At 36.1% G+C, this 71,294-nt stretch overlaps 6 protein-coding genes, 1 long non-coding RNA gene and 1 pseudogene across 8 annotated transcripts in view; 5 read left to right on the plus strand and 3 right to left on the minus strand.

The window, feature by feature from the left end:
• The first annotated feature begins 419 nt into the window (after window positions 1–419).
• LOC103964507 lies at window positions 420–2,175 on the plus strand. The gene is made up of 4 exons (XM_009377440.3): window positions 420–581; window positions 709–747; window positions 1,095–1,184; window positions 1,644–2,175. The coding sequence occupies exons 1-4, from the start codon at window positions 524–526 to the stop codon at window positions 1,964–1,966; spliced, it is 510 nt and encodes a 169-aa protein (XP_009375715.2). The 5' UTR covers window positions 420–523; the 3' UTR covers window positions 1,967–2,175.
• Window positions 2,176–9,470: 7,295 nt separating this feature from the next.
• Window positions 9,471–16,654, plus strand: LOC103964508. 2 transcript variants are annotated; one of them, XM_009377441.3, is made up of 19 exons: window positions 9,474–9,671; window positions 10,530–10,640; window positions 10,730–10,957; window positions 11,047–11,133; window positions 11,278–11,367; window positions 11,456–11,582; window positions 11,736–11,836; window positions 12,094–12,262; window positions 12,394–12,515; window positions 13,008–13,136; window positions 13,265–13,363; window positions 13,461–13,518; window positions 13,599–13,674; window positions 13,752–13,881; window positions 14,295–14,452; window positions 14,838–14,910; window positions 14,993–15,187; window positions 15,336–15,429; window positions 15,601–16,654. In XM_009377441.3, the coding sequence occupies exons 2-19, from the start codon at window positions 10,566–10,568 to the stop codon at window positions 16,479–16,481; spliced, it is 2,892 nt and encodes a 963-aa protein (XP_009375716.2). In that variant the 5' UTR covers window positions 9,474–9,671; window positions 10,530–10,565; the 3' UTR covers window positions 16,482–16,654. The 2 variants fall into 2 exon arrangements, with proteins under 2 accessions (XP_048436320.1, XP_009375716.2); XM_048580363.1 differs by lacking the exons at window positions 13,461–13,518; window positions 13,599–13,674 and having other exon boundaries at window positions 9,471–9,671; window positions 13,786–13,881.
• Window positions 16,655–18,270: 1,616 nt separating this feature from the next.
• Window positions 18,271–18,987, plus strand: LOC103964510 (calmodulin-like protein 3). The gene has a single exon (XM_009377442.3). It carries the CDS (start codon window positions 18,305–18,307, stop codon window positions 18,863–18,865), a length of 561 nt encoding a protein of 186 aa, XP_009375717.2. The 5' UTR covers window positions 18,271–18,304; the 3' UTR covers window positions 18,866–18,987.
• A 1,408-nt stretch (window positions 18,988–20,395) lies between these two features.
• On the minus strand, window positions 20,396–23,671 carry LOC103964511 (basic leucine zipper 9-like). The gene is made up of 6 exons (XM_009377443.3): window positions 23,320–23,671; window positions 22,165–22,285; window positions 21,856–22,030; window positions 21,574–21,649; window positions 21,260–21,385; window positions 20,396–20,892 (listed from the first exon to the last, which is right to left on the minus strand). The coding sequence occupies exons 1-6, from the start codon at window positions 23,476–23,478 to the stop codon at window positions 20,602–20,604; spliced, it is 948 nt and encodes a 315-aa protein (XP_009375718.2). The 5' UTR covers window positions 23,479–23,671; the 3' UTR covers window positions 20,396–20,601.
• A 5,176-nt stretch (window positions 23,672–28,847) lies between these two features.
• LOC108868473 lies at window positions 28,848–32,149 on the minus strand (annotated as a pseudogene).
• A 5,904-nt stretch (window positions 32,150–38,053) lies between these two features.
• LOC103964512 (glycosyltransferase family protein 64 C3) lies at window positions 38,054–40,326 on the minus strand. The gene is made up of 2 exons (XM_048580364.1): window positions 40,170–40,326; window positions 38,054–39,802 (listed from the first exon to the last, which is right to left on the minus strand). Exon 2 carries the CDS (start codon window positions 39,718–39,720, stop codon window positions 38,695–38,697), a length of 1,026 nt encoding a protein of 341 aa, XP_048436321.1. The 5' UTR covers window positions 39,721–39,802; window positions 40,170–40,326; the 3' UTR covers window positions 38,054–38,694.
• Window positions 40,327–47,206: 6,880 nt separating this feature from the next.
• On the plus strand, window positions 47,207–49,363 carry LOC108868474. Its single transcript, XM_018651709.2, has 4 exons — window positions 47,207–47,359; window positions 47,496–47,564; window positions 48,247–48,763; window positions 49,091–49,363. Exons 1-4 carry the CDS (start codon window positions 47,274–47,276, stop codon window positions 49,361–49,363), a joined length of 945 nt encoding a protein of 314 aa, XP_018507225.2. The 5' UTR covers window positions 47,207–47,273.
• A 20,801-nt stretch (window positions 49,364–70,164) lies between these two features.
• The window catches only part of LOC125475605, a 3,009-nt gene continuing 1,879 nt past the window's right edge, over window positions 70,165–71,294 (plus strand). Inside the window, exons 1-2 of the long non-coding RNA XR_007256928.1 lie at window positions 70,165–70,886; window positions 71,030–71,071. This is a non-coding gene — a long non-coding RNA (uncharacterized LOC125475605). The remainder of the gene's footprint in view (window positions 70,887–71,029; window positions 71,072–71,294) is intronic.

Below are 71,294 nucleotides of genomic sequence, written 5' to 3' on the forward strand. Positions count from 1 at the left end.
GAGATTGGTTAAAAATCCTATCCGAAATTAAAACTATTTTTTTTTTATTATTTTATAAAAAAATTATTTAATATTTTAAATGGACTGAGCGCCAGCGCATTTTGTAGGGGTGGAGATCGTTTGTGCCAGCGCATTTTTAGACTAGGTGTCAGCACATTTTTTTTTGGGGTGGAGATGCTTTGGCCTATTACTGTTCATTGAGTCTGTTACTGTTCAATTAAGTGGATAAATGGGCTGGGTGCTGGCGCAAAGTGGATAGGGGTGGAGTTGCTCTAATTAGACGTTCAAATTGACAAATAAGTTAAATGGATGCAATTTAAAAGTCACGTGGTATAATATGCAAAAATTGAAACTTGTGGGTCGTTTTACAAATCACCCGGAAACCTTGTGCTATAAAATGCATTCAACCCACGTAAAAAAAAATGTAAGTCAGAAATTGCCGAACCCCCAATGTTCGGTCGCGCGAGCTTCTTTCTCCCTCTCCCTCTCCCACAGCCTCCAGTTACGAAGCGGAGCGAGATCCATGGAGTGGCGTCCGTTGAAAGAGATCGATGCGAACGTCCAGATGCCGAACCTTAACGGTACGATTTGTGATTATCTAGAATTTTTCCAATTTTTATAGTTGTTAATTTACGCTCTAACACCCTAATGCCGAACCCTAACTCGATTTCTGTCGCTCTCCTGTCCATCTCCCCTGTTCTCTCTCAGAAGAAGCCATGTTCGACGAAGCAACCATGGTCGATGATGGTATGCTTTTGATTCTCTATTTGGCTAATTTTCAATTCAGTATTATAATCTTTGGTTAGATATGTTATTGTGTTATAGAAACCACGCTAACAAAGGTATGTGGTACACGACGATGTGTGTGAGAAAATCAGTTTCAGATCAAGGTTTGGTTTTGTTGGGTTTTTGCTAAAATAATTAGCTAATCTGCTTTTAAAGAGTCTCCTGTAAATGCTTCATATTTGAAAAGAGATATTTAAATTTCCGAAACCCAGTGTCGGCTGTCTCTCGCTTATAGCTATATGAATCACAATTACGCTCTGCCTCTCACCACCCCACCTCTTACATACCGCTCTCTCTCTCTATCACAGATGAAGTAATGGGCAAATCTGAAGCTACCCTCAAACCAAAACCAAGTTGGTTCGATGATGACGATGACTGCATTGGCCAGAATCGTAACGGTATGCTTTTGATTTTTGTTTTAGTACTAAATCCTCATTTTCTCCCAATTGAATATGAATATGAATGCATCTATGATAATTAGTAGTCCTTTGTTTAGTGTCTTTGTAGTGTATTCGCACTACTTTTCTAGCACTTGAGTAGTTAATGTGTAGTCTTGTTCTAGTGCATTTATAATGTATTCGCACTATTTTTGTATGCTTAATAGTTGGTTAACTGAGTAGAAGTCACTGTCCTAACGTGTTTCTAGGGGACGTACTTGTAGCAAAAGCGTTTATGAGCGTTTATGAGCCCAAGTGCTCCTTAGAATAAGGGCTTGATGTTTTACAACTCAATTTAGTTTAGACATGTATTCATGTTTTTGTAGCAAGGAAAAGTCTTACGGGCCTTGAGATGATATGTTACTAATTGTTATTGATATTCGAATTTTGTATTCTAACAACGAAACTTTAAAAAAGCAGATGAAGAGGAAGGTATACAAAAGGCAATTGGAGACCCAATGGCTCGACTCCAACTGCAAAAAAAGCGTAATTACTGTAAAGTTTGTTGTGAGGAAGTTGAGGACCACAAGAGTTACAATTGCCCGTACTTTGTCTTGGTCCCAAAGGGCGCTCGTGTTGGCGAACACTGCGATATTGTTTGCACAGAATGCGGTGAGCTTGTTTCTGAGCACCAAGGTGAGCTTAATGTGCACTATGAAGGACGTGCTATTCTGAAGTACTGTGATTGGTGTGAGGATTACTGTAGCCATGCGACAGAAGAATGCGAGTCCATGCCAAAATAGTGAATTGGTCCGGACCTTGTCTTGGTGAGTAACTAGCGGCAATGAAGATGACTGGTTCTCGTAGTAAGAGGAAGATCAAGCCCCTGTAGTTGTTGTGTTTACAGGTCTTGTAACTACATCACTTTGGGTGTAATGAATCTAATAATATGGTGTTATTTGGAGCAGATGGTTCTATATATATATAAAGAAGGGCTAACCTACCATTTTAACTTGTTTCTTTGCCCTTATCATTGCTTATGAATTTTTGTGCCAGTAAATTAAATGGTTAGTATGACATTAAGATGCTCTCAAACTCAATTACCAATTAATCTAATCATGACTCTTTAGATTTTGTGGCATTTCTTGGATTGCCATGGGTAAATCGGTTGTGTCATACAAGTTTTGCCTATTTCATTGGAGCCCCAAACTTTTCTTATGAGACAATTGAGTTGGCAACATTTTATTTTCCCCACTTTAATTTTCCTAATACCGTTAAAGATGCTTTTAAGCCATTGCAAAAGATTGGATCTCCTATACCCGACGACTAAAGCTTTGACCGTCGAAGACAGTTCGTCGGACAAAAGGCTTTGCACAAACCAAAGCGTCGACCTTTTTGCTCAACAAACGTTTGTATTATGTCGGGTAAAGGTTATTTGCCCAACGAAATACTGTTTGTCGAATGGTCATTGCTGGTAGTGCAAGAGAACATGAAGCATGTCTCTTTTCTCTCATCCACTACCCTCTTAGTCTTCCATAGGTGTCGAATGTTAGAGGGTTCCTAACTTGGAACCTTGGAGAAATCAGGGACGAAACTTGGAGCTTGGAGCTTGCAGGACAGAGCTTGGAGAAGTACCAACGAGGGTTTAAAGCATGCTACAAAGGTAAGCTTCGGAACAAAATATAGTTAGAAACTTAATTGTTTTCACTTGAGTAGTATACATTATTCAAAAGCATTTAAAATATATGAATTTCTGAATACGTTTCATAATTTCAAAATATGCCTAAAAGTCCAAATTCGAAAATTATGATCCAATCCAATTCTCAAATCACAACACACATGCCTCAACGTTCTTTTGAATCTTGAAAAAAGGAAAGTGGGAAATTTAGGTCGGAATTTGGATGTTTATATGTGTCGTAAATCGATGATAAAACCTCATGAACAAAATGAAACGAGGTGGGTTCGGCCTTGGTTGACTAAACTCCTCCCTTTGCATGCATTTATAATATTCCGAATATTAATTTAGTTTCAGTGAATGACTCCTGAATGTATCTTATGTTGTTTGTTTGGTGGTCGACGCAAACAGGTGATCAGAATATTTAGACATGGTTCCCCGAGCACGTCGCGATAGGCTTCTTATGTGAAATTGTAATGGAAAAACTCAAAGTGTTCTCGTACCTCGCTTCAAGACTGCCAAACAACCATTTGTGACCAAAATCTTTTTTTTTTTTAATCACCAATGTATCATGAAGCATGTGAACTGAAAGGATTGAATTGGAACTATTACTATGGTTTTAGAAGGGACTAGAAAACTTATCGACATGTATTCATGTTTATAACTCAATTTAGTTTATACATGTATTCATGTTTTTGTAGCAAGAAAAACTCTTAAGGGCCTTGAGATGCTATGGTACTATTGTTATTAATATTTTCTTATTTTGTAGTCTAACAATGAAACTTTAAACAAACCTATGAAAAGGGAGGTATATGAAAGGGGATTGGAGACCCAATGACTCAACTCCAACTCCAAAAAAAATAAAAAAAATAAAAAAAATTACCGTGAAGTTTTTTGTTAGGTGGTTGAGGACCACAAGAGTAACGATTGCCCGTACTTTGTTTAGGTCCCAAAGGGAACTCGTGTTGGCGAACACTGTGATATAATTTGTACATAATGTGGTGAGCTTGTTTTTTAGCACAAAGAGGAGCTTAATGTAGACTATGAAGGACGTACTATTTTGAAGTATTGTGATTGTCGTGAGTATTGCCGTAGCCATTGGATTGAGGAGTGCGAGTCCATGCCCAAAATAGAGAATTGGTCTGTACCTTGTAATGGTGAGTAACTAGTGGTAAGTTGGGATTTTGATGTACTGGATGAAGATGATTGGTTCTCGTAGTCGAAGGAAGATCGAGTCCCTGTAGTTGTTATGTTTGCAAATCTTGTAAGTGCATCACTTTAGGTGTAATGAATCTAATGATATGGTGTCATTCGTAGCAGATGGTTTTGTATATATAAAGAAGGGCTACCCTACCTTTTTAACTTGTTTCATTGCCCATTGCTTAATTATGATTTTTTGTGCTAATAAATTAAATGGTTGGTATGATGACATTAAGATGCTCTCAAACTCAATTACTAATTAATATTCTAATCATGACTCTATAGATTTTGAGGCATTTCTTGGCAATCCATGGGTAAATCGGTTGTGTCATACAAGTTTTGCCTATTTCATTGGAGCGACAAACTTCTTTTATGAGACAATTGAATGGCAATATTTTACATCAGCATTTATAGTACAATTTTCTCCACTTTAATTTTCCTAATATCGTTAAAAGATGCTCTAAGCCATTGGTAATCCATGGATAAATCGGTTGTCACATCCCGGCCCGGGGGGGACCACTTCCCGGGCCCGCTCCACCACCGTAACACGATATTGTCCGCTTTGGGCTTACCATTCCCTCACGGTTTTGTTTTTGGGAACTCACGAACAACTTCTTAATGGGTCATCCATCATGGGATTGCTCTAGCCTCCTTCTCGCTTAACTTCGGAGTTCCTACGGAACCCAAAGCCAGTGAGCTCCCAACTCCCCTGGGCGATGTGGGATGTTACAATCCACCCCCCTTAGGGGCCCGACGTCCTCGTCGGCACACCACGATCAGGGTTAGGCTCTGATACCAAATTGTCACATCCCGGCCCGGGGGGGGGGACCACTTCCCGGGCCCGCTCCACCACCGTAGCACGATATTGTCCGCTTTGGGCTTACCATTCCCTCACGGTTTTGTTTTTGGGAACTCACGAGCAACTTCCCAATGGGTCACCCATCATGGGATTGCTCTAGCCTCCTTCTCGCTTAACTTCGGAGTTCCTACGGATCCCGAAGCCAGTGAGCTCCCAAAAGGCCTCGTGCTAGGTAGGGATGGGAATATACATTTAAGGATCACTCTCCTGGGCGATGTGGGATGTTACATCAGTTGTCATATACGAGCATCTTCAATGATGTAGACAATTGAGTAGGCAAATTCATTTTGATTAGCTACATAACCATAGGCAAAAATTAGTTTCAATGGTATAGGCGATTGGGTTTGCAAATTTTGCCTACCCTCCCAAGTAGGTAATGTTGCCTACAAGACCATGAGTGGCAAATGGAGCCCCGTATCTCTTTTTATTGTACACCATTTTATGTGGAGGAAAATGACAAAATTTAAAGGTGAAAGTAGATGTTATAGACGAAAGAAAACAGGTAAAACATAATTTTGTCTGGCTAGTTTGCGTAATCTATTGGAGCTCTGTCATTGCACATTGTTAGTTGTTTTACTAATTCATGTTGAGCGGCACTACAACCCACTCAAAACTTGTCATTTGTTAACCCAAAATAAGAAAAACTCTCATTTTTAGTGACGCATGTGCACCATTTTACTTTCCCAAGAGAACAAGAGAGTACTATCATCTCTCTTTTCCCTCATCCACTACCATCTTAATCTTCCCTAGGTGTCGAAAGTTAGGTTCGTAACTTGGAACCTTGGAGAACAAATGCAAGGAAAATAATGGGTTTCGGGTCAATATGATAACTAATCGAGTCACAAAATAAGAACCTAAAAATAACGGATCCTTAACAAGTTTACACGAGAATGACATACGGATAACATGTTTCGCCACGATAAGAAAAAAGATATTTTGATGGTTTTAATTTTTTAAGCTTAAAAAAATACACTGGATATAGTGGATAAGTATATATTGTTTATTAATTATTATTGTATTGTTTTCTATATAAATTTTAAAATTTTAAGTTTTATTTATTTATTTATAGTATACTATACGCAAATAGTGAGATTAAAAAATTAGAAAGCACATTAAAAATAAAAATATCAAGTAATTTAAAAATACCAAACACATTAAAAAAATTATAGTAATTAATCTACAACTATGAAAAATGTGAAAAATATGCAAACGCTCGTAATCGTATCCTCTACATTGTCATTTGAATTTTTAAAACCACACAAACCCTCATGAATAGTATTTTTAAGGAAGCTCAAAATAAATAAAATTCATAATCATTAATGTTCAAGAAAAATGTTCAAAGATATACAAAATGAAGAGAGTTGCGTTTCAAGGGTTTTATTGTTAAAAACGTGCAAGGTTCCTCAATCTTGAAACACAACTCTCTTCATTTTGCTTATCTTTGAACATATGTATTTTGTAGTATGCCCTAATGTTTTCTCATTAGGCTCTTACTTTGGGTATGTAAACTTGTTGACCCTAAAAACCACCAAGCCTATGTGGCACGTAGGCTGAGTAACTAATAAGCTAACTAAGTCCTTCATTTATGTGCGGGGCGTGCCAACTTGACAGTCGAGCTTGACCAAGGAGTAAAATGTGTTGTTGCGTTGAGCGCGCTCCTAACTTCTTGATCCTGCAATTGCGACTGAGGAAGGAACACGTCTCGACCTTAGGGTTTTAGAGCCCGAAGACAAGGCTGCTAGTCCTGCGAAGTTCACAAATCGTCGGTGCCGGGTTCAGTCACGATGATTATATTTGTGAGAGTATAAGCACGCTGAACTGGCACTAGATTATACGGACACAAATACTCGAATGATATATATGTCTTGATGGTAAATGTGGTTCAGCCGTCGAAATGCTGAACTCTGAAACTTACTTGTAAGTATCCAATCATAAAACAACTCGACTTTCAATGTGCCGAGCTTAGTAACCTGTAACACCTCACTTCGTCGAGAAGGCTAATGAGATGACCTCTACCAACGAGGACTCGAAAATCCTTATCGATTGAGACTTGGATAGTAACTAGTCGGTCTCGAAGCAGTGCTGTTTATCCAAACTGAAGATGTCGCCAATTGCCTTCACAATGTTGTTTATCCAAACTGAAGATGTGTTGGCGGAAGAAAGGGGAGAAGGATAAAATGTCAAAGGTTGTTGAGAAGCTTTGCATAAGGCAATTTGTGTGTTGAATTGAAGCGGGCTTGACTAATGTATTCCCCCTTCATAACCGAACTAGAAATGGTTGTTGAGAAGCTGTGCATAAGACAATTTGTGTGTTGAATGGAAGCGGGCTTGACTAATGTATTCCCCCTTCATAACCGAACTAGAAATGGACTAGGATTAGAACTCCTCAACCCAATCTCATTAGGTCTCAGCCAATCCTAATCCCTATGGGACTCTGAACCAAACCCTTTAATAAACCAGGTTCATCTCCTAATTCTAAGCATTTCAGCGTTTAGGACTCCTTATTGCACCAGGATTCGACTACTTTCTCCTTTATCCAAAACAATCATCTTCATACTAGGATTCGGCCGACCTTAACCAGCCGGCCCGCAACAAGATTCTAGATGAATATTACCGAGCCGAGAATGACTCTAAGCTCGGCCCAAAATAATATTTTGGTCCAAACAAAACTTCAAAGAATTTTTTTTTTTTTTAAATTTTATGTTTTGAAGTAATATTTATGTGATAGCGTGGTATGCAGTGTTTTAAAAATTGGCCTAGGTGCTGGACGGTAGCCAACCGCCTTGCTTAACTCCTAATCGGCTACAAAATCAGAGAGCACATTCGCTGGATGGGATTAGGCGGGACTAGGTAGAGATATGCAAGTCTGGGCAGGGCTAGGCGGAGCTGGGCATAGAATAATCGGGCTTATATGAAGAAGTCGGAATCTGCAATTTTTTTTTTCACTGCAGAGTCAGCTCCGCAAAGAAGAAGACTCTGTTCCCTAACCTGACTTTGCATGATTCAATTAAGATGGTCACCTCATCTTTTTTCTATAGCTGCAACCTGCACGTTTTCTTTGAAATGGTCCCACCATTTTTCACTACTTTTGATACCCTTTTCTTTTTCCACTCTTAACCCCATTATTAATTTTTTTTTTTCCAAAAAAGTAGGCTAAAATCATTTTGACCCCGTTATTACTTTTTCCACTCTTAACCCCGTTATTACTTTTAATACCCTTTTCTTTTTCCACTCTTAAACCCGTTATTACCTTTTCTTTTTCCAAAAAAAGTAGGCTAAAATCATTCTTTAATAATTTCAGAATGAAATTTTAAGCCAAAATCATTACAGCATCTCCAATGGTTAAAAAATCTGACATTGGAAAATAATGGAATTAGTAATTTGGTTTATTTTTATGTTTGGGTATTTTGGTGTGTATTAGGGTTATTTAGTATGTTAAGAATACTTTTATCTTCTGCAATAAGTTATCACTGCATTAGTTTGGCGATAATCTTACAAGAGACGAACAAAATTGAACAATACTCTCTTCTCCCTTAAGTATTCTTAGCGGAAATTTCCTTGTAGTTCCTGCGATGGACACGCTTACTTTTCTTAAGAACGCTTTGTAATTAGTCAAATACCGTCCATCAACTTTTCTTTTCTAAAGCACATTTGTCATTGACTAAGTATAAAGGTGTGTTGTTTTTGCTCAAATTCTTGATGCCGTTCCTGTGTTTTGAAGGTTGACAAGTCTTGATCCAAGTGTTTTATCGCATCAAAATCTTGGTCTCTTTTGCTCAACACCACGTTAAACTACTATGATGTGCCACATTTGTAGGTGACATGTCTACACATTGAGCACGGATTAATACTAAACTTTAATATGTATAGGAATTATAAAAATCAAATCTAAAATTTTCAATATATAAGTGAAAATAACTACTACTAAACATTTCACTTACATTAATGCTCAATTTAATTATACATAAAAAAATATTCAAAATGATTAGAGATTTTCCAATTGCGCAGACCATGGATGATGTACTACATATCAATATACAAGTGATTGCGATACTTATGTCAAAAAATAATAATTTAAAATATTATACTAAAAATATAAAGTGTCGGAAAGCCTATAAAAAAAATTAAAAAAAAAAAGCCCGTTTTAAGAGTCTAGTCAGCATTTTCATTTTGGACCAATGGAAATTTCAACCACTATGATGTTATGAACCGGAAAATGGAAAGAATTCAACACCGAGCTATATGCCCCAGGCGCCTATAACCACATTTTTGTTATGGACCCACCACAGATAGTTCAGAGTACAAAATACAAAGGCGGTTAGCTACGCGCCACGCCTTTCAAGAATTCCACGGCCACGATTCTCCCTCCCACTCGATCCAACGGCCACCCACATTCCTTTATTTCGCGCGACTAACCGTTAATTAGAATTCGACCACACTAACCTCACCCATACACGCACTTACCTAACCAATCATCTAGCGACGCGTAATCCCTTATTTTTATTTTTCGGCGGGTTCTTTTTTCCAATTGAACGAGCTCGCGATCTACAAGTCACAGGCGGTGGGGAATTATGTTGGTCGGGTGGTTGAAGTTGGGGAAGGCCTACGCTGAAACAAAAAAGGAAAGATCGCGTCATTAAAACGACGCCGAATCTCGTCGTTTCGACGAAGTTACCTATGAGTCTCTTCGTCTACTCGGCAATTTTCATTTCCAAATTGTTCTGAGCTATTCTTCTCTCTCTGCTTTCGCTTCCGGAGCTCTGTGGGACTTCAGGTGGATTGCATTTCTCTAATTAATTTATCTAATTATTTTTGTTAATTTCGGTTTTTTCTTAAAGTTATTGATTGGAATTTGCTGATTAATTGTGGTTTAGTTTGCTGATTAAGTTTTGGATGATGAATTTTATGTCAATTTTGAGAGGATTTTAAGAATTGGGTTTTGGATTTCAGTCAGAGAAATGAATTTTCATGAGAATTTGTAGTTGATAGAAATGAAATTTCGATTTTTTGTTGAATTTACCCTTGTGAAAGAAGGTAACTTTGTATGCACATATATGAGTATGAATTACAATGGAGGAAATTGACGGTGAGTGATCGAATTTCCGAAGGGAAATGGGAGTTACGAACTGAATTAGTATAGTTGTTATGCTATTGGGGTTTATGTTCTAAGTTTGAGTTTAAGTTCATGAGCTTGAAGTCGGCACAGTGACTGTATCAGGACACTTGAAAGGTTTGGTATTTGTGAAGTTGTCTGAAGCTGCATCGATAAATTTCAAATCTTGTTGAATTAATTTATCTTATCTTGATTGCTGACATACGTGTCACTTTTGCTCCAATATTTATTTGGCATATTCTTTTAATATGAAGCTGTATACCTTTAACGTAGAAGGGCTTTAATTTCATGGTTTTATTAGCAACAAGTGTAAAACAGGAATTACAATATGAAAGATCTCGTAATGGTTTTTGTGTACAAATTTATACAATGATTGCTTGAGAGGTGCTTGGAGTTGTAGGTCACTTAGTTTCAAATTTGTGGTTTTGCATTAACTGTTCAAATTTTCCTTATTTAGTTAATATAGGGTTCTCTAATTTTGGTTTTAAATTATTTTTCCTTCTCTTCCCTCAAACAAAGATTTGTAAATTAAACTACTCGAGTCCATTTACACCGATGGGATGGGGAAACATCTGCAAAAGACGCATGAAAGTAGGCGCAGTTGCTTTTCTGATATACCTAGATTACAAGGTAAGTTTCATTCATTTCCTTTCACTTATAGGTTGCCTATTTTATATAAAATACCATTTAAACTTTTTTTATTTTTGAAATCATTGAAGGCTTTGCAGCAAAGAGAGAAATGGGCTAACAAAACTAAAACAGATGCTTTATGGGAAAATGCGCATAAGCGAAATGCTAAACGTGTTCTCAGTTTGATAGTGGAGTTGGAAGGTTTGTGGGTGAAACTTGGGCAGTATCTGTCTACACGGGCAGATGTACTTCCTGAGGCATACATACGCCTTCTCAGGCAATTGCAGGACTCTCTTCCTCCTCGTCCTTTAGAAGAGGTTATCTCTATAGGTTTTGAAAGTTATAATATCAATATACAATTATCATCCGCTGCGTCATTTTCTAACTGACAATTTCATTTACACAGGTTTGTCGAACTATACAGAAAGAGTTGGGGAAATCAATGAACGAGTTGTTCTTGGATTTTGTAAATGTTCCTTTGGCAACAGCATCAGTAAGATTTTCAGACTCTGGGGTCTTGAAAGTAGAGTGAACAAATATAACCACTTAGCTTAGATTCATTGTTAATTATACTTTGATTTTGATTTTGATTTTTAAAAAGGTCTATCTGATTGGTTTCCCATTCTAATTTATGCAGATAGCACAAGTCCACCGTGCCACCCTGCTCAACGGGCGGGAAGTAGTTGTTAAAGTTCAACATGAGGGCATCAAGACAATTATATTGGAGGTTTGTCACGCTTGGCTTTTAAGATTCAGGTTATATAAAATTAAGAAGGGGTCACTAAATTATTGTCGGACATGCTTTTGTTTTGCAGGACTTGAAGAATGCAAAGTCAATTGTTGACTGGATAGCATGGGCAGAGCCTCAGTACAATTTTAATCCTATGATAGATGAATGGTGCAAAGAATCTCCCAAAGAACTTGACTTCAATCATGAAGCTGGTACAATTAACTGTCATTCTTACTCCTGAATTTTCTCTCTTACCGCTGAGATCTTGTATCTTTTTAGTTTGGCAACCTTGACAACTATTTGTATTACAGGCTTGTTCAATTTGTCTACTTTATTGATTTTGTTTATGTACTCTGTTTCTGTAGAGAACACCAGAACAGTGGCTAAAAATCTTGGCTGCGATACCAAATGTGATGATAACACACGCGCCGATCAAGTGGATGTTTTGATTCCAGAGGTTATTCAGGTACTATCTGTTCCATTCTCCTAATATATATGATTCTGCAAGCACAGTTTCATTTAACTGAGAACAGTGTGAGCAATTGTTCATAAAAAATAAAAAAAAAATCTGAAGATGATATATGGTGGAATAGAGTAGGGAGTGCCTCCTTTATTGCTGATCTTTACTTGTGGTTGGTCTAATTCATTTCTTTCAACTATAGTTGTTGTCTTTCCTATTTCATATGTATTTGTTATTTACCATCCTGCTGCTTTTGTTTACAGTCAACAGAGAAAGTCCTCATTTCAGAGTTTATGGATGGTATTCGGATAAATGACATAGAAGCGCTGGAAGAATTTGGTGTTGACAAACAAAAGGTTGTTGAAGAAATCACACGTGCTTATGCCCATCAAATGTATGTTGATGGGTTTTTTAATGGAGATCCTCATCCTGGTATCCCTCTTCCCAACCCTTCTGTTATTCATTATTTTTTACTTAAATTTTTTATTAGAACAAGTCAGTTCACAAGTCAACAAGTTTGTGAGATATTACATGGTTTAATGATCCTGGAGTCTTTTTCGCAGGGAACTTTCTCGTGAGCAAGGAACCTCCATATCGTCCTATTTTGCTTGACTTTGGGCTTACAAAGAAATTATCAAGCTCTTTTAAAAAAGCACTAGCAAAGATGTTCTTGGCATCTACCGAGGTTTGTGCAAACTGTTATCAATTTTTCTTCTTTAAAACAAACTGTTATTTGATATCATATGGTTACTTGATGTTAAGAATTTTAGTTGAGTAGGGTCATTGATTGAAAAGATCAGAGCCCTTATGAATTCTTCTCCATGGAATGTAACAAGGACTAGTAACACAATGAAAACTTTTACTTTCTTGCCTTTCCTTTTAGATGCCGAGGATCATCTTTGTTAAACAAATAAGAGCACTATAATGAGTAATAGCAATGCTTTTTTTAAGTGATGACGGTAATACTGTTTGTAAGACTAAGTTAATTGCACTGCAAATGTAAATAGGGATCAATCTACATTCACTTAAATTACTCATTGATGAATAGTACTGTTTGTAGATTATAGCTGCTCTCTGCATATACTTTAGTTATCCATTTTCCCTACTTCTTTTTTAGGAATATTGCTAAACAGTACTTTATTATAATTAATTTTTTACTTTGCAATGCTTGTCACAGGGGGACCATGTTGCTCTATTGTCTGCCTTTGCAGAAATGGGACTTAAGTTGCGCCTAGATATTCCAGAGCAGGCAATGGAGATAACAACTGTATTCTTCCGAAGTACAACACCTGCCAAAGAGTCTAGTGTAAGTATGTAATAATGTTTGTCTTTATTCACTTTGGACTTGTTAGATTGTTTCTATTTTTCCAATGTCTATTCAGTTTGTCTTCCTACCCTGTTCAGTTTAATTAGTTAGCTTATTATTTTCCCCAGGAAACAATGAAATCTATGGTGGATCAAAGAGCAAAAAACATGAAGGTTATACAGGACAAGATGCAACTTAACCAGAAGGAGGCAAAACGCTTTAATCCTGTAAGTTCATGCATAATGTCTTCCTACCGTCGTGCTTCTCTGCTATGTTTATTGATTATTTCATCTGTGCTAAATTTAGTAAGAATCCCTTTAACAGGTTGATGCATTTCCTGGTGATATTGTAATTTTTGCACGAGTCCTCAATCTTCTCAGAGGTCTGTATACGAAAATTTTCTCTGCTGTTTTCGTGTTAAATAACTATATCGTTTTAATTTTACATTTGACTTGGTTGTAGGGCTTTCTTCCACAATGAATGTCCGGATTGTATATCAAGAGATCATGAGACCATTTGCTGAATCCGTTTTACAAGGGTAAGTGTATCTTGAATATTGTTTTGCATTGGTTTGTCATCATATCTGGTTCTTTTCTGATCGACCCAAATTTTCAGAAACATTAGTAGGGGACCAATGGAAAATGATCAGTGGGTCTATGACACACCTGCCCACTCTAATGTGGAGGCCAAGCTGAGGCAGCTCCTAGTTGAGCTGGGGAATGACAATAAAATACTTGGAGTCCAGGTGTGCACCAATTTATCTGCTGAAATGATGCCATGAAAATTTGAATAGTCCTTTTCCATTCACATACATAAAGCTTGACATTGTAGGATATTATTGTGCTCTTAAATTCCAGTGCAAGTCTCAGTTTCATTACAATGGTGTTGCGTGTTCCTTGAATGCTGATATTTTCTCGTTAAAGTTTTAAGTTAATAGTTCAAGGAGCTAGTTTTATGTTAGAAGGATTAAAGCTTGTAGATGCCCTTGAAATTTTATATTTATTTAAACCTCTGTTTTTTGTATTAAATGAAGAGGTACACAAGGTTCTTCTTATTGTTACTTATTTTTTACTTCCAAAATGTTGCTTGTTTGTTTAAATTTTCTTTTCTGTTCTTTCAAATTATAGTTTAATCAAGCTTTCATGATTTTGGATTAAGGTATGTGCCTACAAAGATGGGGAAGTTATTATTGACACTGCTGCTGGAGTGCTTGGTAGATATGATCCTCGTCCAGTTCAACCTGACAGCCTTTTCCCAGTTTTTTCTGTTACAAAGGGTTTAACAGCTGGAATGTTACATTGGCTGGTTGACACTGGGTGCGTATTAGTATATTTCCATGTTTCTTTTTGCTGTATTAATCTGCGCCTGAGGCATTATACGTGATTCAGAATAAGCTCTCGTTTCTATTTTAGCGTCTTCATAGCATATAGTTTGTATCTAATTGTCTGAGGTTGTCTGGGATCCCCATTCCTTTCTGCACAACAGGGGAATCTATCGTAGTATGGAAACTTCGATCATGTGATCCATAACGAGAAATGATTGATATTTTAGGCATTACCTGCATGGCTTCAGGAGCAGTTTGATAAAATAACTATCATGTATGTTAATTTCAGTTATAATGACATGACAAGAGATTTATGATGTATCTTTCTGCATTGTTGGTAAATTCAGTAAATTGTTTTAACTATTCTGCCCTTTCAGAAAATTGAGCCTTGAGGAAGACGTAGCAAATATATGGCCAGAATTTGGATCATTTAGAAAACATCAGATAAAGGTATAAACTTTGTGATTCAATTCCTGATATTCTTAATCCAATAAAGCTATAAGTTTTGTTTGTATTTTTATTTTAATTTTAGGTCCATCACGTCCTAAACCATACCTCTGGACTGCACAATGCCTTGGGAGAGCTTGGCACAGAGAACCCTTTGCTTATGTTAGACTGGGAGGAGTGTTTAAACCGCGTTGCCCTTTCAGAACCTGAGACTGAACCTGGCCAGGAGCAGCTGTATCACTATCTATCTTTTGGTTGGATATGCGGTGGGATTATCGAGGTACAATTGCCTACTATTCAGAACAGTTATTGGCACCTATTATTTTCAGTGCTTTTAAATATGTGGTGGAACACTTTTTGTGTGACCGGGAATCTAATGTTCAAAACTTGCTTTGATCATTTTCTAATTATCTATTCGGGTGGAACAGCATGCATCGAAGAGGAAATTCAAAGAGATTCTTGAAGAAGCATTTGTTCACCCCCTCCAAATTGAAGGGGAGTTTTATATTGGAATACCTCCAGGCAAGTATACTATGTTTTTTGCTTCATTAAACGCGAGCAATACATGTCTATTTTACTTTCTGTTGTTTCCTGTTAATGTGAAAGTATTGCTTCAGCTATTTATCAGAATGTATTATGGTAATCGTGAATCTGGGATTTCATAATTACCATGCCTTTTTCCTCCTATACTAGGTGTGGAATCTCGACTTGCAACCCTTACACCCAATACAGAAGACCTGAAGAAGCTTTCAGGGATTAGCGGTCGTACTGATCTGCCCTCCACTTTCCAGCCAGACAAAATTATGCAAGCTGCAACTGCATTGCCCGCTCTATTTAACATGCTAAATATTCGCCGTGCCATGATACCTGCAGCTAATGGACATTTCTCAGCACGTGCACTTGCACGTTACTATGCAACCTTAGTTGATGGTGGTGTTGTTCCGCCGCCTCATTCCTCTTCCTCAAAGCCAGCTCTTGGTAGCCACCCTCACATTCCCAAATTTGCTGATCAACCGTCACTGAAAAAACAGAAAGGTAACAGAAGCAAGAAGATAGCTGCTGCTTTTAGGAACATGAGAACTAATAAGTATGAGAAGACCGCGCAAGATAGCAAGGACCAGGACATTGGTAGTCACAGTAGAAACACTAGCGGCAACAGTAACACTTGCAACGGAAGTGACACCGTGTTGGATGAGATCATAGTGAATCCTAATCCTCAAAAGGACGTCGTTAAGATATTTAACAACCCCAGAATTCACGATGCCTTCATGGGCATTGGCGAGTATTCAAACTTGGCCAAACCAGATGGGCATTTCGGGCTGGGATTTAAGAGGTATTATTCAAAGGACAGGTCCCTTATCGGCTTTGGCCACTCGGGCATGGGTGGCTCAACTGGTTTCTGTGACATAAAGAATCGGTTCTCCATTGCTGTAACATTGAATAAAATGTCGTTTGGTTTAGAGACCGCAAAGATAATCCAGTTAGTTTGTTCGGAGTTAAACATCCCGGTGCCGGAGGATTATCTGAGATACGCCGAAACGGGATCTAGCGATGGAAAACCTCTGATCAATTGAGGCTGGTAAATGGTAATTAAGCCGTTTTACACTTAATCATCATTGCAACCTTGTATTACACATTTTGATTCCATTATATTCTTCTGGTTTTTACCCCAGATGAATGAGTGTATGCAGTTATGTTGATTTCAATTTTATACAGCAATTATTTAAAAGTGAAACTTTGAACACAATTGAGATGGTTCATTTTCTGTCAATTTTCTTGTCCAGTTATTTTAGCATTTGAAAAATTACTTAATAATTGGACCATGAAATTCCGTCACAACAAGAAAATCTGTCATATAACTAGTTTTATACAAATGTGTGTATCTCTTTTATCCTGTTGCATCATCGGTGAGAGTTTGAAAGTTGACTATATGATGAGAAAGATGGACATACAATTGTATAGACTACCATTTAAAAGCGACCCAACATAAAAAAATTTCCCACATATTATTTAATGCATTTCTCTTAGCACATTATATATAGATGGCGAACACTCAAGAATTTCTTGTCCATAAAAACTTAAAAGTTGGAGATATAATGAGAGAAATAAACGCATAAATATATACAATCTGTTACACTTTAGAATCTCTCGTATAGAACGATTTAAAAGCTGGATGATCCAAATATTTTTTTTCCCATTGTGTATATATTATTTTTGAAAGAATTTGCATCCACATGAAAGATTAGAAGTTTAAAATAGTGTGTTGCAGGTCCCACGTGAGATGGTGGGCAGTGCATGCATTAGACAGAGATCATTGTTTAATTTAATTAGGAAATAAGTGAATAAATTAATGTTGCAAGTAAGATTAAATAACTACAAAACGCGGTTTCTGGCATTTCTGTTCCTTCATGTGCACTCTAAGATAGGTGGAAGGAAATGGAAAATCATCTCTGCAATAACAAATCTGATTTCTTTGAGCTTCTTCATTTATAACGAAACATTTTATCAGTGTCCTTCATGGTTTCATGCTTCCACCAAGTGCCATATGTCGTTATTTCTTTTTTTTTTTTCTTGTATCTAGGTTGACGTTTATACTTTGCAGATTCGGTTCAATGCTCTACACTCAAGTTCAAATCTCATTTCTTTATATTGTATATAAAACAAAATGTAGTAAGTATACTACATTTTGTTTCAAATTGGAAGTAGATGCAATACCATATACAAGGAAACAAAATGGTTGTGTGATCAAGTACTTATTTGACACTCACAACAAGAGTTCGATATCACTGCTAAAACAAGTTATTAGATCAAAATCACTGGACTATGTTGTATACTAACCATCATCTATCACAGTGGCATTTCACTTATTTCCCTATACGGAAAGAAAGAAAAAAAATTGTTGATTCGACATGTTGAACCAAACTTTAGGTTTCTAATTGACCATTTAGATTAAAGTTCCAAATAAATGTATCAAAAATTATTTGACATATTTCTTGATTTTTTAAGCAAATGACAAGCTAATTGTTATAACAACATTAATCTCAAGTGTCGATTAAAATACAACTAATTTATTTTGATCCAGATTTATTTAAACCGACCAACCCTAACACAAATATGACAGCATCCTTTGTGTATTGCACCAGTTCCACATAAAAATTCATTTTCTATACCATTTGCCAGCTTCTTAGGAATCTTAAAGATTTATCAAACAATAATTATCACAATTATCATGATTAAGTATTGTTGCAATGGCACTTGTGTAATTTACCCAAAAAACTCGGGCATTTCGCCATGACCAACACTATAAAAACTGTGGACAATTTTGAAGGAAATCACACACATTTCATATTTCTCCATATATTTGCAAACTTCATTAGGGTTTCTGTGCAGTGGCATTATGGGAATTACAGGAGTTTGCTCTAGGTTACTTGGTGACCTGGTTCAAGCCATTGGAGGAGTCCCATCCAGTTCGCCAAGCAAAGGAGCTCACATTGATCAATGTGATCAGTATTCCAATTACAAATCACAAAGCATTGCAACCAAAGTTGATGAGTCCATGGCAAGGGCACTGATCACAGTGTTTGGGATGGAAACAAATGGAAGAATAAAGAAGGAAAAAGCGCGGCGTGTCGTGGAAAATCTTGGACTAATACGTAATGAGGAAGACCAGATGGGTTTCGATTTGCCTGGGGATGATCATGAAGTGCTAGTGGAGGAGGTCCTTGGTAGATTGGAGGATAACGAGTCCGAGCGCAGCGAGCTCCTGCGTGAAGCATTCAAGATTTTCGACGAGGATGGCAACGGGTTCATAGAGGCTGTGGAGTTGAAAAGGGTTTTGGAGTGCTTGGGGTTGGGTAGTGGGTGGGACATGGATCAGGTAGAGAAGATGGTGAAGGTTGTGGATTTGAATTTGGATGGTAAGGTTGATTTTGGAGAGTTTGAGTTAATGATGGGGTAATTAAAATGTAATTATCTTTTTGATTAAGATCAAGATGCTTAATTATTATTCTTTTATTTTCTTCAAACAAATGTTGTCCTAATTGTAAATTCAATGGATTCATAACCTTTTTTCCTCAGCAATGTCCAATTTGTGTTGTTTCTTCTTTTCCTTTATTTTAAACTCAATCATTCAACCTCAAATGAAGAAATCATTTTTTTTTTCTTTTGTCTAACAAAGTGACACAGCAGAAGTTACAAAAAAAAGGATCACGAACAGTCACCCTTAGATAGAATCTGAAACACCAGAAGCTTGAGAGAATTAATCTCAATTTTTATTCAATGGAAAATCAAAAGCCCCTAACAATACGCCAAGAAGGTGTCTACAATAAAACAAACTCTAGAAGGGCTAAAAAGGGAAACGAAAATATAAAATAAAAAACTATGAGACTTGGTTGCTGTTGTGCTCTCGGGTTTGCGGCACTCCAATTGTTTTTCTATCTTTTTCGCTAGTTGCTCTACATCACAAAGGCATGATGTTTATATAGAGGGAATGTTGAGAATCGAACCATTGAAGCTACAAGTACCCTTACACGATTAGATAATTTTGCGTGAACAATTATTTTTACACGAACAAATTATGATTACGATAAGATTGAGTGTGATTAGCAGTGATGATAGAACACTATATAATCAAATATAAAAATACTAAATTATCAATAAATCGTTGTTAAGTATTCAGCTATACCGGCGTAGTTGCAACCTTGCACCTTCCCTTATTGCAGGCACACCCAAATGAAAAGAGAGTGAATTGTCTGACATTTTGTAAATGATATCAAACTTCATCAGTTGGACTACTTAAGTCAGCACCACTAGATGTGGGATCAGATGCCCAAATACTAAAAACGAGGTTGATCATGCGGGCGATTTTCTACCATTGATTAAATGTGGGATCAAATGCCCGATTAGTATAAACGAGGTTGATCATTTGATCGATTTTTACCATTGATCAAATGTGAGATCAAATGCCCAAATAATATAAATGAGGTTGATCATTCGTGCGATTTTTGACCATTGATCAATCGTGCGATTTTTTACCATTGATCAAATATGGGATCAAATGCGATTTCTAACTATTGATCAAATGTGGATTCTTGGGTGATCCACGGTAAAAAATCACCACCTGTAGACTTGTAGGCGACTGACTGTAGCATAGTAGGGCTTGAATATAAAATCTTGCAACTCTGGATATGCGTGCTTTGCTAACTAGGAAGGTGACAAGCATATGTGGATGGCTCCAAACGTTTTAACTACAAAATGCGGTTTCTGTGCATTTCATGTGAGCACTCCTCAAGTAAAAGGAAAAGCATTTTCCTTAATTATATAACACAGTTGGCACCATGATCTTCCCTCTTTGCAACCTCAATTATTATACAGAAACAAAAAGAGAAGAATCTGTGGACTTATGGAGCTTGCGCGTCAAAATAAAAAATAATTGAAAATTCTAAAATGCACCAGTGTATGAAATACGTCGGTGTAATGGATGGTTAGATTTGCGTGTTACAATTAAAATCATTCCAATTTCTTCACTAAATGCAACATTTTACATGAGAACAAGCTAGGAAACCATAAAAAAGAAAGAAGAAAAGTGAAAGAAAAGGAGACACTTAGAGCTACTTGGAGATCTGCCTAAAGCATATTACAAGACATATTCGATCCAATTGACAGGGCTACAGGCGTTACAATCGTTTTACTTTATCACCATATATCCGAGACACAGCTAAGAGTATCGCTCATCATCCGGTTACTCAGATTGCTATTAGCCATACCAGCATTTCCGAGTCCAAGGCCTGCGTTCTGTCCAGAGACTGCAATTCCAGCATACGGAGCATCCTGTCCGTGAATGGTAATGGTTGGTGAGACGTGTGCTGCTACCCCACGCACATTGTGAGGGTTGAGTGGTTGCGGCGTGCCTAGATGACCTTGAAGAATTTGATTCAAACTAGAGGTTATCGAGCCCCGAGCAACCATATCTTCAGCTAGCTTCACCTAAAATTAAATCATCATTCTTTAGTGACATCCCTTAACGTTTTACAACTGTTACGTTGCCTTTAAAAACGCATACATACCCATGATTAGTACTTTTTTTTTTATGTGTATTATAATTTGATATAGAATTCGCTAATCGCTGACAGCCACGTCAGTAAATTGTCATGGTTTGGCTATATATCTACTACTACACTCGCAAGCACAAAGGCAAATTAGAGGCTCTGTTCCAGAGTCTATTCACCCTCTTTAAACCTCTATAAGTTTGCTTCTTTTCTGTTTTCTTTTTATCATCTTGTTCACCGTCACGATTGCTTTGCCTACATTTTGATAGTTTCACGTTTAAACACTCTCTGATGTTATTTTATACCTTGGCTCTCAAGGCTTCCACGTCCGATTTCAATACTCTATTATTTGTATCAGCGTCGCAGAGCTGTTGAGAAGCATCCGTAAGCTGCATACATAGGGTTGAATTTTCTCCTCTCAGTTGTTCAAACTGAAATAAAACCATGAAGAGAGCTTATGCATCAAACTTTGTTCAAATTACTCAATGGATAATTACAAACTTGACAAGTTCAAGTTACTCAATGGATTATCACAAACTTGACACGGAAAACAATTAATCACTAGTCACTGCACACTAAACATTGTTCTGGTCAAGACTCCACCAAAAATATTTGATACCTGCAACTCGAGCTCCACCAGATGTGCTTGCTTTCTTCTTCTTGATCGCCTAGCAGACTCCCTATTTGAGACCATCCTGCAAGGTGGTTACAAGGTAATGCAGCTTTGGATCAATTCCCACCTTTAAATGAATGGAAACAATAGAATATCGATAATATGATAAGCAATTTAGCCTCGTTTTTTTGTCCCTCGATTCTCCTTTGATATATTCAATGTAAAAGCCAATAAGAAAAAGTATGCATGAGGAGAAAAGGGGCGTGAATCGTTTCCCATATGGAATACCTTCTAATGCGTTTTATATCGAGGGGGTCTGTACTGTCTCCACATGGATCAAATTCCATCTCAAAATCATCCTCATCGGATTGTTCTCCAGACGAGCCACCGTAGGCTCCTCTTGCTTGGTTATCTCTGCCAATTGGTTTAGCAGTCGATGTTGGACAGCCAACTGATAAACCATCTATCAAAACCACTAAATCACACAACAAGCAACAAATGGTGCCCAAAACACAAACATAGCATGCAGAAAAAGCGACGAAAACAACGACAAGCAAGCGAAAGGTGTAAGCTTGACGTGTTTTTCTGAAACCCTACCACAAATCGATGACGGGGAATCCATGGTTGCCGAGATGCAGGAGTTTTTTGGAGTGAGATTTTGAGTGCAGATTAGGGTCTCTGTCAGTTCACCAAAGCTTGAAAACCCATCCATTATATCCTGCATATATGGAATACATATATATACACTTTGTGAAACATGTGACTGCAGCTAGAAATCAAAATTTGATACTTCATTTTATACTTGTCTTGTAATGGCTGCTATGAACTTTAGGTAGAGTCTCAAAAATTCACTCGCTAAGAAACCAACTTAATTATGGAAAACTAATTAAGATTACAAAATAGAGTATTAATAATATAATAAAAAATTATTCACGCGAATGGACGACTAACTGTTCCATACCTTAACCTAACTCGATTGTCCAAATATGAGATTGGTAATTTTTTTCACACCCAAATTTGTATTAGATAGTGCATCCCTAAGTCAGTGTATCAGTTTTGATCGTCTAAATAGCACTACAGTATCAACTTATCCATAGAAAATATTTTGTTATGTGCTGAAAATAAATCCATAATTTTTTCTAAAAATAAAACATCTCTAGGATTTAGAATTCTATGTATTTCTCAGACAATTGACATAAGCCTCCCCATATCACCAATGACTTGTTAAACTGGAACCTCTCAAGCATGATTAAACTGGTAATTAAGTATGATTAATTACCCAAGAAAAAAAATTTTAATTAATTAACCAAATCTACCATCACGTTTATCTTGAAATAATTAAACAAAATCATTAAGCTTCATTTTCGGCCCCACTACGACGAACTAGGATCCTCTCAGGATTCATTTTGGGGATCCTAGCCGTTCATCATACATTGTGCTGTGAGTTTTCGTCTGGTATTATTTGTGTTTAATTTTAAATAAAAAAAATTAAATGATTTCTAAACGCATGATACACGATAAATAACTAAGATGCGAAGATTTCTAAAATCCTCACAATTTAGATACAATTTAGACATGGATAGAATCCAAATCCCACTACCACGACGTTTGAGTCAAAATATTAAAACCACATATATAATAACATGTCAAATTTGTTCCAAAAAAAAAAAATGTCAAATTGCGTTGGATGACGTGGCACTGGACTACGGCGTCCGAAAGTCCCTCAAGGTGAGAAAGAGTGAGTGTGCTAACCTCATTTTTGAAAGCGAAGCTGAGGTCGCCGGCACAAAGGTCGCCGGAAAATACATCCGTACTGGCGAAATTCCTGTACTTCGCCCAATATTCGCCGATTTTTTCATCCTGGTGCCATTGAGTATCAGCGCCCTCCTGACCGATCATGGACTTGTCCATTAAGTACTCCAAGGCCTCGCCAAGAGAAAACTCCCGCTTCAATTCGAAGGGAGACAACGCCGTTTGGGAGTGCACCGCCACGTCGCAAGCCGGCTTTTGCTCCACTTGGGATCTCCGTGCTACCACCGGTGAGATTAGCGCAGAGAGAGAGAGAGATGGAGAGGGAAGGGGGAGGGAATAAGTGCGTAGGGATTGGGTATAAATAGCAAAAATGGGATGCAGGAAAGTACGTAAGGAAAAAGTGGGCGGCAGACGAAGTTAAAGTTTAGTGTTATGTTAGATTACGGAAATGCCCTTAGGAATTGTACTGAAATGGCGCGAGATGTGGGTTTTATGGTAATTGCACATGACGGGATCTTCGTGTGCAAGTAATGTAATACTTTATTTATTTTATGAATCTGGACAGTTGATTTCTAGAATCTGGAAAGAATCATGACGCTGACACGAAACAAGTTGGTTGTTTGGTGGCCACCTGAATCTGGAAGGGTTTTCAGTTTTTATTTTTTTAATTTTTTATTTTTTGACATACAATCACGTTAATAAGTAAAATCGTTAGTTATTAGGGTTTTTGGTTCTTTGGTTAGAAGACGAAAATTTTGTTTGAACGAAGTTAACGAAAACATCGATTAGGCAAAGGCAATTGCCTACTTAGTAGTTATGTCTGATCAGGCCCTGCCTAAGCCTAGTGCGGGCAAGGCGATCGTCCGGAGCCAAAAAAATTGGGGGCACCAAAATTATTAGGGTGATATATTTATATATGTTTTTATAAGAGTATAAATTTATAAAATTTGGTTTAGTGACAAAGAAATTTAACTAGAACTGGTGGTTTTGTTGTTTAAAATGAATAAAAAAGTCTTAGGTTCAAAACACCATGTGTGCTTATTAACATTCCAATTTTTACAAATTTCTTTTCATAACAATATAAATTTATAAAATTTGGCTGAATGATCAAGAAGTTGAATTAGAAGCAATGGTTATTGTTGTTTAAAATTAACGAGAGGTTCTAAGTTTGAAATGTTATGTGCATGTTTATTTTTTTTCAATTTTTACAAACTTTTGTTTGGTTATTAGTTTATTTACTAGCTAGTAGCTATGTGGGTTGCTCTTTTTAAATATCTGTTCCAATTCAAGTCTAATCTTCAACAAAAAATAATGCGTAGACTAAATTTTTAGATCAAATTTGCAAATAATATTACGTGTCATCAAAAGGTTTAATTTAGCGTTCATTCATTACTTATACATATCCCTAAAGACTCAAAAACATTAATATTCTTTTAATCTTATATTGACAAGGTTAGTACATAAAATAAAAAAACAACTCACGATTTATACAAAAACACTTTAAAAGTTCAGATGAAAAACAAAACTCATATTCTATCTACTTGAAAGCTCGAAGTTTTTTAGTTCCCTTCTCTTGATACAAAATAAATTAATTATTCCGCATTTCTAAATTATTAAGTTTGAAGTCTTTTTATAAATATAATTTTATCGATATTTTACATGTGAAAACAATTTTTTTTTTTTGTATATGAAATGAGGGCACATTTTTTGACGTCGCCTCGGGCCTCAAAAATCTCTGGACCAGCCCTGTGTCTGATTCTTTTTTTCTTTCAATAGTGTAATTTGAGCTTGAGACTTCTTAAAATATTTATACTAGTTTTTCTCAATAGTGTAATTTGAGCTTGAGACTTCTTAAAATATTTATACTAAGATCTAGTTCAAAATGTTTTACACTTTCATAAATTATGCTGTCAAATTGCTCAAAGTTATTGTTTATTTACGATTCTATGTTATGTTTTCAGATTAAGTTATTGTTTATGTCAAATTATGTTTTAGGGTATGGCCTTGATAAATAAAGTTTGTTAAAATAGCATATCAAAACAAAATAACATGTTACATTCTAGGGTAAATTACACAAAACTACCTCACATTGGTCTCATGACACTATCATACCTCATCTTTTAAAATTGACAATTTCATACCTCATCTTTAGAATTGGTCCAATGTTATACCTTCCATTAGCTTGGCCTCGAATTTCTCAGTTAAATGTTAATGTGGCTTGATCCGGGGCCCACTTTCTATTAAAAAATTAATAAAATATTAAAAAATAATACTTTTCCTAAAAATAAAAAAAAAAAAAACCAAACACCCATCTTCCCCTACCCCTTCCCTTTCCCCTTCCCTGCAACCCAAATCCAAAACCCAGGTCCCTTCCCTTTCCCCTTCTGACCTCTTCCCCACCCACGCCAAAATCTCCTCCCCAGACCTACCTCTCCCCGCTCTTCCCTGCAACCTCACCGTCCTCCAACTCCTCCCCTCCTTCGTTAAGTTCTGGAAACCCAATGCCTCCACCGCTACACCCCCAAATCCTTCTGTCGCTAAAGAAAATGATGTCGAATAAGAAAAAGATTCTTTCTTCGACTTGGAATTAAGTTTTGACCTTATCCAAACCCCACAAAAAACAACATCTTCGAATCCAAACCAAAATCAAACACCTCAGACAAAACAGCCGGCAAACCAACCATTTCTCTGTCCACTTCCAATTCGATTTCCAGGGAAGGAAGGGAGTAGGAGTCGGGCGGGCGAGGGCCTGGGCGGACTTGACGAATGAAGGGAGGAGCTGGAGGACGATGCGGTTGGACTGCTTGGCCATTGATTCGGCTTTAAAGGCTTTAATTATGAATCTGGGTTGGTCTATTTCGGGAAGAGAGGTGGGCGGCAGAGAAGGAGGAGGTGGGTCGGGGGGGAGGGGGGGGAGAGATGTTGGCGTGGGTGGGGAAGGGGAAGGAGAAGGGATCTTGGTTTTGGATTTAGGTTGCAGGAAAGGGGAAGGGGTCAGGGAAGATGGGTGCTTGGGTTTTTTTTTTATTTTTTTATAGGGTAAATTATTATTTTTAATATTTTATTAATTATTTAATAGAAAGTGGGCCTCGGATCAAGCCATGTCAGCATTTAACTGAGAAATTCACAACCAAGCTAACGAAAGGTATAACATTTGACCAAATTCAAAAGATGAGGTATGACATTGTTAATTTTAAAAGATGAGGTATGATAGTGTCGTTAGACCAATAGTTGAGATAGTTTTATGTAATTTACCCTAAATTCTAAAATAAGATTATCAATATGTTCATTTCGACACGAACACGAAACGATCAGTCAATCCGAACACATACGTTCTTAATGTGTTACATGATTAAACTGTTTAATATTCATAAGTACAAAATGGCATGTAAAATTAAAGATGAAATTCGATGCAAGATTATTTGGGGCCACATATTTAAATAGGTTACCTAATAGAATTGTTATAGTGAATTATTGGTCCTTATATGTGTAATGGAATGTTTAATTAATTTATTCAACCATTTTCACTATAAGGCTATATTGATGATGTCCTTCTATAGACTTGGCTCTTCTTATTTGATAGGTCCTTGTCAATAGTAATTTGACATGCTTTCAAGTATTAAGCTAGAACTATGAATAATAATAATAATTTTTTAAATGGTGTTGCTAAGTCTACACAACCGCCTTTTAGAGTTCCCTTGGAGGGTTAAATGGGATTGAGTCTTAGAGATAAGATTAGATTGGCAGAGGCTTGTAAAATAAGACTTGTAACTCATACATAAGAATACATTATATAACCTACTTTATTGTAGATTTATAACACATCATATTCAGTCATATCCATCTCACATTTTGACACACCAAACGAACTAGACTCAAGTCCATTTTAATTGATCACAACATATCCCATCTCGCACACCAAATGAGACCTTACATCATACTCTTTAATCACAACACTAGCTAGTGCATATCATTAGCAGTATGATATTGCTTTAAGTGATACTAGCATCAGTGATTCATATGTTTGTAACGACTGTAAGTCATCAATGCATTACGAATGGGCCACAATTTTTTTCGAACGTACGTGTAAACGACTAATATATTAAAGACAAGTGTGTTAAAGATATCTTTATAGATGGGCTAAGTGTTTTGCTTTATGCCCTTGGCATTGGAGCTAATATGGAAATGCATAGTGGCCTATGCCCTTAACATATTTCATAAAGTTTTCTTGTAATTTCATGGACATAAAGTTTGAATTAGAGTTTTTAATCAAGCAAGGACTCTCTATGTTCTTTAATCAATTTGGATAAGCTTTAAACTAAGGTCGTCACCAGTGGAATGCAGTCAAAAAACCAACAAAAGATCACACTACGTAATCTTCCATCTTTATGTGCAAAACATATAAATTAAATTAATGCCTTGAAGGCAAAGCATATAGCTAGGGTTTAATGGTTTGTTTAGGTAAATAGAGTGGATCTCTAAGGACTTTTTTTAGGTGTGGAAAAGCAACTGAGGGAAGCTTTGATTTGAGCAAGCACCGACCTAAATAATAAGTGTAGTCTTATCCACAAACTTCTTTTTATTTCTCACACGTTTCTTTTAATTTTTAACCGTCGTAATGAATAAATTAAAAAAGATGAATGCCAAAAATTTATTAAGTGTGTGCACAACGTAAAAGTGAGTGTATGAATATCACTTTCTAAAGACATGGATGCTTTGCATGCCTTGCTTAAAAGGAGGGTTTTCTCCATTCACTTTCTTTTGAGTTTTGCTTTTTATTTTATTTTAAAGAAATTAGCTTTGGAATATGCTTTTTCATGGCTTTATTTACTCTTATTTAAGACCAAGTATACCTAACTTTTTTTTAAGGCGAATCAGAAAAGCCCCCACGTCAGAATCACCACGAAAAAGTAGCCTAAATTCTTGGAAATATTAAAATGACCAAGTGGCCAAAAAGAAAAACATCACAAGTTTTCGAATGGTTTAATTGTAGCAATAGTAGCAATAGTCTGTGAATTTTATCTCCAGTTTAATTTAGTTTTTGAATTTTTATGTTAGTTTCTGTAGTTTTTCGAATTTAACAATGTTTTGTACTTTGGTAATTTTCACAAATGTCCTTTTTTTCCCCCATTAAATCTAGGGATATAAAAGGAACTAACTTAAAACTTCACAAAAAAAAAAAAAAAAAAAAAGAAGCTAAAAAAATGAAAATTTATACATTAATATCTAAAAGTTAAAACAAAATGACATTAGAATTATAAAATAAAGAATTAAAATGGTTAGATTTTAGCAACTTGTAAATATTAGGCAATGTGATTTCGAAGTTGGTACGAGATCAAACTGTGGCTGAACTTGAATAATTAAAAAAAATCACAAATTGGAATATGAAAAAAAAAATTGGTATGTATTCAATTTTCTAACACAAAAAAAATCTGGTTCGTTTAGTTTTTTTTCTTTTCTTTCTCATTTCTCATAGAGACCAGAGCATGCATGCATAAATTGCAAGCGGCCATGAGAAACATGTAACATTTGAGGACATGACGACCCTTGATTACTTTACTTGAGAAAATGCCTAACAATATCCCACTGTGTCTACAACACTCGACTCAACTCACTCACCTAATTCAGTGTACTAGATACAAGAGATACAACCCTACGACACGACAGTTTTTTCTCGTTCCTTAAACATGTTGGGTTTCCCATTGATGCACCATGGCCTGAATCATTTCCTATATGGGACACCTTCTAAAGCGTTTTATATCGAGGGAGTCTGTACTGTCTCCGCACGGACCAACTTCTATCTCGAAATCATCCTCATCCAATTGTTCTCCGGAACCACTGTAGGCTCCTCTTGCTTGCTTATCTCTGCCAATCGGTTTAGCAGCCGATATTGGATTGCCAACTGAAAAACCATATACCAAAACCACTAAATCACACAACAAATGGCGCCAGAAACACAAACACAACACGCAGAAAAGCTATGAAAACAAAGACAAGCAAGTGTAAAGGTGTAAGCATGACGTGTTTTTCTGAAACCATACCACAAATCGATGACTGGGAATCCATGGTTGCTGGGATGCAGGAGTTTTTTGGAGTGAGATTGTAAGTGCAGACCAGGGTTTCTGTCAGTTCACCAATGCTTGAAAAAACCGTTCATTATATCCTGCATATATGGAATATATATACGTACACTTTGTGAATCATGTGATTGCAGCTAGAACTCAAAATTTGATATACTTCATTATACTTGTATTGTAATGGCTGCTATGAGCTTTTGGTAGTCTCAAAAAACCAGCCACTAAACACTTAACTTAATTATGGATAACTATTTAAGATTACAAAATAGTATAAGGCAAATAAGATAAGACATATCCACCTAACTTTTTTTATATACGTTGATTATGGACAACACATATCCACCTAACTTTTTTTATATATGTTGATGTCGTCTATATGCACAAATAAATTCTAACAACGCACTAATAATATATAGAAATTATCCATACATGTGTCAATTTTGAACTTCTAAATACACTAGAACTGATCCATCAAAAATATTTTGTTACGTACTTCAAATAAATTCATACATTTTTTCCAAAAATAAAACTTCTCTAGATTTATTCTCTGTGTTTCTCAAGCAATTTACATGATCCTCCCCATGATCCATGACTTATTAAACTGGAAGCTCTCAAGGATGATTTAACTGGCTTGCCAATGCCATACATGTTTTAAATTAAGTATGAATTAATTGCCCAAGAAAGAATTATTTAATTTATCAACCTACCATCACCTTCTTAAAATGATTAATGTATTAAGCTTCATTTTCATCCCAAACGGACGATGTTTTGGTCAAAATATTAAAACCACACATATAATAACATGTCGCTACTAAGTACTACGATTTAGTGGTATTTCTCTTTCCTTAGAAGTGAAAGATCTTAGATTCAAATCTCGTAGATAACAAATTCGATATCAAATTAGGTTGTCCATTGTGTAGTCAACGACGGAGGCAATAACAAGGCTAGGATGCATTGTAGCATAAGGAGAGTTTTAATTGTTTGGGATTAAAAATACTAATAGTTTAGACTATTTTATTATTTTTAATTATTACAACCCACCCAATAAGTAAAAGTTCTGACAGTAAGACTACTTCTAGAAAATGAAAAAGTTAAAAAATATTAAATAAATTGTTTACTTTAGTGAAAGTTCTGAACACACTTCCTAGGTTTTCTAGGGACTAGTCTATAGGTTTTAATATTTTATTATTTTTAGATTTCCTAGGGAGTAGTCATATAGGAGCATTTTTACTCACTACCATTTAGTATGGTGTATGCTCACACACTTCCTTGGTTTTCTAGGGAGTAGTCTATAGGTTTTAATATTTTATAATTTTTAGATTTCCTAGGTAGTAGTCATAATGGGAGTATTTTTGCTCACCATCATTTAATATAGTATATGTTCATCGTCCTATTTATTACTGTTAGATGAGTTTGAATTTCGAGATTTGTATAATAGATAAGCACAAATCTCAAAATTCAAACTCATCTAACGATGATAAATAGGGTGATGATCATATAGCACACTAAATGGTGGTGAGCAACAATGCACTCGTAGTTACACGATTTTAAAAACTAGGTTTTAGTATTTTATTATTTTAGGTTTTATTGGGAGTAGCGACACACGGTTCTAGGTTTTTATGAGTAATTATTAACTTTTATTATTTTATTCATTTTAATGAGTTCTTACACGTTTCTTAAGATTGTATTTTCGGCTTTTGAAGGCTATAACAGTAGCCGATTTTTTTCACTTTTCAGAGAAGGCTTTGGTGACATTCGTGTACAATTCACAGAGACTAAGCCTACAATTGTCAAAGTTTATTGATTTTTCTCGTCAATAGATATGTTTCTGGCTATTTTATTATTAATTCTTGATCAGTTTATTTATTTATTGTTTGAACTTTAAGAGTTTGTACTTTGAAAGGTTAAGTTTCAAATTTATATAAACTTGTTTATTGTTTTTCAATTTGTTAGGTCAACGTCTATTTAATGATGAGGTTAAGGACTAATGATTCATTCTTTAGAAAAAGAGATGATGTGATAAATTAGAGAGTAATATACTTTTTGCATCTAATAATATCACATCAATATCAACTGAGCAAACTTATGATTCTCATTAGACATCTAATATAATTTCTTACTTCAAATTATTGCTTTTGGGCTTATCATTGTGTAACTTCATGCAAATAACAAAAAAAGTTAACTATTTGATTTCGTAGTAATAATTTTAGTTTAGCTCATCCAACAAATAATTCCTGGTTCCGTCATTGTGTGTAGTTTAATTGAACTCCTTCTCCTCCTAATATAAAATTAATGATATACTAAAAAAAATAACATGTCAAATTGCATCCGATGACCTGGCACTAGACCAAGGTGTCTGAAAAGCTCCGTAAAGAGAGAGAGAGAGAGAGAGAGAGAGAGAGAGGGTGTGTGTGTGTGACTAACCCGATTTTTGAAAGCGAAGCTGAGGTCGCTGGTGTAAACGTCGTCGAAAAATACATCCGTACTAAATTTCGATACTTCGCTCGAAACTCCCCAACTTTTCCATCCTGGTACCCTAGAGTATCGGCGGCCTTCTGACCTCATGGACTTCTCCAGTAAGTACTCCAAGGCCTCACCAAGAGAAAACTCCGACGGGCTCAACTGTAATTGGAAATGGGACGACACCGTATGGGAGTAAACCTCTGCGTGGCAAGATGGCTTTTGCTCCATTTGGGATCTCCATGCTACCTCTGGTGGGATTAACAAAGACAGGGAGAAGGAAGCTTGAGGAATAGAAGTAGTGGGTGTTGAAATGTTTCACATCAACCTTATCAATGGTAAAAGAATAGTTTTAAATACTCTAACGTTTTTTTTCTTTTTGGTAAAGAAAATATCTAATCATACTCTAACTAATATTAAGATCTTTTGTGATAAAACCTTACACCTGATGAATTGTGCATATGATAATTATCAAGTTTGGGATAGTATCGATGTTGTTGGAAGTGGATCTTCGGTCCATCTCTGTAATAAATATACATGGCATCAGAACCAGAGAGCAGACCCGTACCGTACTTCTATGTGATGGGTGGGTCCTTTGGCCCCGCGTGTAGAGTGAGTTTCTTTGACTCCATGTGATTGTTGATGTGTAGATCTCTCATGTGTGACCCACTAAATGGGTCTCACGTGAGATGATGTGTTAAAATATCTTACATCGGCCGTATCAATGACAAAAGAATAGTTTAAATACCCTAATCGACAAAAGAATAGTTTAAATATCCTAATTCCACTCTAACTAATACCAAAGCTTTTTGTGATAAAACCCCATACATGACGGACTGTACAACTGATAATTACCAAATTAGAGACATTATCAATGTTTTTTGGTAGCAGACATTCGGCCCAGATAATTCTATAATGGGAGTGGGTGTAAATGGCAAAGTGGGGTGCAAGAAAGTACGTACAGGAAAAGTGAGGGGCACATGAAGTTAAATGTCTATTTTTGTACGGGAATACCCTTGGTAATTGTACGAAATGGCGCGAGATGTCGGTTTTGTGGTAATTGCACATCACGAGATCTTCGTGTGCAAGTAATGCAATATTTTATTTATTTTATGAAGATCTAGACCGTTGATTCCTAGAATCTGGAAAGAATCATGATACTGACACGAAACAAGTTGATTGTGGGTAGCCACCTGAATCCGGAAGGGTTTTGACATTAATGGGGTTAAATTATTAGCTGTTAGCAAGGTTCTAAAAGACGCTAGTCAGACAGCGGGTTGGAACTTAGCGCTTAGGTGATTAGGCGAGGTTTAGGTGGGCACCTAGCTAGCAGACTATGTGGATTTAAGTAAATCCATTATATTTCATGTAAATAAGTGTGTTTATACTTAAAATAAATATAATTTCATCATAAACTACAAAATAGAGTGACATATATATATTATGAAGTATTGGAACATAATGAAAACATAGGGACGTAAGCATATAATGTGTGCTCATTTAAGTATTCAACAAATCTCTTACAATTTTAAAAAAAAAATGCAAAATAAAAATTATCTATTTTCTGTTTAAGTGAGTCGCAACCTAGGCAGGCACCTCAGCAGGTCTAGGCACCCTTTCTTAATTTTCAAATATCTAGGCATTAATCAGGACAGTGACCAACCGCCTAGCGTCTAGACAGGGCCTAGGCGGATATTTTTAGAACAATGGTTGTTAAGGTTTCGGGTTCTTTGTTTAGAAGACGAAAAATTTGTTTCAATGAAAGTTAACGAAAACATCGATTAGGTAATTGCCTGGTTAGTAGTTATGTTTGATTATTTTTTTCAGGGTGTAATTTGAACTTGAGACTTTTTCAAATATTTATATTAAAAGCTAGTTAGGGTTAGCATTGTCCTAGTGTCAACCGGGCGACCGTCCGGAGCCCAAAAAATCGAAGGGACAAAAATATTAAGGTATTTAGTATGAGTTTGTGTTATATTCGTATAAATATCAAATAGCTTGATTACTTATTAAAGTGTTTCTATGAGATTGCGTTTCGATGCTTCGTAATGTCTTTTATTTCTTTACTTTTTAAATTATTTAATACACATGAGCATTTTTGTTTTTCTATGGGCACCAAACTATTTCTTAATTATTTTTTATAAGAATTTCCCAAATATTTTTTGTCCCTACATATATTCAAATTAAAAAAAAAAAAAAACTAGTTGTGTTTTCTTGATCGCATAGTTTTCCTTCTCTTCGGCTGTAGTCCACATATATTATTTTATAATCCTGATATTTATCATTGTTAATAAAATTAATTAGTGTGTAAAAAGATGTCTATTAATTAATCTACAAAAGACACCATTTGAATTTTGCCCCAGACAATTGAAAACTCAAAACTGGCCTTGAAGCTAGTTCAAAATGTTTTACAATTTTAATATATTACGTTGTTAGAATACTCAAAGTAGTTTATTCAAAATTCTATGTCATGTTTTTACATTACTTAAAGTTATTGTTTTAGGATATGGCCTTGATTTATAAAGTTTGTTAAAATAGCAAATCAACACGCAATAACATGTTAAATCCAAAAATGAGATTATCAATATGTTCATGTCGACGCAAACATGAAACGATTAGTCAATTTGAATGCACACGTACTAAATGTGGTACGTGATTAGACCGTTTAATATTTCATAAGTATAAAATAACATGTAAATATGATATTTCATCATTAGTATAGTTGATGCAACTGAGCACTTCAGCAGTACGGTTAGACTAATCTTCCCAAGACCAATAACAATACAGTTTAATTTTTAATTGAACATGACCAATTATAAAATCAAAGATGAAATTAGATGCAAGATTATTTGGGGCCACATATTTAAATAGGTTACCCAATAGAATTGTTATAGTGAATTATTGGTCCTTATGTGTAATGGAAGGTCTAATTTTTTTATTCAACCATTTTCACTATGAGGCTATATTTGATGATATCCTTCTAGAGACTTGGCTCTTCTTATTTGATAGGTCCTCGTCCATAGGAATTTGACATGCCTTCAAGTATTGAGGAACTAGAACTATGAATAATAATTACTATATTATTATTATTATTATTAAATGGTGTTGCTAAGTCTACACACCTAGCCTTTTACATCATCCTCTTTAATCACAACACTAGCTAGTGCATATCATTAGAAGTTTGATATTGCTTTAAGCAATACTAGCATAAGTCATTCATGTAGTTGTAACGACTGCAAGACGGTAAGTTATCAATGCACTACAAATAAGCGACAATTATTTACAAATGTGTAAGCAACTAATATATTATAGGCAAGTCTATTGAAGACAATTATTATAGATGGACCAAGTGTTTCTTTATGCCCTTGGCATTGGAGCCCATATGGAAATGATAGTGGCATACGCCCTTATCATATTTCATAAAGTTTCCTTGTGATTTCATGGATATAAAGTTTGAATTATAGAGTACAGTCAAGCAAGGACTCTCTATGTTCTTCAATCAATTTGGATAAGCTTTACACTAAGGTGGTCACCAATGAAATGCAGTCAAAAACCAACAAAAGATCAGACCACGTAGTCTTCCATCTTATATGCAAAAGTTATAAATTAAATTAATGCCTCGAAAGCAAAGCATATAGCAAGGGTTAGTGGTTTGTTTAGGTAAATATAGTGGATCTCTGAGGATTTTTTTTAAGTGCGGCAAAGCAATGAGGGAAGCTTGATTTGGAAAAGTGCCGACCTAAAAATAAGGGTAGTGATATTCACATATTAATTTTTATTTCTCAAATATTTTTTTTAATTTTCAACAATCAGATTAAATAAATTGAAAAAGATCAATGATAAAAAATTTAGTGTAAGACATAAAAATGAGTTTATGGATAGCACTTTCCAAAAACAAAGACGCTGATGGATGCTTTGCATGCCTTGCTTAAAAGGAGGGTTTTCTCCTTCACTTTCGTTTGAGTTTTTTTTTTTTTTTCTTTAAAAGCAATTAGCTTTGGATTTTTCGTTTTCATGGCCTCATTACTCTTATTTAAGACCAGGTAATACCTAACTTTTTTCGAAGGGGAACTGTCAGAAAAGCCCCCACGTCTGAACCACCATGAAAAAGTAGTCTAATTTCTTGCATAAAAATGACCAAGTGGCCGAAAAGAAAACATCACAAGTTTTCCGTTGGCTTAATTGTAGCAATAGTCCATGAATTTTATTTATAGTTCAATGTCTGGGTGTGAGAAACTAGCAATAGTCATTTAGTACTACAATTTAATAGTATTTCATTTCACTAATAAGTGAGAGGTTTTATGTTTGATTCTCATCAATAAATTTGAATCACATTATTGCTAGATTCTCACACCTATACACTGAAGCTCTCAAGCTTGTGAAACTCCCAAATTTCCAAATACTCTAACATTCAAGAACACTCAAAAAATTCTCTGCATTCTTCATCAAACTCATTAAGAATACACACATTGATTCTTCTATCGCCACAAGACAAACTCTTGCAGCATCCGTTCATTCGAGATCAAGACATCGCGACCCATGGATCAACAACCCCCTACATACACACTTTGCATTCTGGCGATCGAATCAGAAAATACATTTATTTTGTACACGTGTTCTTGTCTCATTTGTCGCAGAAAATTCGTGTTCACAAATTAGACCCATTGTGAGGCTTAGCCCATTCCCCCACCCCTTAATGTAGATAATATCGTTTGTTCAAAAAACTTATAACAAAATTAAATTTGAACTATAAAATACAGAATTAAAATGGTTAGACTTTAGCAACTTGTAAATATTAGGCAATGTGATTTCAAAGTTAGTAGGAGATCAAACTGTGGTTGAACTCAAACAACTAAGAAATCACATATTAAACTACCAAAAAGAACTCGTTTGTATTCAATATTCTAACACAAAAATTTTGGTTTGTTTAGGTTTTTTTTTCTTTCTCATTTCTCATTTTTTAATTCAATTTCAGTGATGTGGGATGAAATTCCTATTATATCCCTAAATTTAACCATAAAATAGACAACATTAATGAAAATGACCAATGGTTCAACATATTGTTAAGTTTGAGAACAAAAGAAACAAGTATAAGAGTTTAGGGACTAAAATTAAGCTAAAGGTAAAATTCAAAGACGACTACTACAATGAATCCTTTTCGATTTCATGACAGTGAAATGTTGGACTAAATTTTCTATACCAAAAATGGACTTAATTTCTATACTCTACTTGTGGTAGTAATGTCTTTCTTACACTACAAGGTTTCTTCTGAGTTCTTATCATTGGATTCCCTTAGGGCTTAGGAGCAGGGCACCTTTTTTGTTTGTTTGAATGTTTCGAGTCCTAGGGTTTCTTGATTTCTACTTTCTTCACATTAATAGCAATGGCCCTTCAATTATTTACAGCTCCATTTCATTATCCTTTAATGTATTCCTTTTTCTAAGTAAGTGTGCACTTAGCCCATCATTACGATCCATTTCTATAGGTGTTTGAACGAAGAAGAGAAACTTGAGTACTGCAAGCCTGACTAGCTAAAACTATATTTTGGTTACTATTAGAACTCACATAAGTGCAACTCCCAATGCACAAAGCCTTACCCTTTGTGAGAGTGCCCTTACAAGCTAGCTAACTGGTTAAACTGCCCTACTCAAATTTAAAGAGTCGTCAAACGAGTAAATTGCAGGCGGCCATAAGAGGCACTTAACATTTTGGGGACATGAGGACCCTTGATTACTTTACTCGAGAAAATGCCCAACAATATCCCACTATATCTACAACACTCAACTCACCTAATTGAGTGTACTAGATACAAGAGATATACACCTACGACACAACAGTTTTTTCTCGTTCCTTAAACATATAGGATTTCAAATGTTGATGCATGATTTAAGGGCTGCTCCACCGGAAGCCGAGCTGCCAAAGCCCAACCAGTAGGGGTCGTGAAGAAGAAAGGCTGGTTGGCTCAAGGTGTATGATTGACTCCGAATTTGGTTGCTTCCTGGCAAGCATATTCCTGGAATCGTGCGATTTGCTGATTGCGTTCTACTGACAATTCATAGCCAATCCTAGTTTTGATTCATGCATTGGGTTTTATTTTGAGGATTCTTTAATATGCTCTTAAATATCTTATACTCTTGAGATTTTTAGCTGTTATACTGAATTTGAGACTTGTTTCAGTATAAAAACCGAAAATATCATTAGACAAAAGAGCTAGTTGGTTACTTATGTCATGTAAATCGGTGAAACAATTGGCATATACATGGCTAGGATGATCCTTTTTTAAGAGGCAGCCCAACCCATTCAATTGGATCAAACAGCCACGAAGTTGCAAAAGTAGCCTTACTCTTCCAGGCCCAAGCCCACCGCATACGAAAAGGAAGATCAACTTTCATTTATGGAATTGATTTCTAATAAATCAACCCCACTTTCATTTTTGTGCTGAATCAAACAAAAAAAAAAGAACAGTCTTGTAGTGTCAAACAATCTGATTCTGACATTGAAAGCAGCACCGGTTGAGTGATCGAATTTTCCTGCCCTCTTCGAGAAAAGACGAAAAAGAATAGGCACTAAAACACTGCTCTTTCCAATCTCCTCAACTCTTCGAGCAAGCACTTCCAAGGCATTGTCGATAATGCCTGCCTTGTCATCCATCAACAGTGCAATAAGCAGAGGAACTTCCTCGACAAACACAACCTGACCTTGTTAGCATTGTAAACTGCAAGACTGAAGGAGTGCTACGGCAGCATTTTTTTCTCCAGGGTGCTACACCATAAAACTTAAGACTATGAGATTTCAATCCTTCTAATATTTGAAAATTTCTGTTCTTCCAGAAAAACAACTATGATTGATCACAAAACACCAATTTCCCTCCTTTTTGACACAGACCTTGTTCGCCAACGGAGTTGACAACCTTCCCATAACTGAACCTCAAAGGCATTCTCCCCAACACCCTATGAAACTCACCTATACACTCCCCTCTCCTCTTCCTATGCTTCGTTTTCCTACTACTCAAACCCACCTGTGCAACCTCCCCAATCAATCCTCGTCGTGCATCACCATCATCATGATCATTGCGCGCATCCCCCCAATCCCTAACCCTCTCGGCTCCGACCAATATAGGCCCTGCATTAACCTCATCCGCTACCACAAAATTCATCAATATGTCCTCGCAGTTTTGCATCCTATCCACGATCTTCCTCATGCTGGCCATCACCGGTCCTCCTGCACAGCTGTACCGAAACAAATACTTGCTTTTAAAAAGCATAAACTTGGTGAGCATGATAGAGTACTTGTCTGGATGAACGGTGTAGATCCACTCTTTCCTTGACAAATCTATATCGTGTGACCTGACAAAGAACCCTACCAGCCGATCCGGGTTTGATCCCCACATTTTAAATGCAAATTCGAAGGATTTCGGGTCAACTTCAACATCATCATCACAGACCAAGACTGCTCGGGTCTTAATTTTGGGCCTGGGGAGGAACCGATTATTGAGGCTGTCAGATGCTTGGCGGATTACAGAGATGCCACTGAATCCAAAGGAGGAGTCTGTGAGATTGCGAGCCAGTTGGGACAAGGTCTGGGATGGGGTGGAAGGGTTTCCCCAAAGCACAAGAATGTATGAAACCAAAGACGAGGCTGCATACGTGGAGACGATGGATTGAAGGAGAGGGATGCGAGACTCGGAGTAGCCATTGATGAGTACGGTTAGCTGGTCAGAAATGAGATTTTGTGGGTCCTGTTGGGCTTTGGGGTTGCAAGGATCAGTCGAAAGTGTACGAACAGATAGCACATGAACACCCCCAGAGCTCAAGATGACTAAAAACATGAGAATTACAAAGATAGTAGGACATGAATTCATCATCTCTAGTGCCTCCTTGTTTTTCTAACTATTAACAAAACCCTAACCCTTTCGATTTTGGAACATTCTCCAATACAAAACCTCCCTGTTTGTGAAAGATTAAAAAAAAAAAAAAAAAAAAAAAAAAAAACCAAGATTATCAGTCACAAGCAGGAAACAAAATTCACAGAAACCAGTTAGAATCACAAAATTTTGCAAAATTAAATTAAGCTAAATAAAGGGGATTTTGAAAAATATACGCGAGAATAAATTTGGTTGATAAAACCTAAAATCTCATTCCAAATTCAAATTTGTGCTACTCCAACCCTAGAATCGCATTCTTATTCTTTCCAATAAATTTCATCTCAACAGCAACAAACAAATCGAAGAAAACATAAAATTAAAATTAAATTTATACTTGCAAATTGTAATCAACCTAACAAATCAATATATGAGATTGAAGATGGCGGTACCTGGAATCGAAGGTGGAGAACTGAATCGACGCAGAGGAATTGAGGTTTGCGATGCAGAAGGGAATATCGATTTGGGCATCAGTTCCGTCAGATTTGAAATGCACACTTATTAAAAAAAAAAAAAAATTATAATGTTTAAAACTACTGCTGGACGTTGTCGTTTTGAGTATACCTCTTTCGAAAGAGGCGCGCGTAACTCAATGTGCTGGTTTTGGGAAAATCAACATTAAATCATCCTAAACTAGTAACTAATTAGGGTTTGAGAAGTGATTAAAATGGAAATTATTATAGTTGGGCCTATGGGAAAATTTTTTGATAGCAAGAGATGTTTAATCATGTTTGCCCTTTTTGCTTAATTTTTTCAATTGGATGACCATAAATAAAGAAAAACTAAAACTCACCTCATTTCGTATGTAAATCAGTTCTCACTAACATCCACTTACATAACACATATACATTGTCACACTGGGATCTCATACCAATAAAATAAAGACGTATGGATAAAATTTACACATATTTATTTCAATGCAAAACACTACTGTAGCAGTGTATTCATATCATATAAGTAATTTCCGTTTTCAATATAGAGCTTCGTGTAAATCAGTTGCCAGTAGGGATTTTGTAGTGTAATTTTGGGGATAGAGCCGATCATAATTCATAAGAGAGGAATGCGACAAAAACATGAGAAATAAGAAAAAAGAGGCCGTACTTATTAGAAAGATATTTCTCATTCATTCAATGAATAACTTTACACTATGAGTATTTATACAAAGCCATCACAGCTAACAGAAAAGAGATAACAATCAGAACAAACTAAAGATTTCTTATCCTTTCTTAATCTCTAAGTATTGTCTCTTGTAGGTGTAATTACATTTTTATTCTTAATATCCCCCCTCAAACGAAACTGTGGTATTCTCAGTTGAAGTTTGTCACAGTAGAAGCAGGAACTTGGGCTTTGACAAAGACTTGGTGCAAATATCGACAATCTGATCATGTGTACCCACAAAATGACATAGAAACTTGGTTTGCCAGAACCTTTTCACGAATGTAATGGTAATCTATTTCTACATGCTTAGTTCGAGCATGGAAAATGAAATTTTTTGCTAAGGAAATGGCAGAGACATTATCACACCATAACTGGGGGGAATGAGGCAGAGTATAAGCAATGTCAGCAAGGAGTTTGCATAGCCATGTGATTTCTGCAGCGGTATTAGCAAGAGGCCGATACTCATCTTCAATTGATGATGGAGCAACAGTAGGTTGCTTCTTGGCACTCCAACTAATAAGTGAGTTGCCAAAGTAAATGCAATAGCCTCTAGTAAATCTTCTGTCTAAAGAGCACGCTTGTCCAATCTGCATCGAAAAAAGCTTGAATAGATGGAACCTGAGAACACTTGGAGAACCATAATCCAAGATCAAGAGAACCCTTGAGATATCGGAGAATGCGTTTCACTGCTTGCATATGTGAGATTCTTGGATTGTGCATGAACTGACAAACCAAATTAACAGCAAAACTGAGATCAGTTTGAGTCCAGGTTAAGTACTGAAGAGCTCCAACTAGAGATCGATATTCAAAAGCATTGGCAAGCAGAGGAGAAGAGTGATCAAGCTTAGTGGTACTAAGAGGAGTGTTGCAGGGCTTAGCACCTTCCATTTTTGCTTTTGTCAGGAGATCCAAAATATACTTAGTTTGATTGATAAAGATACCTGAAGATGATCTTTTAACTTCAATGCCAAGGAAATAGTGAAGAGCACCAAGATCTTTGATGGGAAAAAGGGCACTGAGTTGGGTGATGACTTGTTGACAAGCTGCAGATGATGGTCTAGTCACTAAGATATCATCCACATAGACTAGGATGAATACCAAAGTGGGAGATCGCTTGACAAACAGAGAGTGATCACTTTGAGAGCCTTGGAACCCAAGAGATGACAAAGCCTGATGAAGTTTATCATACAAAGCTCAAGGGGCCTATTTTAAGCCATATAGGGATATGTGAAGATGACAAACATGATATGGTTTAGTTGGATCTTCAAAGCTAGGTGGCTGTTGCATGAACACGGATTCAGTAAGAGTGCTATGGAGGAAGACATTGCTAGTATCTAATTGATTGAAAAACCAATCATATTGGGCAGCAAGAGTGAGAATGAGTCAAACAGTCACAGGTTTGGCCATTGGACTAAAGGTTTCATTGTAGTCTAGACCCTCTTGCTGGTGAAAACCTTTAGCAACTAAATGGGCTTTATACCTATCAATAGATCCATCGGGTTTTCGTTTGATCCGAAAAACCCACTTACAACCGACAAGGTTAGGAGAAGAGGAAGAAAGTACGAGAGACCAAGTACCAGTGTTGATAAGGGCATTAAACTCCTCTTGCATTGCTGTGCGCTAATGGGAATATTTGGAAGCTTGTGAGTAGGTTGTAGGAATATAGTCAACTGTAAGAGGTGGATGAATGAGGTGCTTAGTTACAGTGAGGGCTTTAGGTTTAAAATTCCTAACTTGGATCGTGTTTGCATGGGGTGAATATTGGTAGGTGGTGTAAGCTGTGAGGAAGTGGAATTTAAAGGAGCTGCAGAAGTGGGTGATGATGCAGGATGTGAAAAGGTGGATATGGATGGTGAGAGTGGTGCAGGATTCAATAGAGTGGATGAAGATGTTGATAATGGTGGTGAATAGACAGTTTGGGGAGGAAAATGAGTAAATGTGAGAGATGATGTAATGGGAGATTGGTATAAGGAAGAGGTAACAGGGGTAGTTGAAGAAGAATGAATGGAATGAAATGGAAAGGTTGATTCATCAAAAATAACATGCCTTAAAACATATAATATGTGAGTGGATGGATGTAGACAGAGATAACCCTTATGATTTAAGCTATACCCCAAGAAGACACAGGGCTTGCTTTTAGGATCTAGTTTTGAAGATGTGTATGGCTTCAGCCAAGGGAAACAAATGCAACCAAATACCTTGAGAAACTTATAGTCTGGTGCTTTCTTGAAGAGAGACTACCAAGGAGAATATCTGGAGATAGTAGGTAACCTGTTAATGAGATAGACAAATGTAGCAAAAGCCTCAACCAAATAAGCATGAGGCACTTTAGATGCTGCCAAGAAAGTCTTAGCAGTCTCAACTATGTGTTGGTGCTTACGTTCTGCACACCCATTTTGCTCAAGGGTGTGGGGACAAGTAAGTTGATGTTGAATACCATGGCTAACTAAGAATTGATAGACAACAATGCTAACAAATTCTTCACCAGAATCTGACCGTAAGGCAATAACTTTTGTACACAGAGAGTTTTCAACAAGTAATTGAAGGAAAATTTGTGAAAAACATGTTCATTTAAGCAACATCAATAGCATGCAATTAACAATTAAAGGCGGAATCATGCTTGTATGCACTTAAAACAAAACATTTACCCATGAAATTCAAAGCCTAGTAGATAGGTGAACCAAGACTCAACTCAAAACAAAGTGAGTTGAGAAATCAATACCTTTGTAGATTCCTCTTTGCATAAGCAAAGGCTAATCACCCAAAGAGAGGGCCTTCATTCCTTGCATCTTAGATCCATGGATTTGGATGGATGAAAAGGTTTCTCCAAGTTCCCAAAATTGAGAACCTCTAATTATTCATCACCAAGGCATAATGAAGAAGAAATGAGTGACCTTGGAGGAGTTTGATTGCTAGATGATCTCTCCAAGGTTGGCCGAAATTTTAGAGAGAAAGGAGAGCTTGTGTTCTCATCCTTTCCCCCAAAAATAACCCTTAGTAAATTTTAAGCTATAAAGTCCTTTATATAGTCCCTTCAAATAAGTGACCTAATGGACCAAAAGCCCTATTCTTTTACACATGGCCGGCCTATAGGTTTATTGGGCTTTCAAGCCATTTGTTTATTCAAGTTGTCATACAACTTGAGTTAATGGGCTTGACATTCAAATCCCATTGGGCCTTGCGGCCCAAAACTAACCCGAGGTTTTTAACGAACTTATTTGTTTGATTAATTAACATATTAATTAATCCTAGCCTTAGATAAATAATTAAACCATTTAATTATTCTTACTCATCTCCGTTGTTTCTTCAAACTCTACCTTACTCGGTGAACGATCCATTAGGTTCCTTTTAGCGAGGCAGTGGGCGATTAAAACTCTTTCTAATCGATTGTGAATTGAAACTTACTTTCAATTCTCCCGTTAGTGATAATACACTTTTAGGGCTTCCACAAAACATGGTTGACGCCTAGCAGCATGTCATGGTTACCTAAGCTAATCAGAAGAGGTGGAGAACCTATTCAGTTTTAGGATTACAAATGCAATACGGTCTTTCTTTAATACAATACTCTTGACCACATTGTTTGGTTTGATAGTTTATTCATGTCTACTATCCAATGTGAATCTTGTACTTATATGATTACCTTGAATGTGATCTGGAACGCATTCCAACATCTCATTCATACTCTGGCCAGAGATTCTAAATCATATCATAGAGTATTCTCCCTCAAACAATTTGAAGGTTAGAGATCCCTTGTTGCGCATTCACTTGCCTCCATGGCTAAGTGGCTTAACCCCGACGATGCCGTGGACACCCTGATAGAGTGACTTTGACATAATCAAAGATCAAGTACCTAACCACAAGACAGCTGTGATGCCTCAGGTCAAAGGACTACTTTGCATTATCCCAACCATGAGTTCTCATGTGACATGAATATAAGAACTCTTTGTTGATCGTGTTCAGTGAACTCATTCTCTATTGAGCACCTACGTACTTGTCTTGATGTCACACACACCAATGACTCGAGACTAGTCACTCTCCCTGAGAGAAGACATAGCACGTACTGATCTTAACGGACTGTCAATGCCCAATTGACAATCCTATGATCAGGAACGTTTAGGATGTGTCAACGAAAGAATGGTCTCATGAATCTAACTTCTTTAGATCGCATTCTTCCAATCACATATTCCTTGGACTTTATCGTTTAAGCATATAACATTTATATGAGACGGCTCAAACAATAATGTTTGCCCTTAATATTAAACTAGATTAGTTTAACATGTGAAATGTCCATAAAGTATCATCATATGATTGGTTTTAGGGCACATTTCCAACAATCTCCCACTTGTACTAGAGCCAATCAGCTTAGTCATCAGTGATGATACCTCTCATGTAGTCATTTCATAAATGGCTGAGTAGTAGGCCTAGACAATGGATATCTATATGTTATCCATAGAAGCAACCTTGAGAATAACGACGTCACCATTATACATGATTCTCAATCATGTGGTTCAGTCTCTCATTTGAGTTCGGACCTTGATGAGACCTTGATTCCTTGGCTTGAGCTATCGCCCCATTAGTGTCATACACTTTCTGGTTGGAACCGAATGGAGAGTTCATAAATGAACTTTCCCATCCAAACAACAATGTTGTAAGCTTCTATATGGCAATATATTTTGCATACATGATGGAACACATTAAAGTCATTACTTTTAACGTTTCCACCCAAATATCTCTTTAGTCATAATAAAGAGATATCTCATTATCACTTCATTCATAATGAAGAGATATTCTATGATGGATTAGATTCATAATCTAATTCATTTACGCTTCCATTACGTTACTCTAATTCTTCCTCATTCTTGAGGAATCCATCCTTAGTATTTCTTAAATACCTAAGGATTCACTTGACAGTTGCCATGGTTCTGATCCTGGGCTTGCACTGATATCATCTTGTACCGTTCTAGGTACAACTTATATCAATGTTTTCATACAATATGTAATACATAAATCACCTTTCTGCGTATGCATAAAGGATTCTATTTACGTATTATTTCTTTGGGAGTCAAAGGGTACATTCCCTTTGAGAAGAACAACTTCCTAGTCTCACTAGAATTGTCATTCTAATTGAAGTTTATCATCATATGAGAAACTTCCTAGCATCTCATTGTCATTCTAATTGAAGTTTATCATCATATGAGAAACTTCCTAGCATCATATGATGAATTATATGGCTTACTTCTCAGTAAGAACAACTTCCGATTGTTAAGTTGAATTTCCTTACTGAGAAGTAAGCCATATAATTCATCAATAGTTGTGGAACCAATATGGAATTGAATAGCATCCACAAACGAGTCAAATTCGGGAGGTAAGCCATGAAGTGTGATGGAGATAAGTTTTGAATCTTCCATAGGAGCACTAGCACATGCAACTGCATCTGCAATTTCTTCAATTTGCTGGAGATATTGAGCAGTAGTCAAATCACCTTTAACAAGACTGCGAAGATGAGAACGAAGCTCGTGAATGTGTGACTGAGATGCAGTGGCGAGTCGCGATTCCAATTTCGCCCAAAGTTCTCGAGCAGAAGTCACGCCAACTGTGTAAGGGATTAAAGATTCAAAGAGAGTGGAATTAATCCAGATAAGAATGTTTTGATCATTCTTAAACCAAGTAACATAGGTTGGATTGAGAGTTGCAATATGATTTCCAGAGGAATCAAGAAGATATTTGGGCGGCGCCACCATAGTTCCGTCAATGAGACCAGTAAGATTGTAACGACGGAAAATTGGAGCAAACAAGGCACTCCAGGTGAGGTAATTTGTAGTTGTAAGCTTGATTGGAACCATGGATCCAATGTTTTGGATCGTGATGGAAAAAGAAATCACAGAATTAAGGTTGGGGATTGCATCAGGAATCGGATGAACAGGAGAATTCAATTCCGAAGATGGAGATGTAGTAGTCACCATAGCTAGAGATGGAGGAAGAGATTGCGATTAAGAGCAAGAATCACGATCAAGATCAAGAACGCGATCAATTGATCGGAGAAGACAAAGAAGATGAAGCGGTGCAGAGAGAAGCAGGAAAAAGGGATAAAAAATTGGGGGTCATGAGACTTAAGGCGAGTGATACCATATTAGAAAGATATTTCTCATTCATTCAATGAATAACTTTACACTATGGGTATTTATACAAAGCCATCACAGCTAACAGAAAAGAGATAACAATCAAAACAAACTAAAGATTTCTTATCCTTTCTTAATCTCTAAGTATTGTCTCTTGTAGGTGTAATTACATTTTTATCCTTAATAACTTTGGTGAAAGTACGCTTATTTCAGCGGGAAATGAAGAGACCATTGCGATTTGCGACTACTAATAATCCCCCATTTGCCCTAGCAGAGCAAACCCACTTCTCCCCAACCCCTTCCAGGTATTTATTTTTATTTGGGTTATTCAAATCTGTGATTTTTTTCCTTCTAAATTTTGTTTTGGGTTTTGAATTTTTTGAATTTGTTGGCACAATTCGGCTTGTAAGTTGATTTCTTTTACTGATTTTCCCATTTCAGTTGTTATTGGCGGCTGAGGTGGTCTGCGCCTTCTTTTTCTCCGCCGCTCACGGTGGCGGGTCGACACTGGTAAAGCTCCCGCCAAGCTTCAACTTTTTTTAACTTTTAATTAGATTTTTTTTTTTTTCATGCATAATTCTAACTTTTTGTTTATACTTGGTTTTTTATTCTCTTCCATCTCGCACCTATCTATTTTCCTTAGTTATTCACTAGAGCAATTATGATTTGGAAGTTGATCCGAGACAAATGTTCAAATCTATTATGACATAGCCGTGAGGCGCTTAACTTTTATATTTATGCTATGTAAATTTGTGTGACTTTTGTTCAAGTTTCGTGACCATAATCTTTTAGAGTTGCATCTTAATGTTGTACGTATTTTTTAACTTAACGGGTTTTTCATATACCTATAGTTAGAACTTTACAAAAAAACCAAATCGAAATTGCCATTGCTGTATTTCAAATAAGGATTCTATTTCAACTCATCAAATCAAGACCCTTAAATTTCAACAGCACTTCTTTGATCTTATTATTTCAACTTCCCCTGTTGTGAAACATATTTACGCAGCTTTCGATTTGTAAAGCATGGAGAATGTGATTACTTTGGACTATAAACATCAATGTCAATGCATGCATCAATCCGACATCACTTAGTAGGATAATGCTGCTGTGTTTTTATAGATGCATGCATCGCAACTGTTGTATGCCAATATGTATTTTTTGGTTAAACGTTTCAATCTTTTTGTATTTTTAGGAACACCATGGATCCGAACATCGTCCTCAGGGAGTTAAAGAAGCGTTTCAATAACAAAATCACGGAGGTGGAAATGGAGACTGACAACCAAGATTTGGATCTCACCCGTCTTCTAGCATCCGCTATGAATTTAAACATTTTTTACATGGGGGTGCAACTGTTAATTTTGCGTGGGTTCATTAACAAGTTTATAGTTAACTTTAAGCTTATGCTAACTATTGATCGTTTGCTATCGGTACAAGTTCTGGTGATGATTTATAAGAAGGGGTTCGCCTACGTTAACACCAAATCGAAATATGATCAGACCCTGTATGATTTGAAGAAGCTGAAAAGACAGCTCCGAAGGATTAAGGCGGCCCTACATGGAATGAATTTGGAGGCTGGTGAAGATGAAGATGAAGATGAAAAGTTCGCAACTCTTCAAAAGTGGAAGCACGCCAGTCGAAATGTTGTGCTATTTCTCTGTTGTTTCGCCTTGAAAGCCTTTTTCGTCCTCGTCTGGGCCACTATATATCAGGTATTATACATTCCATGAATGAAAAATGATAACTGTGTTTGTTAATCTGCCGTGTAATGACTTCTCAGGATGCTACATAGTTTAATTAATGGTGAATTATGTTTTCCCTTCAAGTTGGTTCTGCATATATCGTATCTGTGTGGATCATAGTTTTTTATGTTTACAAATAAAATCGTCCGAGCTAGTACCTAGCCTCGTCCTTCAATGGACTCCTCTGTCGCCATAAGGATTGAGAAGTGATGGAAGACATGAGGCATTATATGGCGGGAAAGATCTGAAGTGTGTCCCATCCTTTTGTTTTGAGCTGTTTTTAACAGTTACTTGTAGTCGTCAACTTGTTCAGGCGAGAACAACTTAGATGGTACCCCAACCATATGGTCGTATGTGAGCATTGGATGTTCTTGTCGGGGGTCACCATTGGCTGGTCCCCAATGGAACCCTGGTAGGATAGGCTCATTACGTGACTGGTGCTGGCAAGACCGTTCATGCAAGCTCCCTTGTTCCATCATTGTGAGATTTATTCCAATAGACACTCTGTACTTTCGTCGTCCGATTCAGTTGAGGGCTATAAACTCATATAAGCAAAATCAAGAATTGTGATGAAATCAAACTTTAAAAAAAAAAAAAAAAAAAAAAAAACATGACATGTATGCTTCAGTTGCAAAGCTAAAAGCTTGACAATGAAACCAAACAATAAAAATGAAAAACTACTTGCAGAAGGAGAAGCCGCTCAAAAGACTAATAGGCCGGAAATGGGAAGAGAGAAAGAGAGAGAGACAGAGAGAGACAGAGGAGCAAATCCAACGGCTAATTTGAAATGTCATATCACTCGCCCAATAACTTGGCTTCTCAATAGACAAGGAGGAGTTCCTCCTCAAATTTCTTTATAACCGGTTGACGAAATTTCATGTTTATGCTTGAAATTGTTAATATTATAGAATACTTTGCAAATCTCTACAAAAATCAATAAAATATGAGATTGTTTAGTGATCGAATTGTATAAAAAAAGATGATTGAATTCAATAAAAGCATTACAAACTGTCTATTTATTTGCTAGAGTTTAATTGACTAAACGACCATATTTTTAATTGATTGTTTACACAGATATCTTTATATAATGATTTATAATATTCGATTATAATCCACAAATTTCTGTAAATTGCGACAAAATATTTTAAAAGAGGAAGTAAGTAGCCAAGGGATTTCTCATATAAAAAAGCTGAAGATTCTCAGTCCTCTTCCACATGAGTTGTTCTCTCATGCATAATGCATCACTTCATACATGCGTTCTTTTTAATTAATCAGGCTTTGTTTTCTCCCATCGCACTGTGAGTCTCGCGCATGATGCATCACTTTTTGGTAAAGAAAGTTAATGTTTGATTATAAAATAAAGGAATTGTTATTAGCACTTTAAATTTCTCATTCTATACTTTGAACTTTCTATATTTAGAAAGAAAAATATACATGTGAGGAGTGTAGAATGAGATTTTTGAAGTGCCAATAATATTCCCTAAAACAATTGACAATATAAATAGTAATTTGACCCTTAATTATATAAGCCCATTTATAGTTTATTCTCCCAGTAATGTGAGATTCATTTTCAACAAGTGTTCTCACGTGTAGCATCAAGCCAAACATTAAACAACACAAACGAGGTAATGTGGAACACGTGTGAGCATTGAACTTCAAACATGAGACAATCTGCTCTGATACCATGAAGAAAGTTGAGATTTTACCATAAAACTAATTGTCATTATGAAATAACCCAAATCCATATATGTCCATGCAAAATCCCTTCACTCGTTAATGTGAGATTCATTCTCAATACTTAACATGTATAGCTTATGATATGTTGGAAACTCTAAGGACCTGAAGGTTTTAACTTAATTCAGAAGTTTTTAAAATGTTACATTCTCTTTTCGTATTGATGACCAATCTATCAAAATGTACATTTCTACTTGGACTTTATATTGATATTATGTTCAAGTACTTGTATTTGTTCTATTAGCTATGTTTGGACAAGGAATTTTAGACCAATTGTTAAAAATGCATTATAAGAATATTGTTAAGCACGACAAATTCAGTGTTATAAGGCCTTACATCTTCGGGCAAGATGGGTGGTTTTGTAACTTTAGTTTCTTATATTTTTTTATGGATTTTTATCATAAATGGTATCTAAAATTGACTCACCTCATCAAAATGGTCTATGAAATTGAAAATCGATCAATGTAGTCTCTGAAAATGGATGTTGCGAATCAATGTGATTATTCCGTTACAATTCTGTCAACAACTCTGTTATGTGTTGATGTGGTACATAACTGGATCCCACAATTTAATTAAATATTTTCCATGTGGATTTAAAATATTAAAAAAATGATTTTTATTTTGTAAAATTAAAAACTTGGAAAAAAAATGATAAAGTGGGTGACGACCTAGATCTTGCTGTTGTGGCTACTGATTTGGGCGACGGCGATGGGGCTGTTGGTGCAGCTGCTGTCGGATTAACTCAGGGTGGCGACTAGGCGGAACTTGGCAGAGCTTTGTAGGGAGGAGTAGCCGAGGGCGAGGATGTGGTGTGGGTGATGGTGGAGCTGGCGGTGCTAATTGGGGCGGATATGCAGAAGGTGATTGAGAGTACGATTAATGGGCCATCGCCTCTTTGGTGTGGAGTCGTCATAACAGCTTTGGATTTGGGAATTTACCCTTTGTATTTTTGGTTAGTTTTAATTTTTGAATTTTTCTGGTTTATGAAATGGGGTTTCTTTGAATGGGATTTACAGGTCAAATTTTGTCTTTTTTGGAGAACTAAAAATTTTGGTTGTACAATGGCTCTAAAATCACGACGACGGTGTCGATGAAGGTGGTGAATGGAAACTCATCGTTGAGAAAAATGGAGATGGAGGGATTGCAAAACGGCTGGTGTGTTCGGTTGCGGTGGGAGGGGAAGAAGTTGAGTAGATGAAGTAGATGGTTTTTAAGTTATTTTTCTTCTCTTTTTCCTTTTTTAAGTTTTTAGTTATATAAAAAAAATATGTTTTTAATTTTTAAATATTTTAAATCCATATAGACAATATTTAATTAGATTGTGGGATCCAGTTATGTGCCACATCAGCACATAACATAATTTTTTACGAAATTGTGACGGAAGGACAATATTGATATGCGACACCTATTTTCAGAGACTACGTTAATTACTGACTATCTTGATAAGGTAAGTCAATTTTAAGGATCATTTGTGAAACCTATGTTTTTCAAACCTATGTTTCTACATGTTCTAGTATTTAATAATGTATATATCATTCTATTTTACAATTTATGTTTTCTAATACATTTTTTTTTAGTATATGTAGACATTATATGTTATATAATAAGTTTAACTAAAAAAAATAAGCACTTATGTCTAGGCTCACTTAGGCTCCTACCCACGACTAGTGTCAAGTGTCTTTTAAAACTTTGTACAAAGCTAATACTTCATACTATAAATGCCTACGAGCACATCTTGAAACTTGTCATTTGAATTCTCTCCTATATATTGCGTCTAGTAATTTCCAAATCTCTCTCTCGAGTTTTGTAGTGCATAATTAAGTCTACGTTCAAAGAATGTTAAAGCTCTTGTTCCAAACACTCCATTATTTTCGAATTTATAATTAATTTGAGCCAAATGAAGGTTAAGCTCATTTGAAATGAACCTAGCCAAGCCAGCAATAAGCTCGGTCTTGAGAAAGTTATTAGAGCTAAGCTTTGCTCGAGCTTGAAAGCCTTGGTATTTAGGAATTGACTCTGGCTTATTTACACCCTTAATCTTTATATATAAAGTCAGCAACCTATTTTGGGATCACAACTTCACCAAAAATGTGGATGTAAATTTCCGCATTCTTCTCTATTGACTAAAATGCACCTGCAAAATAATAGAGAGTGACCGACCCTATTTAGAGAATAGGGACTGGCCACTTATGGTGGTTTTATGAGTTTAATTGTAAGATATTATGTGAAATAATATTTTGCAATTAACTTGGTAATCAATCCTAATTTAAATACGATAATTGGAAGTTACCTTTTGAGTGAGGATTTGATGAGGAGTGATGAGAGGGTTTTGAATAAATACCATTAATTTTGATCACCTTTGACTCTTCCTTGATTGAGCCGTTATTGTCCGTTGCATGCGCATGAAAATCTCGGTGTGCCTCGACGGTAATTTTGTCTTTTTATCCCAAAAGTTCACGTGTCGCCTCTATAGTTTTCTTGATTATTTTTGACTCCACAAAAAAGTTTTGGACAAAAATGCCCCCAAAACAAAAAATTTCAAAAGCAACCCAAAATAATGCACCAAATAATATAGGTGCATTTTCATCATTTTAATAGTGTTTTTTAATAATTAATTCTTTTTGTACATTTTTTTTAATTTTTTTAATTAGTACCTCACAATAGGCTATCAATAATGTGATTTAATCAGTTGTTCATTAAATATTATTTTCTCTATTTTTAAACACGCTCAAAACATCTTAAGAGATGTGTAATGCCAATCATAAAGAAGGTCTTTCGCACATGCATAATAATGTGATTAAATTAGTTGTCAAATGATTGTTTGTTTTAACAAACGATATTATTTACACTAAAGGGGTGAGGGGTGCGCTAGAATAGCACTAATGTGATTCAATTAGTTATTTATTAAACATTATTAAATATTATTTTCTTTATTCTTAATGTAAATTTAATAGAATGTAGATGGAAATTAAAAGACCGAATTTATTATATGAATTTAGCTACTTTGATTGGTTTGTTAGGGGTTTTTCTAGCATAATCTAAGATTATTCATTTACTTCAAATATTTGACTTTTATTTTGTCAATTCACGTATATAAATACATTTAAAATGTATAAGTCGCGCGTAGTACGCCGAGATTTCAAATATATCTTCTGCACTGCATGCGCGTGAGCGTGTGCATGAAGGCTAGTGATTACATAATGCAAAGAGAAACGCTTTGAACAATGCACAGTACTTGCGATCTTTTGGCCAAAGTCGCACTTCTCCCCATTTGTTTCTATTTGTGTGATCAAATACTAAACACTTGGACAAAGTAAAGGCATATCCTAAACAAATGAACCATAAAATTGCAATCAAACCATATGGATACCTTTCATCAACTAATTAACACACCAAAAATAGCATTGATGAGCATCTGTTGATATAGGACGTTGATTTGCTGCATGAAAATTGACATCTCATGCCCGCATGCAATCTTTGCCTTGTTTCTCCTTTTCTTTTTCATAGAAGATAATCTGATAATGCATGTGATGTGTATCCATCCGCCCACCACCAAACAAATTATGGAAAAGGAATTTACTCCTATAGATTCGATTCTTTATTTGGACGGTCTCGATTAGCTTCTTTTTGCCATCTAGTCCAGTAGGACCGTTGGATACGAAAGGAATCAGGGATTAAAGCAATAATACAGCATGGTTGGTTCTGGTTCTAATTCGGCTTTTACTTTAACTTTGTACCATGCTTTATGCAATGTGGACACCAAATTTAGCCTTTGCAGTGTTCAACTCAGCAAATTTTAGTGATGGTGCGAGAATGAATCCCACCTTAATGAAAAAAAAATGTCAAAATGAACTTTGCATGAGTTTATAAAAGCAACTTCAAAGGGAGAATGATTAACATGGAATAGGTTCACTGTCACATGACGTCCCCTAGCCAATAATGCATTGCCAAGTGCAAGTTTTTATCCATATGGCAATCAATCATTAGATTGATACACCACGTGGAGATGAATCTGTTCTATGTAAGTTGCTCTCCTCCAAAGTCAAATCCAGAGTGAAATGTCACGTAATAAAATATGAAGGTAGACAGAAACTCCAATCAATATGTCAGTCTTACGTGGATTGAAATAAAGATTGCGTGTTGCCAATTTTGATATATAAGAAAATCTAAGGTCTTTTACCTTTTAAATGTTTTGTTGTGTGAGTCTTAGTAATGCACCAATCATAAATTATGAAAATTAGCTTTAATTGATTTATTTTGAAGCATGGGTCTTACATATATTAATTGAATAAGAAAAAACATATGAGTTGGAGCAAAATAAAATTTGAAATCGCCACATAGGCCTTCAAATTTACATTTGACATTTTTCTTTTGGCATCTCCACTTGAGATGCTCTAAGTAATTTGGGTTAATCCAAACATTGTCAATTGAATAAAATTTAAAATAGTGTTGAGCAACAAGATTTCTATGAGCTATGAGCTATGAGAAATTTAGAAATAGAATCCTCATATGGTCTATAAAAACTTGTCACATTCTGTACAATTGACCTTACTGTTATGAGTCAGCTTATAATCTGGGAGATTGTTTGTAATACTATATAGCTAATTTCTATTTAGCTTTTGAAAGTTTTCGAAACCTACCTACAGGACTCGTTGACTAAATTTTTTGTTAACAAACAATAAAATAATTACATTAAATTTATTTAAATTACAGAATTAGAATTTAAATTTAAGTGCAGGGGGTCAAACGCTCCATCCAATTTAACTAACCCATGTCTTTCTAGCCCAACCCGCTTTCACTAATCTAAATACAGAGATTGATCATATGCTCACTGAGCTCAAAAAAGAGAAAGTTGTTAATGTTTTGCAAAACAATGATGTTTCCATCGAAGAAGAAAACACATCTGGCCCAGATTCTTCTCAGGACACGGAAACTAGTTCTGCTATCCAAAATATTGAAAATGCTTTTCAAAATATTGATCTTCAGCCAACTTTTGATTTAAAACGCATTCATACTCGTCCTATCAACCCTACTTCTCTTACAAAAAACTGGTATCCCAGGCCAACTCCCCCTGATCTTCAGTTTGAAGAAAGAAATATCCAAAATCAATTTTCAGTCTCTGCTGACAAACTCTATGAATGGAATATAGATGGATTGTCAGAACAAGAACTTTTGAACAAACTCCAACATATGTCCATGGTCGCCAATAGCTACGTTTCAAATCACAATTTTACACAAACACAAGTCGTTGATCTTCTCGTCACTGGTTTCACTGGAATGCTTCATTCTTGGTGGGAGAAGCACTTAACTTCTCAGTCCAGAGATGAAATACGTTTTGCGGTCAAAAAAGATGAGGAAGGACTTCCCATCTTTGATGAAACAATAGGACAGGGATTACCCGACGGAGTAAATACTTTACTTTATACGATTATAGAACACTTTATAGGAACACCCAGCAACGTCACTACTCGTATTCACGACCAACTGAGTAATTTAAGGTGTCCAACCTTAAGTGATTTCAGATGGTATAAAGATGTTTTCATATCCAGAGTTATGCTTAGGGAAGATAGTAATCAACCTTTTTGGAAAGAAAAATTTATCAATGGTTTACCAAATCTTTTTGCTCACAAAATCCGAAATGTTTTAGTTAACGAAGAGGGTGTCATACCTTATCATACCCTTACTTATGGTAGCATAGTTAATGTTATACAAAAGGAAGGATTGAAAATGTGTATTGACATGAAGATTTCAAAACAAGTTAATAAAGATAAATCTATCGCTAAATACGAACTTGGAACGTTTTGTGAACAATACGGTTTACCTCCAATTGCTCCTTCGAGTAAAAAGAAAAAAGCCCAACAAACTAGCAAGTTTTCTAAATATCAATCCAGATTTTATAAAAACAAAAGATCTTCCAACAAACCTTTTCAAACAAATAAATTTTATGAAAAACCATCTCCAAACAAAAACCCTTTTCGAAAGCCTAAAAAGGATTTTCAAAATAAAAAAGGAAAATGCTACAAATGTGGCAAATTTGGTCATTATGCAAATGAATGTAGAGTTAAAAAGGTTATTAACCAACTAAAAATCTCTGAAGAAGAGAAGGTTCAACTTATTCAGGCTTTAGAAATTAGAAATACCGACTCTAGTCAATCTGATAAAAATCCCGATTTTTCCGTCTCCGACTCTAGCAGTTCTAGCGACGTCTCCTCGCCAAACATTAAGTTTGGGTGCACGGACACTTGTTGTAATAAAATTTCAGTGCTTAATAAGCAAGAAGAACAAGAAGAGTTTTTAATGGAATTAATTAGTAAAGTCGATGACCCTGATTTAAAATCTTTTTATTTGAAAAAACTCAAAAATTTGATTTCTTCTCATGAACCTGGCACTAGTCAAATTTCTTCTCAAAAGATTTCTCTCAGCACCACTTTGGAACGGTTTAATAAACCAAAAAAGGATTTAACCATCAAGGATTTACAAAAAGAAATTAATCAAATTAAATCAGAAATTAAGTTTTTAAAAACCGAAAATACCGAAATTCGTTCGCAACTCAGTAGAGCACGTACACAAGCGCTTGTAGAAGAACAAGGTAATTCTTCCTCAAACTCCGATTCCGACACTCACTCAAAAAAATCTTCTTCTTCAAAGGACCTTGTTTTAAGTCTTTTAGACAAAATTAGAATTAGAAAATGGTATTCTAAAATCAAAATAATAATTGACGATTTTTCTTTAGAAACCATCGCTTTAATTGATTCAGGCGCAGATTTAAATTGCATTCAAGAAGGGTTGATACCTACAAAGTATTATCACAAATCAACCGAGGTACTTAGCGCTGCTAATCAATCCCCAATGAATTTAAAATATGAGATCCCCAAAGCCCATGTTTGTCAACAAAATGTTTGTTTTAAAACTCCATTCGTTTTAATTAAAAATATTTCTGATCCAGTTATTTTGGGACTTCCTTTCATTGCATTAATTTATCCTTTTAAAGTTCATCACAACTGTATTTCAACAAAGGTTTTTGGCCAAAAAATTACTTTTGAATTTTGCATAGAAACAGATCTTAAAAAGTTAAAACAACTACAAAAGGATAATGTTTCAAAAACTCTCAACCAGATTACTGCAAAATCCCAACAAATTGCTTTTTTACAGGAAGAAATTCTTCACAAAAGAATTGAAGAACAGTTAACAAACAAATCTTTATTAGATTCTATTCGCCACTTTTCTGATAAGCTTACTAAAGAAATTTGTTCAGATCTTCCAAATGCTTTTTGGCATAGAAAACAACATATTGTCAAACTCCCTTATATTAAAGATTTTGTTGAATCAAAAATCCCCACCAAGGCACGACCGATTCAAATGAACCAAGAAGTTTTAGAGTTTTGTAAAACCGAAATTAATCAACTTTTAGAAAAAGGAATTATCCGTAAAAGCAAATCTCCATGGTCTTGCCCTGCTTTTTATGTCCAGAAAAATGCAGAATTAGAACGCGGCGTTCCACGATTAGTTATTAACTACAAACCTTTGAATGATGTTTTAGAATGGATCCGATATCCAATCCCCAACAAAAGAGATTTGATAAAAAGACTTTCTCAAGCAACTGTTTTTTCCAAATTTGACATGAAATCAGGTTTTTGGCAAATACAAATTCATGAATCTGATAAGTACAAAACTGCTTTTGTGACTCCTTTCGGACACTATGAATGGAATGTAATGCCTTTCGGCTTGAAAAACGCACCAAGTGAATTTCAAAATATCATGAATGAGATTTTTAATCAATACAGCCATTTTTCGATTGTTTATATTGATGATGTATTAATTTTCTCAAAATCAATAGATGAGCATTGGAAGCATTTGCATGCATTTGCTAGGATCATTAAGTCTAATGGGTTAGTAGTCTCGGCATCTAAGATTAAGTTATTTCAGACCAAAGTTAGATTTTTAGGATACCATATTTACAGGTCTACCATTCAGCCAATTGATCGAGTTATCCAGTTTGCTGATAAATTTCCAGATCAAATTATTGATAAAACCCAGCTTCAAAGATTCCTTGGTTCTCTCAATTATGTTTCAGAATTTTATCCTCATCTTCGTCAACAATGTAAACCTTTGTTTGATCGTCTCAAGGAAAATCCTCCATCATGGACTCAAAATCATACTTCCATTGTCAAACAGATAAAGAATCATGTCAAGACTTTACCTTGCCTTGGCATTCCAACTCCTGGCTCTCTCAAAATAGTAGAGACCGATGCTTCTGATATCGGTTATGGAGGTATCCTCAAACAAAAAACTTCTTCCGAATCTCCTGAACAAATTGTTCGTTTCCATTCAGGAATTTGGAATCCGGCTCAAAGTAACTATAGTACTATTAAAAAAGAGATTTTATCAATTGTATTATGCATTAGCAAATTCCAAGATGATTTATTAAATCAAAAATTTTTAGTTCGTGTTGATTGCAAATCTGCAAAACATGTTTTACAAAAGGATGTTCAAAATATTGCATCAAAACAAATTTTTGCACGCTGGCAAGCCATATTAAGTATTTTTGATTTTGATATTGAATACATTAAAGGCAGCCAGAATTGCATACCAGATTTTCTGACCAGAGAATTTTTGCAGGGGAAGAATGGGTTCCAATCCTAATCAAAGAAGGCTTCCAGCCACTCTCACCCAAACCCCAGCACCAGTAAAACAAGAGTCTATTCCCGACTCCTCATCGGCCCTCGCCATTACAAACAGATTTACTCCCTTAGGATCAACAGTAGGAAATATCCGACCAAACTACCAAACGGCCTTAGCCACCCCTTATGATCCCTACTCTTCAGTTCGCTCTCCAGCTCCTTCACAGCCTAAAACACCTAGCTATGCTAAAACATCTCCATATGTCCAAAATCCCAATTCAGAAAAGCTTTTTAACATCCCTCTTCACATTGACAAAAACCAACCCCCAGAGCGCATTGCCAAATTACTCCTTCCACCAAATTTTCATTTCTTACCAACTGAATCCTATAAAAGCCTAAAATATTACCAGGCCATCCTTTCAGAAACAGAAAGCATTGCTATTAAGCCAATTTACAGTACCACTCATCAAAACAAAATATTGTATCATTCACTCCACATTGGAAAATTCCTTACCGAACTCGAATGGGGAATTCCCCTTTTTCACACAAAACCCCTTCATACTCAGCATGTCCTCATCCCAAACAATCATTACAATTACTATGATTATATCCAAGCATGGACCAACATTTTTCTCCACCAGACAGAAGACTTTAGTCATTCATGGTTCATAACCTTTGATAAAAATTTCAGATTACGGTTTCCTGCATGGTTTCCAGATTGGTGGGCCTCCCATGGCCCAAGCTCTTCTATCATTCCAGATGACCTTCGTCATGTACTCACATACAATTTCCAGCCCAGTTTTGACAGAAGTCGTTTCGACAACAGAGTTACTATTTTTTCACTGCTCATGGCCAAGTACAAGATTCCATGGATTCTCAAATGGAACTTTGAAGTAGACACTGGTGGTATTTACAGATCCCGATGGGTAAAATGGTGGGATAAATTCAACCACCAAAAAATTATTGATCTTGTAAAAATGGAATTTCCCCAGGTATCTTCTCAGGCACTGCCAATCAAAGTTTCAACTTCGTCCTTACAAGCTTTGCCAGTTCATCAACAATTTCCTGAGTTGCCAAAAACCCAGGAGCCAATTCAATCCCTATCAGACATTAGTCCGTCATCTTCCCTCAAAGGAAAACCTGCTAAGTAATCTAGCTCGAAGAAAGAAAAATCTGCCAAGTCTACCCAGCTTCTGGATATGGCCCAACTGCTCATGGCTGAAGCAGCAATGCTACAAAAAAGAAAAGGTTCAGATTCGGACTCTGACGCTTCTGATGCCTCATCTCAACTTCCCTCCAAATGGGCAGATCAAGCAGATCTTCAAGATGCCCAAGATCCGTTTGATTATTGAACTGCATTTTTTGCCCATGTGATTGTGTCAGCCCAGCAACTTCATCAGCAGTAGCTGCTTTCATCTCTTCCGTAAAAGAATTATTCTCCAATAGTGAAAAACAAAAAGGTCACTATTCACAATAGTGAAAAACAAAAAGGTCACTATTCATTTAACTTTTGTAAAAGAATCAAAGCATCTTCACTATTCATTCAGCTTTTGTAAAAGTAACAACGTGACTCCACAGTAGAGGTTCTTCAGTCAGTCAGCGGGATTCCCGGATCCATTCGGCAAGCTTCATTCAGTCTCCTCGCTCTATATAACGAGGACTCATCTTCAGAAGATGGATATAGTTTTTAAACACCCTCTGCGTATTCGCAAGAACAGAGAATATTTCAAACACTTGTAATACATATTATTCAGGATGCCTGCGAGCTCCACTTTGTTTACTTATTTCATCTGCCATTAGGCAATACCTGTTTGTAATCTGCATCGCAGTAAGTTTTCAATAAAACTTATTTTCAAAATATATTTGCATCATTACATTTAATTCATAATTTTCTTTACATGCTTTACTTTCGCACTCTGAATTATATGGAAGGCTATGCCTCCTGCTGTTCTTTTTAATTCAATATATTGATATGTTTCTTTTAACTTTTTATATGCTTTACTTCCGCACTTTATATTCTATGGAAGGCTATGCCTCCTACCAGTAGTTCCACCCCATTTGGTATCAGAGAGAATGGTAGGAGGCATAGCCTTCCATAGAATATAAAGTGCGGAAGTAAAGCATATAAAAAGTTAAAAGAAACATATCAATATATTGAATTAAAAAGAACAGCAGGAGGCATAGCCTTCCATATAATTCAGAGTGCGAAAGTAAAGCATGTAAAGAAAATTATGAATTAAATGTAATGATGCAAATATATTTTGAAAATAAGTTTTATTGAAAACTTACTGCGATGCAGATTACAAACAGGTATTGCCTAATGGCAGATGAAATAAGTAAACAAAGTGGAGCTCGCAGGCATCCTGAATAATATGTATTACAAGTGTTTGAAATATTCTCTGTTCTTGCGAATACGCAGAGGGTGTTTAAAAACTATGTCCATCTTCTGAAGATGAGTCCTCGTTATATAGAGCGAGGAGACTGAATGAAGCTTGCCGAATGGATCCGGGAATCCCGCTGACTGACTGAAGAACCTCTACTGTGGAGTCACGTTGTTACTTTTACAAAAGCTGAATGAATAGTGAAGATGCTTTGATTCTTTTACAAAAGTTAAATGAATAGTGACCTTTTTGTTTTTCACTATTGTGAATAGTGACCTTTTTGTTTTTCACTATTGGAGAATAATTCTTTTACGGAAGAGATGAAAGCAGCTACTGCTGATGAAGTTGCTGGGCTGACACAATCACATGGGCAAAAAATGCAGTTCAATAATCAAACGGATCTTGGGCATCTTGAAGATCTGCTTGATCTGCCCATTTGGAGGGAAGTTGAGATGAGGCATCAGAAGCGTCAGAGTCCGAATCTGAACCTTTTCTTTTTTGTAGCATTGCTGCTTCAGCCATGAGCAGTTGGGCCATATCCAGAAGCTGGGTAGACTTGGCAGATTTTTCTTTCTTCGAGCTAGAGGACTTAGCAGGTTTTCCTTTGAGGGAGGAGGATGGACTAATGTCTGATAGAGACTGAACTGGTTCTTGAGGTCTCGGGAGCTCAGGAAATTGCTGAGTGTCTGGCAAGGCCTGCGAGGGAGATGCAGCAATTGCTGGGGTTGAACTTTGGGGAAAATCTGCACGAACTAGATCAAGAATCTTCTGGTGATTGAATTTGTCCCACCATTTTACCCACCGGGCCCTGAAGATTCCTCCATTGTCTAACTGGAAATTCCATTTTAAGATCCATGGAACTCTGTATTTGGCCATGAATAGAGAGAATAGGGAAACCCTGCTGTCAAAACGGCTACGGTCAAAACCAGTCTTGAAACTATTGTTTAGTGCTTGACGAAGATCATCAGGAACAAGGGAAATATTTGGGCCATGAGTAGCCCACCAGTCTGGAAACCATGCTGGGAATCTCATTCTGAAACTTTTATCAAAAGTCACGAACCATGAATGACTAAAATCTTCCGTCTGATGAAGAAAAATATTAGTCCAAGCTTGAATGTAATCATAATAATTATAATTGTTGTTTGGTATGAGAACATGCTGGGTGTGAAGGGGTTTGGTATGATAAAGTGGGAGACCCCAATCTTGCTCAATGAGAAATTTTCCAATATGAAGTGAATGGTATAAAATTTTATTTTGGTTAGTGGTGCTATAGATTGGCTTAATAGCAATGCTTTCGGTCTCAGAGAGAATGGCCTGGTAGTATTTGAGGCTTTTGTATGGTGCTGCTGGGAGATAATGAGAATTTGGGGGCAGAAGCAATTTAGCAATGCGTTCTGGAGGTTGATTTTTATCAATGTCAAGAGGTATGCAAAAAAGCTTTTCAGTAGTGGGGTTTTGGATATATGGAGAGGTTTTAGCATAGCTAGGTGTTTTGGGTTGTGAAGGAGCTGGAGAACGAACTGAAGAGTAGGGATCATAAGGGGTGGCTAAGGCCGTTTGGTAGTTTGGTCGGATATTTCCTACTGTTGATCCTAAGGGAGTAAATCTGTTTGTAATGGCGAGGGCCGATGAAGAGTCGGGAATAGACTCTTGTTTTACTGGTGCTGGGGTTTGGGTGAGAGTGGCTGGAAGCCTTCTTTGATTAGGATTGGAACCCATTCTTCCCCTGCAAAATTCTCTGGTCAGAAAATCTGGTATGCAATTCTGGCTGCCTTTAATGTATTCAATATCAAAATAAAAAATACTTAATATGGCTTGCCAGCGTGCAAAAATGTGGGTCTGAAAGACTTATTGTGAGATCTGGAAAACAATCAAAATGGATAGGTCCGTTGTAAAGACTAGATTCGATCATTCCAAGGATACTATCGTTGAAATCAGTAAATCTAGCGTCGCGTAGACATAAAAGGATAGAAGTGTTAAGACCTTTTCGTGTTAATGGTTTAACTGCGATTTGAACTAAACCAATATGAAGATAGTTATGACCATTTTTGCGATGCGCTTTGATTTGTTCCGGAGAAAATAATTGACAAGTCTCATGTTCTTTGCTAAGAGCATAAGCCTTCTCAACTGTTTTGACGTGATGTTCGGATTTAAAAGAGGTCAAAGACCATTTTTTCTTGTAAATATTTTGGGTTGAAACTTTTGGAAGATTCCAGTCAGAAAAATCAATACTTTCATCTGTTTGAAAATCAAGTTTTTGTTCCTCATTGACAATGTCAGGTATAGTTCCTAAATTGGATCTAGAGCTAGTGCTGGCTATTGAATTAGATCTAAATAATCTACTCATGATGCACACAAAAACAAATATGCTATATGCAAGACTTAAAAGATTCACCTTCCTCGTATGTCTAGACTCTTCCCCCGCTCATGCGCTCCGCTCATGCCTCTCCTGGGACTTATTGTTTGGACCACGTCTTACTGTTTGGCTGGAAGAAAGAAGAACTGAGGACCGACGATTAAGAAATGCAGATAGAATATAAGAATGTATGAATCAGAAATAGATCAGATAGATGCTAATGCAATTACCAACCACTTGGCTCAAACATGAATTTTCAAGCTTTGAACAAAAGTCCTCGTGACCACACTCTTTTGATCCAAACAAACCAAGAAGGCGCGAACATAAGAGTACCAAGAACCATTAGGTGGTCAGACATCAGTCTCCCTTCAGATTGGTGTTTAATCAACGAAAGTAAACCGGTTTCCGTCCAAAACAGTCTTGTTAATCTTGACAACATTGAACAATATTTTGACGGCACTGTAAAAATCAATTTTGATAGACCAGCAAGAAAATCTTGTGAATCAGTGCATTCACACAAATCTTTTGCTCCTAGCAGACAGTCTTTTTCTGGATCCACGTCAACCGATAGACTGGGTCGAGATCAAGATTTGATCAAATCTTTAGTGAACAAAAAGTTAAAAGAGCAGGAAACTGCACAACAAGATTTAATCAATGATTTGCTCAAATTAAAGTCTGTCGACACTTCTTCACAAGTTGCACATCCTGTTTATCATCCTCCAAACCAAGAAGAACCAACTTCTCCAACTGCTTCTGATTTTGAAACAACATCGGTGAATCACCAATTACTTGTTTTAAACAAACCACATAAAATCCGATGGAGGAAGCTTAAAGCTGACATCGCTTCTGAGGAAAACATCCCCAGAAGAAATATTTTTAGAAAAAAGTATTGTGATGATGAAAAGCTAGCCATTTATGCCGAGTGGAAAGCTTTTGTAGAACAATACCAATTTGAAATATCTTTCTTTGATTTCATTGAAAAACATTATGAGACCAAAAATAAAGTTACGGTTGTTACCAAAGAAAATTGGGTCAAGGAAGACAAAACTTTGGTTTCCTCTAGTCATCCTCCCAAAGAAACTTTTTTAATTTCCATTGGTAATACCAACATCCCCGCAACTCCTTTCAAAATTCCAAAAGAAGATTCTGGTATTAAACCTGTCATCGAACAGAACAATTTTACAAACCAAAGTCTTCACACCATTGGAAAACAGTTAGACAAAATTGAAACCAAAATCGACAATTTGTCTCAACCAATTTCTTCTCCAAAAGAAAAACCTTTAGTAAATTTTACTAGTACTTCTTCAAGTTCCACTGCTTTAAAATCCATGACTACTTTACAAAAAATTGATCATATGCTCACTGAGCTCAAAAAAGAGAAAGTTGTTAATGTTTTGCAAAACAATGATGTTTCCATCGAAGAAGAAAACACATCTGGCCCAGATTCTTCTCAGGACACGGAAACTAGTTCTGCTATCCAAAACATTGAAAATGCTTTTCAAAACATTGATCTTCAGCCAACTTTTGATTTAAAACGCATTCATACTCGTCCTGTCAACCCTACTTCTCTTACAAAAAACTGGTATCCCAGGCCAACTCCCCCTGATCTTCAGTTTGAAGAAAGAAATATCCAAAATCAATTTTCAGTCTCTGCTGACAAACTCTATGAATGGAATATAGATGGATTGTCAGAACAAGAACTTTTGAACAAACTCCAACATATGTCCATGGTCGCCAATAGCTACGTTTCAAATCACAATTTTACACAAACACAAGTCGTTGATCTTCTCGTCACTGGTTTCACTGGAATGCTTCATTCTTGGTGGGAGAAGCACTTAACTTCTCAGTCCAGAGATGAAATACGTTTTGCGGTCAAAAAAGATGAGGAAGGACTTCCCATCTTTGATGAAACGATAGGACAGGGATTACCCGACGGAGTAAATACTTTACTTTATACGATTATAGAACACTTTATAGGAACACCTAGCAACGTTACTACACGTATTCACGACCAACTGAGTAATTTAAGGTGTCCAACCTTAAGTGATTTCAGATGGTATAAAGATGTTTTTATATCCAGAGTTATGCTTCGGGAAGATAGTAATCAACCTTTTTGGAAAGAAAAATTTATCAATGGTTTACCAAATCTTTTTGCTCACAAAATCCGAAATGTTTTAGTTAACGAAGAAGGTGTCATACCTTATCATACCCTTACTTATGGTAGCATAGTTAATGTTATACAAAAGGAAGGATTGAAAATGTGTATTGACATGAAGATTTCAAAACAAGTTAATAAAGATAAATCTATCGCTAAATACGAACTTGGAACGTTTTGTGAACAATACGGTTTACCTCCAATTGCTCCTTCGAGTAAAAAGAAAAAAGCCCAACAAACTAGCAAGTTTTCTAAATATCAATCCAGATTTTATAAAAACAAAAGATCTTCCAACAAACCTTTTCAAACAAATAAATTTTATGAAAAACCATCTCCAAACAAAAACCCTTTTCGAAAGCCTAAAAAGGATTTTCAAAATAAAAAAGGAAAATGCTACAAATGTGGCAAATTTGGTCATTATGCAAATGAATGTAGAGTTAAAAAGGTTATTAACCAACTAAAAATCTCTGAAGAAGAGAAGGTTCAACTTATTCAAGCTTTAGAAATTAGAAATACCGACTCTAGTCAATCTGATAAAAATCCCGATTTTTCCGTCTCCGACTCTAGCAGTTCTAGCGACGTCTCCTCGCCAAACATTAAGTTTGGGTGCACGGACACTTGTTGTAATAAAATTTCAGTGCTTAATAAGCAAGAAGAACAAGAAGAGTTTTTAATGGAATTAATTAGTAAAGTCGATGACCCTGATTTAAAATCTTTTTATTTGAAAAAACTCAAAAATTTGATTTCTTCTCATGAACCTGGCACTAGTCAAATTTCTTCTCAAAAGATTTCTCTCAGCACCACTTTGGAACGGTTTAATAAACCAAAAAAGGATTTAACCATCAAGGATTTACAAAAAGAAATTAACCAAATTAAATCAGAAATTAAGTTTTTAAAATCTGAAAATACAGAAATTCGTTCACAACTCAGCAGAGCTCGTACACAAGCGCTTGTAGAAGAACAAGGTAATTCTTCCTCAAACTCCGATTCCGACACTCACTCAAAAAAATCTTCTTCTTCAAAGGACCTTGTTTTAAGTCTTTTAGACAAAATTAGAATTAGAAAATGGTATTCAAAAATCAAAATAATAATTGACGATTTTTCTTTAGAAACCATCGCTTTAATTGATTCAGGCGCAGATTTAAATTGCATTCAAGAAGGGTTGATACCTACAAAGTATTATCACAAATCAACTGAGGTACTTAGCGCTGCTAATCAATCCCCAATGAATTTAAAATATGAGATCCCCAAAGCCCATGTTTGTCAACAAAATGTTTGTTTTAAAACTCCATTCGTTTTAATTAAAAATATTTCTGATCCAGTTATTTTGGGACTTCCTTTCATTGCATTAATTTATCCTTTTAAAGTTCATCACAACTGTATTTCAACAAAGGTTTTTGGCCAAAAGATTACTTTTGAATTTTGCATAGAAACAGATCTTAAAAAGTTAAAACAACTACAAAAGGATAATGTTTCAAAAACTCTCAACCAGATTACTGCAAAATCCCAACAAATTGCTTTTTTACAGGAAGAAATTCTTCACAAAAGAATTGAAGAACAGTTAACAAACAAATCTTTATTAGATTCTATTCGCCATTTTTCGATTGTTTATGTATTAATTTTCTCAAAATCAATAGATGAGCATTGGAAGCATTTGCATGCATTTGCTAGGATCATTAAGTCTAATGGGTTAGTAGTCTCGGCATCTAAGATTAAGTTATTTCAGACCAAAGTTAGATTTTTAGGATACCATATCTACAGGTCTACCATTCAGCCAATTGATCGAGTCATCCAGTTTGCTGATAAATTTCCAGATCAAATTATTGATAAAACCCAGCTTCAAAGATTCCTTGGTTCTCTCAATTATGTTTCAGAATTTTATCCTCATCTTCGTCAACAATGTAAACCTTTGTTTGACCGTCTCAAGGAGAATCCTCCATCATGGACTCAAAATTATAATTCCATTGTCAAACAGATAAAGAATCATGTCAAGACTTTACCTTGCCTTGGCATTCCAACTCCCGGCTCTCTCAAAATAGTCGAGACCGATGCTTCTGATATCGGTTATGGAGGTATCCTCAAACAAAAAACTTCTTCCGAATCTCCTGAACAAATTGTTCGTTTCCATTCAGGAATTTGGAATCCGGCTCAAAGTAACTATAGTACTATTAAAAAAGAGATTTTATCAATTGTATTATGCATTAGCAAATTCCAAGATGATTTATTAAATCAAAAATTTTTAGTTCGTGTTGATTGCAAATCTGCAAAACATGTTTTACAAAAGGATGTTCAAAATATTGCATCAAAACAAATTTTTGCACGCTGGCAAGCCATATTAAGTATTTTTTATTTTGATATTGAATACATTAAAGGCAGCCAGAATTGCATACCAGATTTTCTGACCAGAGAATTTTGCAGGGGAAGAATGGGTTCCAATCCTAATCAAAGAAGGCTTCCAGCCACTCTCACCCAAACCCCAGCACCAGTAAAACAAGAGTCTATTCCCGACTCTTCATCGGCCCTCGCCATTACAAACAGATTTACTCCCTTAGGATCAACAGTAGGAAATATCCGACCAAACTACCAAACGGCCTTAGCCACCCCTTATGATCCCTACTCTTCAGTTCGTTCTCCAGCTCCTTCACAACCCAAAACACCTAGCTATGCTAAAACCTCTCCATATATCCAAAACCCCACTACTGAAAAGCTTTTTTGCATACCTCTTGACATTGATAAAAATCAACCTCCAGAACGCATTGCTAAATTGCTTCTGCCCCCAAATTCTCATTATCTCCCAGCAGCACCATACAAAAGCCTCAAATACTACCAGGCCATTCTCTCTGAGACCGAAAGCATTGCTATTAAGCCAATCTATAGCACCACTAACCAAAATAAAATTTTATACCATTCACTTCATATTGGAAAATTTCTCATTGAGCAAGATTGGGGTCTCCCACTTTATCATACCAAACCCCTTCACACCCAGCATGTTCTCATACCAAACAACAATTATAATTATTATGATTACATTCAAGCTTGGACTAATATTTTTCTTCATCAGACGGAAGATTTTAGTCATTCATGGTTCGTGACTTTTGATAAAAGTTTCAGAATGAGATTCCCAGCATGGTTTCCAGACTGGTGGGCTACTCATGGCCCAAATATTTCCCTTGTTCCTGATGATCTTCGTCAAGCACTAAACAATAGTTTCAAGACTGGTTTTGACCGTAGCCGTTTTGACAGCAGGGTTTCCCTATTCTCTCTATTCATGGCCAAATACAGAGTTCCATGGATCTTAAAATGGAATTTCCAGTTAGACAATGGAGGAATCTTCAGGGCCCGGTGGGTAAAATGGTGGGACAAATTCAATCACCAGAAGATTCTTGATCTAGTTCGTGCAGATTTTCCCCAAAGTTCAACCCCAGCAATTGCTGCATCTCCCTCGCAGGCCTTGCCAGACACTCAGCAATTTCCTGAGCTCCCGAGACCTCAAGAACCAGTTCAGTCTCTATCAGACATTAGTCCATCCTCCTCCCTCAAAGGAAAACCTGCTAAGTCCTCTAGCTCGAAGAAAGAAAAATCTGCCAAGTCTACCCAGCTTCTGGATATGGCCCAACTGCTCATGGCTGAAGCAGCAATGCTACAAAAAAGAAAAGGTTCAGATTCGGACTCTGACGCTTCTGATGCCTCATCTCAACTTCCCTCCAAATGGGCAGATCAAGCAGATCTTCAAGATGCCCAAGATCCGTTTGATTATTGAACTGCATTTTTTGCCCATGTGATTGTGTCAGCCCAGCAACTTCATCAGCAGTAGCTGCTTTCATCTCTTCCGTAAAAGAATTATTCTCCAATAGTGAAAAACAAAAAGGTCACTATTCACAATAGTGAAAAACAAAAAGGTCACTATTCATTTAACTTTTGTAAAAGAATCAAAGCATCTTCACTATTCATTCAGCTTTTGTAAAAGTAACAACGTGACTCCACAGTAGAGGTTCTTCAGTCAGTCAGCGGGATTCCCGGATCCATTCGGCAAGCTTCATTCAGTCTCCTCGCTCTATATAACGAGGACTCATCTTCAGAAAATGGAAATAGTTTTTAAACACCCTCTGCGTATTCGCAAGAACAGAGAATATTTCAAACACTTGTAATACATATTATTCAGGATGCCTGCGAGCTCCACTTTGTTTACTTATTTCATCTGCCATTAGGCAATACCTGTTTGTAATCTGCATCGCAGTAAGTTTTCAATAAAACTTATTTTCAAAATATATTTGCATCATTACATTTAATTCATAATTTTCTTTACATGCTTTACTTTCGCACTCTGAATTATATGGAAGGCTATGCCTCCTGCTGTTCTTTTTAATTCAATATATTGATATGTATCTAGCTCTGGTTCAGCTTTATTCTGTTCATGTTAGCTAACCAGGTACCTTTTTTTTTTCCTGCTCTAATTAAACTGTACACCTAGCATCTTCACTTTAACGAATGTATTCAAATTAAAATACTAAAGATACTTAACTTAAAAGGATTAATCAAAATTTGGCCTGTCCTTCATTTGTGATTTATTTCGTGGGTCTCTGGAAAAAATTTCAAGTGAAGAACAAAAGTAATCGCCTTTGACCTAACAAGCCTAGCTGTTGTGTGAAGTCGAGATTCAGAATGCAACCACATCACAATCTACAAAATAATGAATAAATATTTACAGTTCTATTTATTGAAGTCACAAGAAAGAAATGTGCGGCAAGCTTTGTCGGGTTCCATTACATTATTAACATTTAAAATCCCTGAGAAAGACTAAAACTTTCTCGATCTCCATTTCCGCACCAGAACCCCACTACTCAAGGTATCAATTTAGCTTTGGTTTATGCAAGATTTCTGATTTTTTTTTTTTTTCAATTTCGTTTTGGGTTGAGAAATATTCTGAAATCGTTGGTATAATTGGACTTCCAAGTTGATTATTTTATTTTACTTCTTTTGGCATTTCAGTTGTTGTGCCTTCTTCTCCGCCACGCACGGTGGCCGCCGCTGGTAAATCTCCATAAGTCTTTAGTGCTGGTTTATAATATTTACTGGCTCTTAAATATTCATTCTTACAGTATTTGGTTATTGTTGACAAACGCTTATCGATCCGGCGGCGTTTGAGCTTATCGTTGCCGTTCGGATTCAAAATGATTTCTGTTTTTTTCCCAGCTAAATTTGTTATTGCAGAAAAAATTTTACTTCAATGTCTGCACTATTGTAATCTCTGCTT

Source organism: the organism of the source record quoted next, unplaced genomic scaffold (assembly GCF_019419815.1).
Source record: "Pyrus x bretschneideri cultivar Hongxiangsu unplaced genomic scaffold, Pyrus_bretschneideri_v1 Contig15, whole genome shotgun sequence".
Lineage (NCBI taxonomy): Eukaryota > Viridiplantae > Streptophyta > Magnoliopsida > Rosales > Rosaceae > Pyrus > Pyrus x bretschneideri.

Coding starts and splice junctions, on each gene's coding strand:
- LOC103964507 (XM_009377440.3), top strand. CDS start 524: ATGGAGTGGCGTCCGTTGAAAGAGATCGATGCGAACGTCCAGATGCCG. Junction 748..1,094: donor AGCAACCATGGTCGATGATG/GTATGCTTTTGA, acceptor TCTCTATCACAG/ATGAAGTAATGGGCAAATCT. Junction 1,185..1,643: donor CATTGGCCAGAATCGTAACG/GTATGCTTTTGA, acceptor TTAAAAAAGCAG/ATGAAGAGGAAGGTATACAA.
- LOC103964508 (XM_009377441.3), top strand. CDS start 10,566: ATGGGATGGGGAAACATCTGCAAAAGACGCATGAAAGTAGGCGCAGTT. Junction 13,364..13,460: donor AGGCAAAACGCTTTAATCCT/GTAAGTTCATGC, acceptor TCCCTTTAACAG/GTTGATGCATTTCCTGGTGA. Junction 13,519..13,598: donor AGTCCTCAATCTTCTCAGAG/GTCTGTATACGA, acceptor ACTTGGTTGTAG/GGCTTTCTTCCACAATGAAT.
- LOC103964510 (XM_009377442.3), top strand. CDS start 18,305: ATGGGAATTACAGGAGTTTGCTCTAGGTTACTTGGTGACCTGGTTCAA.
- LOC103964511 (XM_009377443.3), bottom strand. CDS start 23,478: ATGGACAAGTCCATGATCGGTCAGGAGGGCGCTGATACTCAATGGCAC. Junction 21,650..21,855: donor GATATAAAACGCATTAGAAG/GTATTCCATATG, acceptor ACCACCTTGCAG/GATGGTCTCAAATAGGGAGT. Junction 21,386..21,573: donor TGGTGGAGCTCGAGTTGCAG/GTATCAAATATT, acceptor GTTTTATTTCAG/TTTGAACAACTGAGAGGAGA.
- LOC103964512 (XM_048580364.1), bottom strand. CDS start 39,720: ATGATGAATTCATGTCCTACTATCTTTGTAATTCTCATGTTTTTAGTC.
- LOC108868474 (XM_018651709.2), top strand. CDS start 47,274: ATGAAGAGACCATTGCGATTTGCGACTACTAATAATCCCCCATTTGCC. Junction 47,360..47,495: donor TTCTCCCCAACCCCTTCCAG/GTATTTATTTTT, acceptor TTCCCATTTCAG/TTGTTATTGGCGGCTGAGGT. Junction 47,565..48,246: donor ACGGTGGCGGGTCGACACTG/GTAAAGCTCCCG, acceptor TTGTATTTTTAG/GAACACCATGGATCCGAACA.